The 71,909-nt window shown below is 42.9% G+C and overlaps 3 protein-coding genes and 1 long non-coding RNA gene across 6 annotated transcripts; 2 read left to right on the top strand and 2 right to left on the bottom strand.

Moving 5' to 3' along the window:
- Positions 1–20,086: 20,086 nt before the first annotated feature.
- Positions 20,087–32,033, top strand: LOC124000163 (WAP four-disulfide core domain protein 1-like). 2 transcript variants are annotated; one of them, XM_046306360.1, is made up of 7 exons: positions 20,087–20,626; positions 29,855–30,053; positions 30,233–30,316; positions 30,417–30,557; positions 30,641–30,691; positions 30,783–30,845; positions 31,009–32,033. In XM_046306360.1, exons 1-6 carry the CDS (start codon positions 20,516–20,518, stop codon positions 30,842–30,844), a joined length of 648 nt encoding a protein of 215 aa, XP_046162316.1. In that variant the 5' UTR covers positions 20,087–20,515; the 3' UTR covers position 30,845; positions 31,009–32,033. The 2 variants fall into 2 exon arrangements, with proteins under 2 accessions (XP_046162316.1, XP_046162307.1); XM_046306351.1 differs by having other exon boundaries at positions 30,966–32,033.
- A 108-nt stretch (positions 32,034–32,141) lies between these two features.
- On the bottom strand, positions 32,142–40,811 carry LOC124000149 (U3 small nucleolar RNA-associated protein 4 homolog). 2 transcript variants are annotated; one of them, XM_046306338.1, is made up of 17 exons: positions 40,702–40,811; positions 40,102–40,270; positions 39,698–39,886; positions 39,506–39,590; positions 39,252–39,341; positions 38,917–39,128; positions 38,512–38,686; positions 38,315–38,406; positions 38,047–38,143; positions 37,811–37,875; positions 37,492–37,614; positions 36,912–37,068; positions 36,644–36,750; positions 36,433–36,528; positions 36,080–36,265; positions 35,750–35,860; positions 32,142–32,487 (listed from the first exon to the last, which is right to left on the bottom strand). In XM_046306338.1, the coding sequence occupies exons 2-17, from the start codon at positions 40,258–40,260 to the stop codon at positions 32,371–32,373; spliced, it is 2,061 nt and encodes a 686-aa protein (XP_046162294.1). In that variant the 5' UTR covers positions 40,261–40,270; positions 40,702–40,811; the 3' UTR covers positions 32,142–32,370. The 2 variants fall into 2 exon arrangements, with proteins under 2 accessions (XP_046162294.1, XP_046162286.1); XM_046306330.1 differs by having other exon boundaries at positions 40,663–40,808.
- On the top strand, positions 38,516–44,535 carry LOC124000174. The gene is made up of 3 exons (XR_006832551.1): positions 38,516–40,908; positions 41,300–41,357; positions 41,659–44,535. It is a non-coding gene; the product is annotated as an uncharacterized LOC124000174 (long non-coding RNA).
- A 1,487-nt stretch (positions 44,536–46,022) lies between these two features.
- Positions 46,023–49,091, bottom strand: LOC123992368 (hyaluronan synthase 3-like). The gene is made up of 3 exons (XM_046293515.1): positions 48,447–49,091; positions 47,572–47,673; positions 46,023–47,451 (listed from the first exon to the last, which is right to left on the bottom strand). The coding sequence occupies exons 1-3, from the start codon at positions 49,089–49,091 to the stop codon at positions 46,522–46,524; spliced, it is 1,677 nt and encodes a 558-aa protein (XP_046149471.1). The 3' UTR covers positions 46,023–46,521.
- Between the last annotated feature and the right edge of the window lie 22,818 nt (positions 49,092–71,909).

Below are 71,909 nucleotides of genomic sequence, written 5' to 3'. Positions count from 1 at the left end.
AACTACTACCTTATACACACAAGTGTAAAGGGATAAAGAGTATGTACATAAAGATATATGAATGAGTGATGGTACAGAACGGCATAGGCATGATGCAGTAGATGGTATAGAGTACAGTATATACATATGAGATGAGTAATGTAGGGTATATAAACATCAAGTGGCATAGTTGACAGTGGCTAGTGACACATGTATTACATAAAGATGCAGTAGATGATATAGAGTACAGTATATACATAAACATATGAGATGAGTAATGTAGGGTATGTAAACAATCTATTAAGTGGCATTGTTTAAAGTGGCTAGTGATACATTTTTACATCAATTTCCATTATTAAAGTGGCTGGAGTTGAGTCTGTATGTTGGCAGCAGCCACTCAATGTTAGTGGTGGCTGTTTAACAGTCTGGTGGCCTTGAGATAGAAGCTGTTTTTCAGTCTCTTGGTCCCTGCTTTGATGCACCTGTACTGACCTCGCCTTCTGGATGATAGCGGGGTGAACAGGCAGTGGCTCGGGTGGTTGTTGTCCTCGATGATCTTTATGGCCTTCCTGTGACATCGGGTGGTGTAGGTGTCCTGGAGGGCAGGTAGTTTTCCCCCAGTGATGCGTTGTGTAGACCTCACTACCCTCTGGTGGGCCTTACGGTTGTGGGCGGAGCAGTTGCCGTATCAGGCGGTGATACAGCCCGACAGGATGTTCTCGATTGTGCATCTGTAGAAGTTTGCTTTTGGTGACAAGACACATTTCAAACTTAAAACTATCCAGCATAACTCAGTCGTTTCCAGCTACAAAAGTAATTTACAACATTAAAAATGTCTACACTGTATTTCTGATAAATTCTATGTTATTTTAATGGACAAAAGATTAGCTTTTCTTTCAAAAACAAGGACATTTCTAAGTGACCCCAAACTTTTGAATGGTAGTGTATATATATACAAAACTGGACCACTGTGGTAACGGCAGGTCAGAGACCATCTCAGACTGTAGTATGTTCTCTTATAACACCAGTCAACTATTTCAGATATTTAGATAAAGTGCGGGCAATATCTCTGCAGTGCAGGGAAGCTGGCAACTATTTCAGAATGGAATAATAATGCTGTCCTGATGACAGCACTCCACAAATCTGCTTTATTACAGTGTAGATTACTTAGGCTGCATTTGCACAGGCAGCACAATTCAGATTTTTTTGCCCAAATATTGGCAAAAGACCAATTAGTGAAAAGAATATCATATAATTGGGCTGCCATAAAGGTCCTGAACCATAAAGGTCCTGAACAGTGAAAACCATGGTTCATCAAATTAAGAGGTGTGGTTTACATAGCTAGCCAAAATCTGACTGCAGGGTGATGGCAAATATAATTACAGGTTTCCCCATTCATCTGTGTCTGGTATTAGCTAGTTACTGTCCAGAAACAGGTAACTGCCAAAATAAAGGAAACACTTGAGTAAATTAGGGATACAAAGTATATTGAAAGCAAGTGCTTCCACACAGGTGTGGTTCCTTAGTTAATTAAGCAATTAACAACCCATCATGCATAGGGTCATGTATAAAACTGTCCAGTTGTCAATTTTTTTGGCTACCATGGCTAGAAGAAGAGATCTCAGTGACTTTGAAAGAGGGGGTCTCAAAGGAGCATAATGCGTGTGTCAGTCACGAGACTTATGGGAGATTCTGGAGGGGTGCCTGAGGGAGTGTTTTCCATCAACAAAACACCAAATGTTGGAATTTCTTGTGAAAGAATGGTGCTGAATCCCTCCAATAGAGTTCCAAACACTCGTAGAATCTATGCCAAGGTGCAACGAAGCTGTTCTGGCTCGTGGTGGTCCAATGCCCTATGAAGACACTTTATTTTGGCAGTTACCTGTAGGTCTTCAGGCAGCAAAAAAAGTGGGGGAAGTTCCACTCCGAACTCAGACACAGTTGGCATCTCACATCTGTCAGTGCTGCTGCAAACCGCAACAGAAGAGACATGCCAAATGGGAGATGTATACAAAATTCTTGACATCATGGAGAGTCATGACTTGTGGTTTATGTGCATGGTCTGGCACTGGCAGTCAATAAATATACTTAAGTAAACGCAGATTTCTCCTTGTCCAGTTTCAAGTACAATTGTTCAAGATTAACTAGCGCTAGCTTGATTGAACAGTGCTAACCATTCAATTTTGGCTATAGCTAAATTATACAGCCTGTGTTTTGTTTATATTGATTCTATTACAATAACCAAACATTTGGATTGACAAATCATTTGTGAAACCATGATGTGATATATTACAGGATTGGATGTTTCATAAAATTTTAATGTTTGCGTTATTTTTGTATGAACATATTTTCTTATGATCTTATTGCGTCATTGCTTGAGATAGGCGTTTAAAAGAACTGTCAGTCAAGGTGAGCTCCCCGCCAACTGTCTTTTCAGCCCTACTGATATTTAGACATGGGAGAAAAAGTAGATTTTCTAAAATTCTCAGTATTTTTAACAGGAAAATATATTATGGGTGAGGTATAAAGTGATTAAACTAGGGTCAAGTTAACCATGTAATAGCACTGAGATCACTGTCATGTAGATGTAACTGGATTCATAACAATCACCTGTTTCAACGTTATGGGCTAGGTGTAGCAGATATAAGAACAAATTAGATATGATCTTATCTATTATTGTATCTTAGCATAGATGCTTGAGAGGAGCCTGTCAGCCTGAGGTTAGAGATGGACTCCCCAGTGAAGAGTGGGACTGTGCGGGAGTAGCAGTGGTCTACATTGGGCCCCCCTGATGGAGGATATGGATGGTTCATCATGATTGCCTGCTTTCTGGTGTTTGGGCTGACCGTTGAGGTGATCAAGGCCTTCAGAGTTTTCTACGTGGCGATCTACCGCTACGTTGAGACCACGGCAACAGGAACCTCCTGGATTACATCCATCAATGTGGCAACCATCCACTGTAGAGGTGAGAACATGGTCCTTAGAATGAAATCTGAGTGTATTTTCAATTAAATCTGAATGAGTTAAACAAGTATTATTCAAGTCAATAGTGGAACAAAATATAGGCTCCAAACCTTCTGGACTTTTCTTGACTATTTCTTGTATTCTTATTTCTACTACATGTTTATGTCAGTTTATGTTTGTCAGTCTCTTGAGATATTGACCACCAGGTGTCAGTATACGGTTGTAATCAACAGCTTTAGACAGGGTAGCCTCATAGTGACCCAGGCTACCCTAGCTGGGGGAAGCCTGGGGAGGTTCCATGGCAGAAATCAGCTACTTATTCTCAGGATTATAAAGCCAACAACATTTTTAAAAAGCAGCATATTATTGACCTAAAATGTTAGCTGTGTTAGCCCAGTCACTAGCTTATCCAGGGACAACGATACGTGGACAGAAAATAGCTGCTCTATCTACAGTGTGGGAACAACTGCAATTATTTTGCAAGCATCATTGTTCAAGTGATTTAAATTAAATAAACCTCATAAAATGTTATCTGTAATTCTCATCTCCAGTAGCATAATTGCCATCTCCTTATATTTTTATTGTACATAAATTACAAGGGTTGGATATGCACTAAACAATTTTATATGTAAGCACTTAAAAAGTCATGTACAAAATCTGGCATATGGTTTGCCTCTTATACAGTTGAAGTCGGAAGTTTACATACACCTTAGCCAATACATTTAAACTCAGTTTTTCACAATTTCTGAGGAAATTATTTATTTCAGCTTTTATTTCTTTCATCGCATTCCCAGTGGGTCAGAAGTTTACATATACTCAATTAGTATTTGGTAGCATTGCCTTTAAATTGTTTAACTTGGGTCAAATGTTTCGGGTCACCTTCCACAGGCTTCCCACAATAAGTTGGGTGAATTTTGGCCCATTCCTGCTGACTGAGCTGGTGTAACTGAATCAGGTTTGTAGGTCTCCATGCTCACACACGCTTTTTCAGTTCTGCCTACAAATGATCTATAGGATTAAGGTCAGGGCTTTGTGATGGTCACTCCAATACTTTGTTGTCCTTAATCCATTTTGCCACAACTTTGGAAGTATGCTTGGTGTCATTGCCCATTTGGAAGACCCATTTGCGACCAAGCTTTAACTTCCTGACAGGTGTCTTGAGATGTTGCTTCAATATATCCACAACATTTTCCTCCCTCATGACGCCATCTATTTTGTGAAGTGCACCAGTCCCTCCTGCAGCAAAGCACCCCCACAACATGATGCTGCCACCCCCTTGCTTCACGGTTGGGATGGTGTTCTTCGGCTTGCAAGCCTCCCCCTTTTTCCTCCAAACATAACGATGGCCATTATGGCCACACAGTTCTATTTTTCTTTCAACAGACCAGAGGATATTTCTCCAAAAAGTACAATCTTTGTCCCCGTGTGTAGTTGCAAACCGTAGTCTGGCTTCTTCACAAGGTCCTTTGCTGCTGTTTTGGGATTGATCTGCACTTTTTGCACCAAAGTACATTAATCTCTAGGAGACAGAACTATTGTTTGTACAAATGAATGTGGTACCTTCAGGCATTTGGAAATTGCTTCCAAGGATGAACCAGACTTGTGGAGGTCTACAATTTTTTTCTGAGGTCTTGGCTGATTTCTTTTGATTTCCCCAAGATGTCTAGCAAAGAGGCACTGAGTTTGACAAAAGGCCTTGAAATACATCCACTGGCACACCTCCAATTGACTCAAATTATGTCAATTAGCCTATCAGAAGCTTCTAAAGCCATGACATAATTTTCTGGGATTTTCCTAGCTGTTTAAAGGCACAGTCAACTTAGTGTATGTAAACTTCTGACCCACTGGAATTGTGATACAGTGAATTATAAGTGAAATAATCTGTCTGTAAACAATTGTTGGAAAAATGACTTGTGTCATGCACAAAGTTGATGTCCTAACCGACTTGCCAAAACTATAATTCGTTAGCAAGAAATTTGTGGAGTGTTTGAAAAACGAGATTTAATGACTCCAACCTAAGGGAATGTAAACCTCCGACTTCAACTGTACATTGTCTACTGGTATCATATTAAATTGAGAACATATAGCTGAACATGTAAACAATGTGTGAGTTTAGCTATTCTCTGCTTCAGATGACAGATGCCCATAACACCAGTAACGCCATCATACTCTATGCTTATGGCTGCATTGGCGATGCAAACCATATGATACTTTACTAAATGTATTCACGTAGCTGATATAGTGAGAGAGTGACAATCAAACCAAACAGATTGGAGATCAACCAGACAAAAAGGAAATGTTCATTTGAGAATAAATGTAATCAAATAAAATAGTTATTTGTCACATGCGCCGAATACAACAGGTGTAGCCTTACCGTGGTGTAGCCTTAACCGTACCATGAAATGCTTACTTACAAGCCCTTAGCCAACAATTCAGTTCCAGAAATGTCCAGAAGTGTTACAGAACCCAGCAGACATCCAGCAGGATCGGCATACTCCAATTGTAATAGGCTTATACATTGTGTGTGATGTTTAACTGTAGTTTTGTATTCATCATTTGCTAACATAGTTAGGCCTACACATACTGTATAACATGCAGGGTTTCCATTAGGAAAATGTGGCTCCAGACATTTGACGGGCAACATTTTAATTTATCTGACATTTGAGAAATCTGCCAGACTCATATGCATTAGGTGTGTAACCTGATTAGGACGTCCACTCACGGTGCTCAGAATGACAGAAATCACATTTAGATTATGGTAATTAATTTTAACAGAACAAGCAAGTCTAGGATGCAATAATCTGCAGTCCTTCTTACCAAATTTTGATGTGGACAGTTATTCGAACATCTTCAAAATGCACATTTACTTTTCCTCAGCAAACAAGACAGGTAATGAACAGCAAAATCACTAGCTTATGTCAATCTACTATCACCCATAGTAGAAAAGTTGAGCTATTCTATTGGTCAGCTTGTCAAGAAATTCCAAACACACTCTGGGACAGTTGTGGGAAGATACACTATATATAAAAAAGTATGTGGACACCCCTTCAAATTAGTGGATTCGGCTATTGCAGCCATACCCGTTGCTGACAGGTGTATAAAATCGAGCACAAAGCCATGCAATCTCCATAGACAAACATTGGCATTGCAATGGCCTTACTGAATGGCTCAGTGGCTTTCAACATGACACCGTCATAGGATGCCACCTTTCCAACAAGTCAGCTCCTCACATTTCTGCCCTGCTAGAGCCGCCCCGGTCTACTGTAACGGCTGTTATTGTGAAGTGAAAATGTCTAGAAGTGGTAGGCCACAACAAGCTTACAGAACGGCACAGCTGAGTTCTGAAGCGTGTAGCGCGTAAAAATCGTCTGTACTCGGTAACAACAATCACTAATAAGTTCCAAACTGCCTCTGGAAACATCAGCACAAGAACTGTTCGTCGGGAGCTTTATGAAATGGGTTTCCATGGCCGAGCAGCAGCACACAAGCCTATGATCACCATGTGCAATGCCTAGTGCCAGCTGGAGTGGTGTGAAGCTCGCCTCAGTGGCAACGCGTTCTCTAGAGTGATGAATCATGCTTCACCATCGAGCAGTCTGACTAATCTGGGTGTGGTGGATGCCATGAGAACGCTACCTGCCTGTCACGAACCGGCTCAACGCCCTTAACAAAAGTGGGTCAAGATGGAGATAAGGAGTAACAAAATATATATTTATTAAATAAGTAACTAAGTATAATATACAATGGTGTGTGTAATCATTAGTGTAAGTGAGTGTTTTGCATGCATGAATGTGATAATGCAGGGTGTTGAAAGATGCTAAAGCAAACAACCAAAAGGCCACCAAGATACACAACAAAATCTGTAAAGGTGTCTGCATGGAGAGAGTCTCCTCCATTAATGGGGAAGTGGTGTATTTATCCTGGGACACACCGGGCCCAGGTGTTTCCCATGTAGCTGACGACCCTCCCAACTCCGCCCACCGGCATCCTAATAAGGAAACAAGAACAAAGAGAGAATACGTCTGACAGAGTGGGAGGGTCGTCACATGCCCAAATGCATAGTGCCAACTGTAAAGTTTGGTGGAGGAGGAATAATGGTCTGGGGATGTTTTTCATGGTTCGGCTAGGCCCCTTTGTTCCAGCATACAATTACATTATAGACAATTCTGAGCTTCCAACTTTGTGGCAACAGTTTGGGGAAGGCCCTTTCCTGTTTCAGCATTACAAAGCCCCCGTGCACAAAGTGAGGTCCATACAGAAATGGTTTGTCGAGATCGGTGTGGAAGAACTTGAATGGTCTGCACAGAGCCCTGACCTCAACCCCATCAAACAAGTTTGGGATTAATTGGAACGCAGAATGTGAGCCAGACTTAATCGCCCAACATCAGTGCCCAACCTCACTAATGCTCTTGTGGCTGAATGAAAGCAAGTCCCCGCAGCAATGTTCCAACATCTAGTGGAATGCCTTCCCAGAAGAGTTGAGGCTGTTGTAGCAGAAAAAATGCCCACGATTTTGGAATGAGATGTTCGATGGGCAGGTGTCCACACACTTGGTCATATAGTGTAGATCCCAAATTCATACAACCAGTAGGCATGGGCTACATAAAGAATAAACATTAAAAAGCAATGAGTCTGATGCAACAGATCAGAACGTTTCTTCAGACAGTAGGCTATGCTCGAATGTTCGTTCCATAAAGCAATTAGCGGAAAACACTGTTGTCAAAAGGGCACCTCACATGCCAGCGATTTCATGGGATAGAGACAGAAATATCTGTTAGAACTTAGAAAGAAAGGAGATCTAATAGGCTACTTTGAAGCAAGGTAAGACATGCCTTATGATATGTATTAAAACGTTAAGGTCAAATACCTAAGCATATCTTTTCAAAATGCATAGCCTACTTCCTCCAGCTGTCACGCCCTGACCATAGAGAGCCTTTTATTCTCTATGGTGGTTAGGTCAGCGTGTGACTAGGGTGGGTTATTTAGGTTATTGTAAGTCTGTTGGCCTGGTATGGTTCCCAATCAGAGGCATCTGTTTATCGTTGTCCACGGTCCGGAACCTCCGGTGACGGTCCACGGTCCGGAACCTCCGGTATCGTTTATTCTTTATTTTTTCTGTGAGTTTCATTTAATAAACATGTGGAACTCTACGTACGCTGCGCCTTGGTCCGAAATGTATTCTAACGAACATAACACCAGCTTTTCTGAGATTTTCTGCTCAAAGGATCTGTATGTTGTATGCTTGTGATAAATAAGATACATGATGAATATACTGTGGCATACACACGTGCCAATTTAATTCCACTAAATTATGCAAATTAACCTGTAGACTGATAAGGGACAGATCGCAATTTACTTGGGGGGAGGTGTGGTCCAAAATAGGGGAAGGTTTGCAAATGATTTTCTTTTGAGGATTCTCGTGTGTTTTTTTTATTGGGCCACAAGGGGAGGATAGTGCGTTTTTTGCCATGGTTTACATTCACTCTTCTGATGATTTTACTATATAATTTCCTCATCTGCTTGCATGCATCTATATCAAGGTGTTTTGGTACTTCCCTTATGCACTATCCTTTTCCATGTGCTAACTTTTACTATGCTACAGGTCAGTATAGTCTAGCAAGTCTAATGGTCTTTCCTGCCCTCTATCCACCATTCATAGTGACAATAGTAGCATAACCATGGTTAGTTGGGGTGCTGAGGGTGCTGCAGCACCCCCCTTTTTTAATAATAGTGGTAGGTGGATCGTTTGTCCAGATCTGCACAAGGCTAACTAGCAATCATACCACACATAAAAATACTCAACAATGCATACACCTTTTTATATGAATCAAAAATAACAATTCATTTAGTTAAACAGTGTGTAAAGTTAGCTAGCTAGCAGAGTTTGAAATAAATGTACATCGCAGACTGTCGGCCACACCTGAGAACTTGAAAACCAACAATTGAAACTAGCATAACAAACAGAACCCCTTCTACAGGCGTGTGGGTTTGATTCTTGAAATGTAACATCCAATCAAAATCTTGCTGCTGGGAGCCAGCGGACCATTCAAACAGTTTTTACAATACAAAATTCTCCAGACCTCCAAGGGAGGCATGACAATGATGTGAATTTGAAGGTAAAGCAACGCAAAATTATAGCCAGCCATTTTTTATTTACCCTTTATTTAACTAGACAAGTCAGTTGAGAACAAATTCTTATTCACAATGACAGCCTACCAAACCCTAACCCAGACGACGCTGGGCCGATTGTGCGACACCCTATGGGACTCCCAATCACGACCGGTTGTGATACAGCCTGGATCCTGCTGGGTATAGTCCTGCTGCTGTGTCCCCTAGCCTCCTCCTTCCCTGAGTGGAGCCTATGGCCTGGTGTTCGGAACCAGCGTCTCCATCCACATCACTGTGCTGGCTAATGTGGTGGGCGTGCAGCGGCTGGGGACCACCCTCTGCTTCTTCGTGCTCACCCGCAGCAGTGGGGGCCTCTTGGGGCCACCCATCGCAGGTGAGCCCCTCTGCCATTAGCTCAAGGGTATTCTCTAGGACATTGTTTCTATAATTGCAAAAGGCATTCGCTTACAGAACATGTAACCTTGAGTAATGAACCTTGTGTGATTATTGTAACCATGTTCTGGTTTTAACTGAACATCCCCTTGTGTAGCTAACCACCGGGGGATTTTATATCTTCCATGAAAGGTCATCCTGTAGATTGGGGCTTTAACTAACATTCATATACAGAGATACTATATTCATAGAAGGTCACAAATATATTTAATTATGCTTTACAGTTAATTTCATGGGCTATTGGTCTCATGATAAATGTATTTTTCTGGGATGGGTTTCCTCTCCATTGACTTCCTCTTCTAACACACACGCTTCGCTCCAGCTCTTTGTCTGAATGTAAAATTATGTTTAATAGACTATGATTCTTCACAGACCTTGTGAACAACTGCACTCACAGCATTGGGTAAAAATAATAACTTTTAAGAATGCCTTTGCTGTTAACTCAGGTCCAAAATAAATAGAAAACAACCTTGTGGAAGAATACCAACAGTACAATAGATGTGCCCCACCACCCACAGAATATCTACCATAGCATTTCGGGTTGTTTACTGGGCTGGTAACATTTTGCCCCTCTCGGTCTAAACAATAGCAGTAAATATAGCCTGCCAAATCAAGGCTTGGTTTGGCACCACACAGCTCGGACATGCCAGAAAGTGTCCTACCTTATAGCACATCCAACACTAAATCAAGTGGAAAAACCAAAGTAAAAACATGACTTTCATTGTGGCTATAGCTTTTCCAGAAAGTCTCTCTCTCACCATTACACTTCCCTCTGATTAAACACTACTGCTGTGAGAGCGAGAGAGAGAGAGAGAGAACAGAGGGGCGGTTTCAAAATATCTTATCACCAAATTCTGTTTCAAGTTCATTTGAAAGGCCATTAACATAAAGAATATTGTGCTAAAGATAAAACTTATGTTGATTGTAAGCAAGATATGGGTTGGCTTGTGTTGTTCTTAAACAGCTTAGTGTCTGGAAATAGTAGGCAATCCTTGGAGTGAGGGGAACAAAATACGTAGATCACATAAATTGTGAAAATAACTGTTAGATTTGTTCACCTCCTGCGCCCTCTCTCGTCTCCTTTTGAAAAAGGTCAAAGTCAATCGAGGAGAGTCAGCAAGGAGAGTGAAATGCTTGCTTGGAATGAGACGGTTTTTCTCCACTCATGCGTCATTAGGCAAATTTTGTTTTCAGGGTGGATCCCAAAAGAAATGTGTAAAGTGGTCCAAATAAATAATGTTAGTTGTGAAAGACATTTATAGAAAAAACAGTAAGTAGTATATTGTTTTTAAAACGTATACATGTATTTCTCCTCTGAGAAAACAAATGCTGATTCATCGGTGTGGCAGATTTCAAACTCTTCTGCGGTAGGATGCACGAGTATCCTTGATGAAAGGTGGCTATCAAGGAGGGGAGAACAATCTTCTGTTTGCCTACTAATGAATTGACACACGGAGAAGAGAGGGCAGAGAGAAAAGAGGATGGAGGACGGACTTTTGCCCAAACGAGAAAACCCTAGAAAATGTGTAACTGTATGTGGAAAACTGAGATGGAGAGGAAACAGGTGGGGCTAAGTCCTAAGGAACTTCCTGAGCCCAAAAGTGCTGAAGAGACAGGAGAGGAAAGGCCTCACCAGTCAAGAACCTCAACAGAATAGTGACAATCACATTCAAGATGTATGTTCTAAAACAGTTTCTGCCTTACAGCACTGGCAGTCACCTCTGTTCTGCCCAGAGTTTAAATGCACTAATAAGGAAATAGCCCCTAAACTCTTCCAGGTGGCTTGAAGTATCACAACAACTATGCAGTGATTCACTTTTGATTCAATCCTAAAAATAAAATGGGATAATGACTAAAGTAAGGTTAATTCCTCCACAATAATGCTTTGAAGGACATGTGCAGTGCATCTGATACCCACACATTCAAATAGCAGGGACAGGATTGATAATGCCAACACTTACTCCCTCTAGTGGAATTTAGAGGTATTTTAAAACAGAGTCTATGGCTAAACTCAGTGGAATTATGTCAGAATATATTTATTGCTGGAGCTGGCACATAATTTATATAATGAGTTTATCAGTTGTAAATCATTTTGTGGATCAGTAGTAATAGAGGGAATAACCTTTGCAGTAGTAAAAGCTACAGCTGAACAAATACACATTAAAAACACATTAACTCACTGCCATCATAAGGGGAAATTAGATTGTGTAGGCTACTGTGAAACATTGCTCAAAAAAGGTAAGAAATGAAATTGTTCTTGATCATTGGGAATGCCAGAGAGAAAAAGGGGTCTGTTTTCTCAGCTCTGGAATGTGTTGTGCAAAATATGCATCAAAGATAAGCAAACTCTACAGACCTGAAATAACAAAGGTGGCCTGATAAAAATAATAACACAAATAAGCATTAATAAACATGTCACCTTCCATAGATCTGGAATGATAAACTATAAACTGAGGTATAGCCAAAGTAAGCTGTTCCATAAACACTGGCCCACACAAACACATACACACACGCGCACACACCCACGTCCGCACACACATGCATGAGTGCACACACACACACACTGAGAGCCCCGTCTGTGTAAGATGGTTGGCTCCCAAGGGAAGAGCCCACCTGTTATCTTACAGAGGACTACCAGATCAAAGAAACAAATTACCACAGGATTTCCGTCCCAGGGAACTAAAACTCCTATTCTCTGTTGTAAGTGGATGTTTCATCTTTTGATCTAAACCCACATCTCTCTTACTTGTTTGAGCATATTGTATTTATTGTAAAAAAAAAATATATACATGTTGATATTTGGCTAACATTCTTTAAGGTCCCACATGTTAAAACCTTTCTGAGCATCATATTTCCTCCATTCAAATACACAAAGCCCTCAGTGCTATACTGGAACAAATGGTACAGTATACGGAAAATTAAGATAACTGTGGGAATCTCGCTTGAGTGTATACAGCCACTGAAAGACGTAGCGTAGCACATATGCTTCAAGTTACAATGGAGGGAGAGTAAAAAGTAGGAAAATAAAGTTCTCACCTACAAGACGTCTTTACAGAGAGACAGGAGATAATAATATGTTGGGAAAGTGGGACATGTGACCTCAGACTTAAACTCTTATAAAGCAGGAAGACAGGAAATCCTTTGATGTCCTAAAGAACTTCCAGATCCACCTCCCTCACGTTCTCCCTCAGTCCCTACCACACCCCCAACCCAACCCCCCTTCACTTTGACCTCACTGTTGGACACCTGGGCAGATGGTCACTATACTAACGGCGGGTTTAAATGTTTGCTTTGACCTTGCTTTCAGGGGTCACCTTGTAGAATTCCAGGCAGCTACCTGAGTTCAAAGGGCCCCCGGCTATATGCGTAAGGGGAGAGAGGGACAGCTGGAGACAGAGAGAGATGGAAGGAAAAGGAGGGTCCAAGTGAGGCTTGATGGAAAAGTAAGGAACAGACAGAAGTAAAGTCACAGAGAGAAGTTGGTAAGAGGGAGACGAGAGAAAAGGGGGAAATGATGGAGGGAAATAGGGGGGCAGAAAGGGAGGTGTAGGGTGAAAACGGTAGATAGAGGTCTAGGTTAAAGGGGGGACAGGATAATCCCCCAGCCCAGTGTGGATGGCTCCCTCTAGTTCCTAGGGGTGGCAGAGCGGCACTGATTGGGGGAGATCAGGGAAAAATGACCTTAATGAGTTGTGATTGGGCCAGCTGCAGGGGGTTAGGATAATGAGCAGCTTCAAGCACGAAGAGCCTCCCAGATGAGCAGTTAAAACCTGCTATAGCAGGTTGTTCTGTTATAATCTCCACCCGGCACCGCCAGAAGGGGACTGGCCACCCCTCATAGCCTGGTTCCTCTCTAGGTTTCAGCTTTTCTAAGGAGTTTTTCTTAGCCACCGTGCTTCTACACCTGCATTGCTTGCTGTTTGAGGTTTTAGGCTGGTTTTCTGTACAGCACTTTGAGATATCAGCTGTACGAAGGGCTATATAAATACATCTGATATAGCGTCTTTCATTAGTGAACATGGGGGAAAAGTTCTAAATGGGAGGGAAAGTGTGAAGTGAACATGATTGTAATTTTATTCAATTTAAATCAAAAGTAAAACTCAAAAGTGTACAAGTTCAAAATCCTAGACTCAAAGTGAATAAAGACTGAAAACAATCTTTAAAGCCAAGTTCTTGGCCAACCAGAAGCATATCTTTCAAGTTATGAGTTATTTGAGTTTACCCATGATGTTGTACAACCACTCCAGTCCGTAAATCATTGTTTCAGTGGAATATATATTTATTCTAGCTCAAGTTCAAACCCAGGTAGCACATTTTGTTTCTTGGAAGTTGTTGGAACTCACCATTTAGGTTTCCCATTCGTCCTGAGCAGTAAAACTGAACGTTTTTTTCAACATTCTGAGAACAGAAGTGAACATTTTGCCTGTTCTGGGTGACCCCGGCACTGGCTGAGAGAAAGGTGCAAATTAGTGAGATAGAAAGGGATTGGGGCAGGTGTGGACAGACAAGGAGTGGCCGTCTCGCTGCAAGCCCGGCTTCAAGACGCAGCCTGAGATTTCCCAACTAGCACAACCGAGAACCTGGATGAGAGCGTGGTTGTCCCATGGCAATTTTTCATACAACCTTCGCACAACTTTCCGGGAATGGTGCAGGTTAGTTGCTTGGCTTTGGAACATTCTCCCAGGTTCTCAGTGTTTTGTCTATCTGGAAAATCTCAAGCTACCTCTTGAAGCAGTGATTGCAGTGAGACAGGAGCCAAACAGATGTGTTTAGTCTCTGAGCGACACACCTTGTCTGTCCACACCTGCCTCCCTCCCCCTCCTATCTCACTAATCTGCACCTTCCTTTCTCTCAGCCAGTGCCAGACTGCAGCTTCAAACAGCTGCACTACTCAGGCTCATCAGTGCTTTTGTGTTTCCGAGACCACCCCCCACCCACACGCATACAGTCACATGTATATACCGTCCCCACACACTCACACAGAAATTAAAACATCCTTAGAGAAACACTTGTGTATGCACATAACCTTTAACATAAGCACACAATAAAGTATACTATAAACCACGCATCTGTATTTTTATTTAACTAGTCAAGCCAGTTAAGAAGAAATTCTTATTTACAATGACGGCCTACCCCGGCCAAACCCTAACCCGGATGACACTGGGCCAATTGTTCGCCGGCCTATGGGACTTCCAATCATGGCCGGTAGGGATACAGCCTGGAATCAAACCAGTCTGTAGTAACGCCTCTAGCACTGAGATGCAGTGCCTTAGACCGCTGCGCCACTCGGTAGCCCAATATCTGGAGGAGAGTAAGAGATTTGTGCACAAATCATTTTTCCATTACCAACTTAAAAGCCGATGTGAAAACAGTATAGTTAATGTAAGGGACTGTAATGGAAGCTGATTGGTTTACCAGTTTGTCATTGCTGATCTCTGACCCAGTGAGGACGGCCCTGATTGGGTCTCCAATTTGGGGAACATTAATGAGACTACTTCCTGCCCCCTGCTGCCCCACTGACACCATGGAGGGTCACAGCATGCCAGACCTGGCTGATGTTACATATTAAGTGAAAAAACATACACATCTTGCCAAACAGGCAAAATACACACACAAGCACACATGTCCCACACATTGAATCCAGTCTTTCCCAGATGGTATTATGTGATGAAATGTTGCTCCGATGGGCAAATGCACTCGAGTAAATGCACTAGGGTCTGATTTAACATCCTCCCTTCATCAAACATTCCAGCGCCGAAAGATGGCCGCCTCGCGTCGCGTTCCTAGAAAACTATGCAGTATTTTTATGTGTGTTATTTTTTACCCCAGGAAACCCTAGGTCTCGACCCCGACCTGTGCAACTGGGTCCTGGACTCCCTGATGGGCCGCCCCCCCAGGTGGTGAGGGTAGGTAACAACTTCTCCAACCCGCTGATCCTCAACACTGGAGTCCCACAAGGGTGTGTTCTCAGCCCTCTACTGTACTCCCTGTTCACCCATGACTGCATGGCCATGCACGCCTCCAACTCAATCATCAAGTTTGCAGACACTATAGTGGTAGGCATGATTACCAACAACGATGAGACGGCCTACTGGGAGGAGGTGAGGGCCCTCGGAGTGTGGTGTCAGGAAAATAACTTCACACTCAATGTCAACAAAACAAAGGAGATGATCGTGGACTTCAGGAAACAGCAGCGGGAGCAGCCCCCTATTCACATCGACGGGACAGTAGTGGAGAGGGTGGAAAGTTAAGTTCCTCGGCGTACACATCACGGAAAAAAACTAAAAATGGTCCACCCACACAGACAGTGTGGTGCAGAAGGCGCAGCAGCGCCTCTTCACCCTCAGGAGGCTGAAGAAATTTGGCTTGTCACCCAAAACTTTTACAGATGCACAAACGAGAGCATCCTGTCGGGCTGTATCATGACCTGGTACGGCAACTGCTCCGCCCACAACCGTAAGGCTCTCCAGAGGGTAGTGACGTCTGCACAACGCATCACCGGGGGCAAACTACCTGCCCTCCAGGACACCTACACCACCCAATGTCACAAATCCCATTTGGCCCAACAGTCTAGGGGAGATGGTAATGAGACCCGTAACATAACTAAGTTTACCCACGGGTAGTGTATGCCCATGGGCGACTTGTCTTGGTTCCCCCTTTTCCCACCAGCAAACAAACACTCAAACACCATAACCAAAAACAATATTCACAGGTGAGGACAGTTATATGGAGGTTTGGAGGCACTCAAACAAAAGATGGCTCAATACATAAAGAGCAAGAGATAGAGACATAGTAGGCGAGAGTGAACCATATAGCTCTACAGACATATGGCATTTACAGAGAGATTGAGCTCCAGAGCAAAAAACTGACAGGGTTTTTAAACCAAGGGAAAGAAACTGTGATTGGGTAGGAAACAGGAGGTGTGTCTTCTGATTGATGATTGATTGGTGACTGATTGGGGAGTGATGATTTTCACCTGTGAGGGGAGAAGGAGAGAAAAGAACACAGGATACATACACACACACACACACATACAGGATACCTGTATCCGTAACACACAGGAAGACCAAAGAGATCATTAAGGACAACAACCACCCGAGCCACTGCCTGTTCACCCTGCTATCATCCAGAAGGCGAGGTCGGTACAGGTGCATCAGAGCGGGGACAGAGACTGAAAAATAGCTTCTATCTCAAGGCCATCAAACTGTTAAACAGCCATCATTAACATTGAGTGGCTGCTGCCAACATACTGACTCAACTCTAGCCACTTTAATAATGGAAAAATTGTTCAACTATTGTCTTTCTCTCTCTTTGAGTCAACTACTCACCACATTTTATTCACTGCAGTGCTAGCTAGCTGTATCTTATGCTTTCAGTACTAGATTAATTCTCTGATCCTTTGATTGGGTGGACAACATGTCAGTTCATGCTGCAAGAGCTCTGATAGGTTGGAGGAAGTCCTCTGAAGTTGTCATAATTACTGTGCAAGTCTATGGAAGGGGGTGAGAACCATGAACCTCCTAGGTTTTGTACTGAAGTCAATGTAGCAGAGGAGGACAGAAGCTATCTGTCCTACAGCTACACCATGATGCTACCCTACAGAGTGCTACTGAGGCTACTGTAGACCTCCATTGCAAAACAGTGTGTTTTAATCAATTATTTGGTAACATGAATATATTTAGTAGAGTTTTATCTAAAAAAGGGTGGTCCTCCCTTTCCTCCTCTGAGGAGCCTCCACTGTCCAGCTGGCTTACATTAGAGCAGCTGAAATCTGCTATCCACCATGGTTGGAAAGAAGCATGTGATGTGCGCAGAAAGCCCTCTCTCCTCTAACAGAAACTTCCCAATCTCCAGAGAACACTGCCTCAGATCAAAGGAATGTGATGCTTGGATTTTATAAAAACTCTCACCAATTTAGAATGTACAGGTCAGGTGTGTGTGTGTGTGTGTGTGTGTGTGTGTGTGTGTGTGTGTGTGTGTGTGTGTGTGTGTGTGTGTGTGTGTGTGTGTGTGTGTGTGTGTGTGTGTGTGTGTGTGTGTGTGTGTGTGTGTGTGTGTGTGTGTGTGTGTGTGTGTGTGTCCGAATCTGTTTGCAGTATCTCTCTACACTGCGTGAGAAAGACTGGTGTTAGGAAAACCAATATGGTCACACTACATTCAAACAGCCTACTGCCCTAAAGGACATATAGGCTACAAGCATAGTGTGCAACAAGATACTATAAGAATTTATAACAATCAGCCAGGTCACTGTGATACAAGTCCGTATTTGTCGTTCATGTCTGAGGATGTCGGGAGATGACATGGAAACCGGACACCAGGGGCAACAGTGAGTGCTTTACTGTTTTTTGTTAGGGTGTTGTTGACAGGGATGGTAGCCAGTGGTGGAAAAAGTACTCTATTGTCTTACTTGAGTAAAAGTAGAAAATGACTCAAGTAAAAGTGAAAGCCACCCAGTAAAATACTACTTGTCTAAAATGATTTGGTTTTAAATATACTGAAGTATCAAAAGTAATGTAATTGCTAAAATATACTGAAGTATCAAAAGTAAAAGTACAGTAATAAAACAAATCCTTATATTGAGAAAACCAGATGGCACAATTTTATTTTTTATTTAAGGATAGCCAGGGGCACACTCCAACACTCAGACAAACAGTGACAGATGAGAGGCAGTGGGGATGACCAGGGATGTTATCCTGATAAGTGTGTGAATTGGTCCATTTTCTGTCCTGCTAAGCATTCAAAATGTAACAACTACTTTTGAGTGTCAAATGTATGGAGTAAAAAGGACAAGTTGTCAAAAATATAAATAGTAAAGTGAAGTACAGATACACCAAAAAACTACTGAAGTAGTGCTTTAACGTATTTTTACTCCTCTACTTTACACCACTGATGGTAGATGGGTGTAAGCATCTAGCTCTGGTCCCAAAGGTTGAATGTTCAAATCCAGTGATAGGAAGTTGTTTTTTAGATTTTTGTTCTAAGCCTATCCCAAACCATAATCATTCGGTGAGAGCTTGTTGTAACAAACACAGAGACACACAACATAGTCAGGTCCTGTTTCATGTGAAGAGGCACCCAGGCTTCGTGTCAAGCTTCTCTGAGTCAAGTTCCTCAGTGTCCTTGCTGTAGAATGGGAGGATCATGACAAAGTGTTGTGTTGGTGTACTGGGGTTTAGGCTGGTGGGTGGACTGGACACAGGGATGTGTGTTGTGTAGCTCCATGCAGCTGTTGGCTCCAGGGGAGGGAGTGCCAGGCATCCAGACGCGCAGGGGGTTGCAGCTGTCCCACGGGGGGAGAGTGGGGAAGGGGGGGCAGTCTGGGGTCACAGTGACAGTGATGGGTGACCCCCTAACCCCACGGTGTAGAAATTAGCCTGATTGCTGTCTGCATGGAGCACAGCCACGTCTAATACAGAGCTGTATATAGACCGGCTATAATCAACAGTTCTATAAACACCACTCAACAACTCTACCCGTGCTGTATTATGGGGATGTAATAATGGCCATATACCAACAACCAACATGACACAACCATTCCCTAAAGCAGGGGTGTCAAACTCATTCCATGGAGGGCATAGTGTCTGCTGGTTTTCGTTTTTTTTCTTTCAATTAAGACCTGAGGGGAGTTTCTTACTAATTAATGACCTTAATTCATCAATCAAGTACAAGGGAGGAACGATAACCCGCAGACACTTGGCCCTCCATGGAATGAGTTTGACACATGTGCTCTAAAGAGTTTCATCACGTGCTGATCTGAGCTCCAAATTGTGCATGCATTATGCCTCTCTGAGTTATGTTACCAAAGTTGTAGTTCATAGCTCCATAGTCTTTGGTTTCTGCTGTTATTACTGTAGCTACTGTATCACATTAGCTGTGCTATCGAGCCAATGCAGTACCCAATTCCTGGCAGGAAACATCACATCATTCCATCATCAGGGGTGATTGTAGACATGTCTTTAAGCAACTTTTCACAACTTTTACCTCATCCAGGCTCCGCTGGGGACAGACAGGCATGTCTCTCCCTTGCTCTACTCTCTCTCTCTCTCTCTTTTGTGTTACTATAGCTAGGGCCCCATTGTGACATAAGCCTTGCTCCTGTAAAACTAATAATGACAAAGATTTGTACAGGCTTAGCATTCTTTCCCCCTTTCAATGCAGGATATGGGAATGAGGGGGCCAGGGGGTAGAGGGGATTTAGGGAGTGAGAAGGGTGAGGGGATATGTCCTAGTTTGAGAGGGAACATGCTATTTCACAGACGAGTGGCCCCTACTCTGGATCACGAAACATGCTTTTATTCTTTCTGGTTGAATGCCTACATTATCCTCTCAACATACAGCCTATTCAGGAATGCATAGTCATGACACTTCCAGTGACTTTCTTACAGTATATCATACATTTCCTATTCCCACAAGTTAGTCATTATGTAAAATGTATGCATACATAGTTAATACTGTAATATGAAATACAGATCTGACTAAATTCAGTAACCCCTTTACAGTATACTGAAAATCTCTCTCTCTCTTCCCCTCCCTCCTTTGAGCTCCCTCCTCCTTCTCCCGCTCGCTTTCTCCTTCCCTCTCTCTCAGTGAAAGGCAGACATGTGCTTGCCGTGCCAGCAGACCAATGTTCAGACAGCTGGCTTTCTCTCCTTGACTCCCCTAACTATCTCCCACTTTCTTTTCCCTCCACAGTGGCTCTATTAATTCTTTATCCTCCTTTCCTTTCCTCTCTTCTTATTTCCCCTGCAGTTTCCCCTGCGCAGACGGATAAAAATAATTGTCCTATAGCAGAGCTTGTGTAATCGCTGGCTTCACAAGCACGGGAGCCACTGCCTCAACACCGGCCCAATAAGGAATACCAAGCACTGGACTGAACACCACAGTGTTGAAGAAAAGGAGAGAACATTTTCTAAACTTCAAGGAAGAAGGATACAGTAAGGAGTACAGAGAGTGACAGAAGAAGAGAGAAGAAACAGAGTGAGGAGGGCAGGAGGAGTGAAGTGTTAGGACCATGCCTGGCTGTCACATCCGGACACCCCTGATGTTGGTGCTCTGCATGCTGGTGCTGTCCTGTGGGTCAGGAGGTGCCCGGCGGATCAGAAAGAGAGGGCTTAACCAAAAGGTGGGGTTTAGACCTGATATGAGTACCTTCACTGCAGCAATACTCTCTGTGTGTGTGTGTGTGTGTGTGTGTGTGTGTGTGTGTGTGTGTGTGTGTGTGTGTGTGTGTGTGTGTGTGTGTGTGTGTGTGTGTGTGTGTGTGTGTGTGTGTGTGTGTGTGTGTGTGTGTGTGTGTGTGTGTGGGGGAGGTAAAGCTGGTGGACATACAGTACATACACTGTTTTAGCAGGCTGGCAGAGGGGTGTAGTTTGAAGGTTTTAGCAATAGCAGCACCATGGTTTCATGAATGCTGTGTAGTCCCCTGTGTATTGTCCTCCCCACTCTGTCCTGGCTGTGTGAGGAGTGGAGGAGTGACGGACGGTCATGCAGAAGACTGAACACAGAGAAACAGAGCATGGCCATTGTCACAGAGGGGTTTCTGTAGTAAGAGCAGCAGACAGAGACAGCAGTGGAGAGAGAGATGGGAGGCAGAGAGAGGGGATGTAGAGGCACACAGGATGGAGCTCTCTTTTTCCTTCCAGAGCAGCAAAGCAGAATGAGCAGCTGGCCAGCACAGCCAAAAACATGCCAACAATCTGCTAGCATGGGGAGAACATTTCAATAACCACAGCTTCCACTGCTTAGTAACACACACCTGTTTTTGTATCACATCTAGGGGGATATTCTCTGATCCTGACATGTGTCTGGACATAATATATATAATAATAATATATGCCATTTAGCAGACGCTTTTATCCAAAGCGACTTACAGTCATGTGTGCATACATTCTACGACATCAAATCTAATTTTATTTGTCACATGCTTTGTAAACAAAAGGTGTAGGCTGACAGTGAAAAGCTTAGGTAGGGGTAAAGTGGTAGGGGTAAAGGTACAGTAGGGGTAAAGTGATATGGTATAGGTAGGGGTAAAGTGATAAGGCGACAGGATAAATAATAAGCAGTAGCAAGAGCGTTTGTGATGAGTCAAAAGAGTTAGTGCAAAGGGGGGTCAATGCAGATAGCTACAGAGACTATTTGATTAACTATTTAGCAGTCTTATGGCTTGGGGGTAGAAGCTGTTCACAGGTTCCTGTTGGTTCCTTGATTTGGTGCATCGGTACCACTTGCCACTTACCACTTACCATTTTTACACCGCCTGGTAAAAAGGTCCTGGATGTTAGGGAGCTCAGCCCCAGTGATGTACTGGGCCATAGGCACTACCCTCTGTAGCTCCTTGCGGTACCAACCGGTGATGCAGCCAGTGAAGATGATCTCAATTGTGCAGCTGTAGAAATTGTTGAGGTTCTGAGGGGGGAAGAGGCGTTGTAGTGCCTTTTTACAACTGTTGGTGTGTGTGGACCATGTTAATTGATTCTTGATTCTTAGCCATGTTGTGCTGCTATTTTTATTGACTTGGCCAAAGCTTTTGATATAGTAGACCATTCCATTCTTGTGGGCCGGCTAAGGAGTGTTGGTTTCTCTGAGGGGTCTTTGGCCTGGTTTGCTAACTACCTCTCTCAATGAGTGGGGTGTATAAAGTCACTGCAGAACATCTGCTGTCTCAGCCACTGCCCGTCACCAAGGGTGTACCCCAAGGCTCAATCCTAGGAACCACGCTCTTCTCAAATGACATCAACAACATAGCTCAGGCAGTATGTAGCTCTCTTATCCATTTATATGCTGATGATACAGTCTTATACTCAGCTGGCCCCTCCCCGGACTTTGTGTTAAACTCTCTACAACCTTTGTTAGTGTCCAACAAGCTTTCTCTGCCCTGAACCTTGTTCTGAACACCTCCAAAACAAAGGTCATGTGGTTTGGTAAGAAGACTGCCCCTCTCCCCACAGATGTGATTATTACCTTTGAGGGGTTAGAGCTTGAGGTAGTCACCTCATACAAATACTTTGGAGTATGGCTAGACGGTACAATGTCCTTCTCTCAGCACATCAAATCTGCAGGGTAAAGTTAAATCTAGACTTGGTTTCCTCTATTGTAATCGCTCCTCTTTCACCCCAGCTGCCAAACTAACCCTGATTCAGATGACCATCGTACCCATACTAAATTACGGAGACGTAATTTATAGATTGGCAGGTAAGGGTGCTCTCGAGCGGCTAGATGTTCTTTACCATTCGGCTATCAGATTGCCACCAATGCTCCTTACAGGACACATCGCTGCATTGTATACTCCTCTTTAAACTGGTCATCTCTGTATACCAGTTGCAAGACCCACTGGTTGATGCTTATTTATAAAACCATCTTAGGCCTCACTCCTCCATATCTGAGATATATATTGCAGCCATCATCCTTCACATACAACACCCGTTCTGCCAGTCACATTCTGTTTAAGGTCCCTAAAGCACACACATCGGGTCGCTCGTCTTTTCAGTTCGCTGCAGATCGCGACTGGAACAAGCTCCAACATAAAAAAGTCCAGTTTGAGTGTATCTCAATCTCTTCATCCAAAGACTCAATCATGGACACTTACTGACAGTTGTGGCTGCTTTGCGTGATGTATTGTTGTCTCTACCTTCTTGCCCTTTGTGCTGTTGTCCGTGTCCAATAATGTTTGTACCCTGTTTTGTGCTGCTACCATGTTGTTGTCATGTTGTGATGCTACCATGCTGTGTTGTCATGTATTGCTGCCATGCTGTTGTCTTTGGTCTCTCTTTATGTGGTGTTGTCTTTCTTGTTGTGATGTGTGTTTTGTCCTATATTTTTAATCCCAGCCCCTTCCCCTGCAGGAGGCCTTTTGGTAGGCCGTCATTGTAATTAAGAATTTTTTCTTAACTGACTTGCCTAATAAAATAAAAAAATTATAAAAATTCAAATTTATAAAACAATTCCTTAGAGATGTGGACGAGAAACTTGAAGCTCTCGACTCGCTCCACTACAGCCCCGTCGATGTGGATGGTGGCATGCTCGGCCCTCCGTTTCCTGTAGTCCACGATCAGCTCCTTTGTCTTGCTGACATTGAGGGAAAGATTGGTGTCCTGACACCACACTGCCAAGTCACTGACATCCTCCCTATAGGCTGTCTCATCATCGGTGATTAGGCCTAACACTGTTGTGTCATCAGAAAACGCAATGATGGTGTTGGAGTCGAGCGCTGCCACGCAGTTGTGGGTGAACGGAGTACAGGAGGGGACTAAGCATGCACCCCTGAAGTGCCCCCGTGTTGAGGGTCAGCGTGGCAGATGTGTTTTTGCCTACCCTCACCACCTGGGGGCAGCCTGTCAGGATGTCCAAATCATCAAACCAAATGTAATTATATAGCACATTTCAGACATGATTGCAATGCGCTTCGCAAAATAATAATAATAAAGAAAAAGAGTAATATTTACTATACAACAAACAAGGGAATAAAAAAACTAAAGAATAACAAAAACTGAAAAAAGCACCCTAAGGAAAAGCAAAGCTAAAAAGGTGTTTTAATTAAGATCTTTTAAATATGACCAGTTTCAGCCCCCAGGCTATTCCAGAGGCTGGGGGCAAAATTACTAAAGGCTGCCTCTCCATACTTCTTGGTCCTAGGCTTTTGGATAGTTAATTGGACAGTGCCAGAGGACCTGAGGGACCTACTGGTTACATAACTTAAAAGCATGTCTGGCATGTGTTGGTGCACAATAGTGGATTGATTTAAAAACCAATAGAAGAAGGCAGGCAGCCAGTGCAGAGAAGTTAAATCCGGTGTAATGTGTGCTCTCCATTTGGTCTTGGTCAGTACCCGTGATGCAGCATTCTGTTTTTTTTTGTAGTTTAGCAATGACAGGAGAGCATTACAGTAGTCAAGACTGCTTGTAATAAAAGCATGAATGGGTCTTTCTGTGGTAAAAAGTTATTTTGGTCACATTCCTAATATGTGAATTGAAATTGAGCTCAGAATCTAAAATGACATCTGGTGTTTTATCTTTATTGCCCAGGATCCAGTTGCAGAGGGAGGCGTTCACTACCAGGTTCCCGAGCATAGTGGTGTTGAACGCTGAGCTGTAAATGAACAACATTCTCAAGGAGGCATTCCTGTTCTGTTTCTGGGCCATCTGCCACAGCCTCTCAGGACTTTTATGTCCTCCCCAGGTGATTCGCACATCTATATTTACCATCTAATTGCTACAGCTCCATATCAATGGTAGCAAAAAGGACATTAATACCATGGGATTGGGCTGTTTGTGTGCTGAGACGACAGAACAAACAAGACTGGGAGAGGCATGCTAATTTTGCTCATTCCAGTATGTCAGCCAAATTCATTTACAAGGCTATTCCAAGATGGCTGCACTCAATACAGGTTATAATCCCTCTAGCATAGCCAGTAAATAACACTCTCTATATAAATAGGATTTAAAAAATGCAAATATGCATAACAAATACAGAACATAATATGGCCTTGGCAAACAGTAAAAAAGTAGTCTGGAAGAAATCCACAGCTGGTAAAGTCTGTTTCATACTTGGTTTGAGTAAACTTCCGTGTAGGCCAGAGTTAATACACTTAGCCTTCGATAGGAATTCTGAACATTAATCCCAGGCAGATGATATCATGTGAGGATGGTCTGGACATTACTGTACACACCCACAGGATGATCAACTCCCCGCTGAGAGCAGGCTGGAGAAGCACCCCCACTGTTCTCTGGTGATATAATACACATGTGATAGTCCAAACATCCATCAAGATAAAACACCATGGTAAAACAGTTAGTGCAGAAGCAGGCAGTCACCTGCATGGGTGATATGTCTCAGTTTAACTATTAAAAAATAGCATGTCTGGCTACATTCCATCCTTTTATACATTTAAGGTCACAACTCACCAGCTGTCAGTCAATTAGTTAGTCAGTCAGCCAACCAGTGACTTAGTCAGCCTCTCAGCCAGTCGGTCAATGTCATGGCAGGAAATCAAATCAAAGTTTGTCACGTGCGCTGAATACAACAGTATTAATACAACTGTAGACCTTACAGAGAAATGCTTACTTACAGGCTCTAACCAATAGTGCAAAAAAGGTATTAGGTTAATTAACAATAGGTAGGTAAAGAAATAAAACAGTAAAACGACAGGCTACATACAGATACCGGTTAGTCAGGCTGCTTGAGGTAGTATGTACATGTAGATATGGTTAAAGTGACTATGCATATATGATGAACAGAGAGTAGCAGTAGCCTGAAAGAGGGGTTGGCGGGTGGTGGGTGTGACAATGCAGATAGCCCGGTTAGCCAATGTGCGGGAGCACTGGTTGTTCGGCCCAATTGAGGTAGTATGTACATGAATGTATAGTTAAAGTGACTATGCATATATGATAAACAGAGAGTAGCAGCAGCGTAAAAAGAGGGGTTGTGGGGGCACACAATGCAAATACTCTGGGTAGCCATTTGATTACCTGTTCAGGAGTCTTATGGCTTGGGGTAAAAACTGTTGAGAAGCCTTTTTGTTCTAGACTTGGCACTCCGGTACCGCTTGCCATGCGGTAATAGAGAGAACAGTCTATCACTGGGGTGGCTGGGGTCTTTGACAATTTTTAGGGCCTTCCTCTGACACCGCCTGGTGTAGAGGTCCTGGATGGCAGGCAGCTTAGCCCCAGTGATGTAGTGGGCCGTACGCTCTACCCTCTGTAGTGCCTTGCGATCAGAGGCCAAGCAATTGCAGTACCAGGCAGTGATGCAACCATGCTCTCGATGTTGCAGCTGTAGAACCTTTTGAGGATCTCAGGACCCATGCCAAAGCTTTTTAGTTTCCTGAGGGGGAATGAATAACATTCTCACATAATTGTTCCTTTTGTCCAGGTGGGAAAGGGAAGTGTGGAGTGCAATAGAGATTGCATCATCTGTGGATCTGTTTGGGCGGTATGCAAATTGGAGTGGGTCTAGGGTTTCTGGGATAATGGTGTTGATGTGAGCCATTTACCAACCTTTAAAAGCACTCCATGCCTACGGACGTGAGTGCTACGGGTCTGCAGTCATTTAGGCAGGTTGCCTTTGTGCTCTTGGGCCCAGGGACTATGGTGGTCTGCTTGAAACATGTTGGTATTACAGACTCAATCAGGGACATGTTGAAAATGTCAGTGAAGACACCTGCCAGTTGGTCAGCACATGCCCGGAGCACACGTCCGTCCTGGTAATCAGTCTGGCCCGCAGCCTTGCTTCCCTTTGTAGTCTGTAATAGTTTGTAAGTCGAGCGCCAGATAAGACGAATGTCGGAGCCGGTGTAGTATGATTCAATCTTAGCCCTGTATTGACACTTTGCATGTTTGATGGTTCGTCGCAGGGCATAGCAGGATTTCTTGTAAGCTTCCGGGTTAGAGCACCTTGAACGTGGCAGCTCTACCCTTGCAACATGAACTGGTGCTAGAGCAAGGCTGGTCTGGAAAACTTTCCAAGCACAGGGGATCTCAGAATGGGAAGGAGGGTGGAGAATGGATGCTGTTGTATTACAGAAGAAAGAGATATGGATCTAAATAACATGGTCAATGCTTAAGTATGACTATCATTAAATAATCAGTGCAATCCATACATCTATTTGGGGTTTACGACTATCACATTGCACATAGTTTCACTGGAGAAGCTGAGTGGTGTGCTTCCTGGAGTTCTAGGAATCAGGATGTGTCTGATCTAAGGACTAGATACAGTACAGACGTCAATGGCCTGATTACAGTTTACATCACAGTCTGCAGCCAAATAAGGTCTCTGATGGCTTTAGCCCACTCTGCTGAATCGCTCAGCTTTGAAAACACTGCCCTGGAAGTAATCAATATAACAGGTCTGCCGGCATCTCTGTGGCCCAGCAGGAAGAGACCAATGACTGTAAATAAACAATGTGGGACTGAACATCAAACAGTCACATGCAGCACGGCACAGTACAGGACATGGTAGGGCAGCTTGGCATTCAGACTGATAGACAGGAACCGGATATTCTACTTCCTCTGCTACTGAGATCTGAGGAGAAACCATGGGAACTGGGCAGATAATGAACCATGGTCACTGTAGCTCACGTTGTCCAAACACATGGATAATCAACCTCACTCTTGTACTTTAACCTGGAGTTGTCTGAACTGCATTTGTAAAAATACAGGGTGACATGAGGATGAAAGTGATCTTTACCTGTAAATAATCATTACCTGTAAAGTTGTAAACATTAGAATCCTTTTGTAGACCCAACAGCATTGTGACGTGTGATTGGCTTATCTTTGACATACTGTAGGACAGGCTAATATAGCTCAGCCTAGAAACCCTCAGGAGACAGTCAGAAGATATAACAGATGATGGATCCAATCTGGCCAATGTGGACCACAGCTGCTAAAAGCACAAATTCTTTGAATGAAGAGAGCACTGATGTTGCCTGATAACTCATCCTGAATTTAACTCTGTTGCTCTATCAAGCTCTGATCAGGTCAAAAAGCTCTAAAGGTTCATTTTGAGGAAGGAGAATCACTGTAATGGGCATAAAACATCTGGAAGTGTTACTAAGACATGGTCAATTAGCGTAAAATCAGGATCAATAATCTAACAAGTCAGCACTGTGTTACTTTTACTGCGGTCACACTGACATGGAAGGAAAGAAAGTAGTGCACTTGTGTGTTGCCACACACTACATGTTGATCCAGTCACTGAGCCATGGTAAGACCTGGCACCCCACCCACCAGGCTGGCAGTTGACAGAGAAAATTATTTGTGTGTTTATTACAAACATGCATTCTGTGTCAAACACCAGCGCCAAACAGTTACTTTCGTTTTTATGGTTGGTTTGGAAGAGCAGTTGCTTAGCCTGCCAAATAAACAGTGCAATTTTAACGATCACGTGCAGTCGGCAAGCCCATTATCTCATTGGTGAGAGGGGGGAACTCTGAGGGCCCCTGGCACAGTCTCTCTGTCAGGGGGAAAGGGACAGGGACACCTTACCCGGGCCGGCAGGGCATCCACGTCGAGAGCAGCAGGATGTGCACTTGAAATTACAGTGTCTGGTCTGGAGCTCCATGATAAACATTTAAGACATTTACATTTAAGTCATTTAGCAGACGCTCTTATCCAGAGCGACTTACAAATTGGTGCATTCACCTTATGACATCGAGTGGAACAGTCACTTTACAATAGTGCATCTAAATCTTAAAGGGGGGGGGGTGAGAGGGATTACTTATCCTATCCTAGGTATTCCTTAAAGAGGTGGGGTTTCAGGTGTCTCCGGAAGGTGGTGATTGACTCCGCTGTCCTGGCGTCGTGAGGGAGTTTGTTCCACCATTGGGGGGCCAGAGCAGCGAACAGTTTTGACTGGGCTGAGCGGGAACTGTACTTCCTCAGTGGTAGGGAGGCGAGCAGGCCAGAGGTGGGCTTTGGTTAACATTGGCCAGACTACATGGAACATTTGCATCCTGATTAGTGTTGGCAGTCAGAGTGAGCCCCTCAGAATGAGACTGTGTGGCTGGACAGTAGGCTAGCTCAACTGCAACTGGAAACCAGACCTCACTGGATCCGTTGCTGTGCCAGAGCAGGAATAGCACTTGGAAAATATTAGGAAATACCCACAAAAGCTACCTCCTTAGCTCTATGGTTATAAGCACATCATATACAGTGATAACAAACCTGAATAAAACAGTGTTTGACATATGAAATCCTCCAAGAAGTAGTTCACACCATAGGTGAAAGGAAATAGTTCAAGTTTATTGAACTGAGCAAAGCAGTAAGTACAGCCATGGTTGTATTACAGAACTGATTATGTAAGTGTTTCACAAGCTCCTTTAGAGAAAAATCACAGACCACCACTGTTCAGGTGAGGTGGAGAATGTGTGTTTGACATAATCATATTTTCCTGTATCACATTCACATTCTGTTCCTAGGCCATCATTGAAAATAAGAATCTGTTCTCAACTGAATTGCCTAGTTAAATAAAGCTTGACTTTTAATTTTTAATTTGATTTATTTAACTAGCAAGGCAGTTAAGAACAAATACTTAGTCCATCAGTTCTTCATCGCTCTACGTGTTTAGAGTGAAGGTCAAGGTGTTTACTAACAGGCATGATAGCTTAAACAGAAAATATAACAGAAGCTGATGGAAAATGTTGCAACAAGTATGTTACAAAAATTCATTACAGTCACCTGCTGGTCAAAGGTGTTAGGACAAGTGCACGTCACAATTCATCTTTGTAGGCCTACTGTATGTACACAAAGATTCCAGCAATCACCCACTGTTGAAAATGACCCGGTCTCTCTGTTTCAGCCTCAGGATAGTAGACTGCACATTTCTGTTCAAACAAAGTAATTCTGTTCTCTCCTCTAAGGACTATGAGTACCCAAATCAGCAGTCCCAATCCACGCAGCACCAGAAGAATGACCGCTGCCCACCCCCACCTCAGATGCTGCCGGAGCGGGCCTGCGAGGTGCCCGGCTGCCGCTCTGACTCAGAGTGTGAGCGCCACAAGCGCTGCTGCTATAACGGCTGCATCTACGCCTGTCTGGAGTCAGTGCAGCCACCACCAGGTAAGCGCCAGTGATCTAGGTGACAGTACACAAAACCACACTTATCAACCCATATGACAGCACGCATGGTCATACATAGCGTGGGCATAGTTCTAACGATTGGTACTAGGATATGCAGTAAAATACTGATGATATCATTAGGATCAAACTTACCAATGATGTGTGTTTGTGTTGACCAGTGCTGGACTGGTTGGTTCAACCCAAGCCTCGGTGGCTGGGAGGGAACGGCTGGCTTCTAGACGGTCCAGATGAGGTACTGCAGGGTGAGTAGCCTGGGACATCACCATTAAAACAGACCTGAAAGCAACACCATCAGTGTGTGTGTTTAGTTTACCTCTGACCTGTGTGTCCCCTGCTCTCCAGCGGAGGCCTGCAGCACCACAGAGGATGGTGACGAGCCCCTGCACTGTCCCACAGGCTATGAGTGCCACATCATCAACCAAGGAAACCCCGCCGCTGGCATCCCCAATCGGGGACAGTGCATCAAGTCTCGTGGCAACTCTGGTAAGGTCCGATTCAGTCAGACATTTAATGTAGTTCTAAAAACGGGCATAATCACGAACTAGGAGGTGCTATTTCTCATCTAGATGGACGTCCCATGAGGCAAAAGTCCTACAAGGACTATAAGGATTACTTGGGTAAGTGTGGTGATCAACTGTCCTGTATTCTCCATAATTATACTGCTAGGGTCTCTTTTACATGAACATGCCTGTCATTATTCCACTATAGGAATTGGAAGCAGCTCTAATAATGCAGTGGCCTATGAGAAACACCACAAACACATGGGATGAGGTAGGTGTTATTGGGATGCCATTTAGGAAAATAAGAGGACAGAATAAAGCCTATATTGTTTGCTATGACTGAGATAAAAGGTCAATATAACAATCTATAATAACCATTTGTATCTGACAGATCGTAAAAAGTTGGTAGTCTCTTCAAAGCAGTCTCTCCTCAGATCTTCAGATACCGCAACACAGAACCTCAGCTATCAGAGCCCACATATCATACCTCTTGACAACGGAACACAGAACAACCAGACAACCCTACGGAGCTTTACACTTCCCATGTCTGGCCTGGGGAAAGGAGGAAACCAAGCCTTCAGTTCCTACCTCTCTCAAACTGGCACACTCCTTTGGTTGTAATAATGGTGCAGGCAGGGTTTTAAACAATACTTTGACAGATTTACACACACACACACACACACACACACACACACACACACACACACACACACACACACACACACACACACACACACAACATGCTTTGGTTTAGTCATGAGCAAGATGTAATGGTGTTATGGTTGAAAAGGAGAAATGAACAAGACACAAAGCCCCTTTCTTGATCGGTCTCAAACCACAAAAATAACAACCTTTTTTTCTATACACAATATCAAAGTAGATGCACTGAAACTCCCCACAACCAGACACACACACGTATCTCATAGAAGAGAAAATAAGGACTATGTGCTGCTGTTGGCCCTCTCACCCTTCAGGCCAGCAGGATGAAGATCCCATAAACACACAGACTAGGAACAGACCCAGAACCACCAACAAAATCCATACACTCTGCTTACATGTCAAAGCATGTCAATCATGGTGGGAGAGCAAGCTGGGCCTTATACCAACACACAGGAGTTGTTCAAAGTGTTTGTATCGACTGTACATGAAATAGGACATATTCCATTTAGTATATTCCCTCAGCCGGTCCAAAAATGAACATTAGTATGACAGAAAGACGGGTGTGAGTGGTTAGGAATATCCATATCTGGATTTTAGTACATCAAATGGTGCTTGGTTCTAAGGCTGTATCTTCTAACAGAACAATAAGCTGGTCTATACGACTGAATTCCACAACTAATAAGCTAGAGGTATGAACAACATGTAACCATTTTCTATGAGGGAGACAGTAATATCCAAATGTCAAACTGGTGCTGTAATGTTGCTTTTTGTATTACAAATAAACTGTATGTTTGAGGAATGATCTGCTGTTTACATTATTGTAGACTTAAACCCAAGACAAACTTTACACTGAAACCTGACCATGCATGATTGACTGTCCTTGCGAAAAATGACAAAAGTCTGTACATTACAGTAAATATTTTATTTATTACTGTATCAAACAGTCTTTACAAAGCATGGGTCAGGGGTGTAGAGACAGGCTGTGCTCCAATTCCCTTCCCTGCTCCTGAAATGTGCAACTGGTCACAGCAGTCGCAATCTTTTAAAATGCAATGAATGTGTGCCCACTTCGGGGAGAAGGATAGAGAATCGATGGGCAGCCACAAACAAACAAAAAACACACCTCTCCCTATTGTTTATGTGGCAAACTTTTTCTGTCTGACGGGAGCAGGTAGCTGGGATGTGATGGCCAGGAGGGGGCGCTCCACCATCACCAGAGACTGGTCATCCAGCAGGCTCACAGACAGTAAGTCCTACACAGGAAACACAGAGGATAAAGAAACTGATTTTACCCATTATCACATTTATAGAATCTAAACATCTCATTATTGTATATTAGGGGTCTAACGGTTCACCAAACCCACGGTTCGGTACGTATTGCGGTTTTGGTGTCCTGGTTCGGTGTCCTGATTTTGGTGTCCTGGTTCGGCATTCACATTGTTCAGCATTAACAATATTCCTGGTATTGTCTGTTGTGACAGGACTGGTATGTTGTAAGTGTCCCACGCATTTGTAACAGAGGTCGACCGATTAATCGGAAGGCCGATTAATTGGGGCTGATATCACATTTTCATAACAGTCGGTAATCAGCATTTTTGGACACCGATCGTAGTGGATTACATTGCACTCCACGAGGAGACTGCGTGGCAGGCTGACTACCTGTTATGCGAGTGCAGCCAGGAGCCAAGGTAAAGTGCTAGCTAGCATTAAACGTATCTCATAAAAAACAAATCAATCTTAACATAATCACTAGTTAACTACACATGGTTGATGACATTACTAGTTAATCTAGCTTGTCCGGCGTTGCATATAATCGATGCGGTGCCTGTTAATTTATCATTGAATCACAGCCTACTTCGACAAACGGGTGATATAACAAGTGCATTCGCGAAAAAAAGCACTGTCGTTGCACCAATGTGTACCTAACCATAAACATCGATGCCTTTCTTAAAATCAATACACAAGTATATTTTTTTTAGCCTGCATATTTAGTTAAGAAATTCATGTTAGCAGACAATATTACACTAGGGAAATTGTGTCACTTCTCATGTTCATTGCACGCAGAGTCAGGGTATATGCAACAGTTTGGGCCGCCTGACTCGTTGCGAACTAATTTGCCAGAATTGTGCGTAATTATGACATAACATCGAAGGTTGTGCAACGTAACAGCAATGTTCAGACTTAAGGATGCCACCCGTTAGATAAAAATACGGAACGGTTCTGTATTTCACTGAAAGAATAAACGTTTTGTTTTCGAAATTATGGTTTCAGAGGGTTGACCAAATTAATGACCTAAGGCTCATATTTCTGTGCGTTATTATATTAAGTCTATGATTTGATAGAGCAGTCTGACTGAGCGGTGGTAGGCAGCAGCAGGCTCGTAACAGCACTTTCTTGCGTTTGTCAGCAGCTCTTCGCAATGATTCAAGCATTGCGCGGTTTATGACTTCAAGCCAACAACTCCCGAGATTAGGCTGTCAATACTAAAGTACCTATTAGAACAACCAATAGTCAAAGGTATATGAAATACAAATGGTAGAGAGAAATAACTACAACCTAAAACTTCTTACCTGGGAATATTGAAGACTCATGTTAAAAAGGAACCACCAGCTTTCATATGTTCTGAGCAAGGAACTGAAACAGTAGCTTTTTACATAGCACATATTGCACTTTTACTTTCTTCTCCAACACTTTGTTTTTCCATTATTTAAACCAATTGAACATGTTTCATTATTGATTTGAGACTAAATAGATTTTATTGTATTATTGTATTATATTAAGTTAAAATAAAAGTGTTCATTCAGTATTGTTGTAATTGGCATTATTACAGATATATATATAAAAACCGTGCGATTAATCGGGTATCGGCTTATTTTGGTCCTCAATAATCGGTATCGGCGTTGAAAAATCATAATCGGTAAACCACCAATTTTCAACCAGGTGGGAATTTACTAGTTGTGAAGTCATAAATACCAGTTGGATGCATTCATGTGATTGGAACTCATTGAGAAACACTGATTGGCTAATGGCCAAATAGCTGCATCAACCATAAACTAAAAGTACAGCTTCATGCTTGTAAACAAATTAAAGAGTTCAAAAAACAAATTGCCTTTTATAAATAGTGTTTTGTTGCATTTAACAGCCGAAAATGCTGTTACGAGGCAATTTCCTTAGTAGGTGACATCAGAGGTCACCATGTGGGAGAAGTGGGTGCTCAGCATGATAAACAAGTTTCTCTACTTATAATTACCAGTTGGAGAGCCGTTCCAAGTGGATTTTTCCCAGTCGTATGTGGTAAATTCCCACTTGGTTACAAACACACTATGATACTGCCTCTTCTCAGTGCCAGATTTACTCTTGTGACTCATAAAAGGAGGCGTGTCTGTAGCACGGTACATCTCCCACTCCAGAGTAATGTGATGGGCGGTCAATGAGAAGCACAACACAGCATTGGCCAATTCCTTGAAAACATTGGCTTTTTGGTTTGCTGAATTTGGTGCAAGGGGGAAGCTGGTAACGTGGCTTCAGCACTTTTACAAGGTGCTGAAACCCCTATTCTTAACCACAGAGAAGAGGCACAGATCTGTGTCTATAAACCAAAGACTGTAAAAAAATATATATAATTATAAACTGGGTGGTTCGAGCCCTGAATGCTGATTGGCTGACAGCTGTGGTATATCAGACAGTATACCACGACTATGACAAAACATGTATTTTTACTGCTCTAATTACATTGGTTGCGTCATGCATAAGAACAGCCTTTACCCGTGGTATATTGGCCATATACCACACCCCTCGTTCCTTATTGCTTAAATATAGCCTAGCTATCGATCTTGTAATTTCTTTGGAACGGTCAAAATCAACTGCTTGAATGCAAAGGGGAGACGATGTGTTGTTTCTTTGCGTTTCCTTGCTCTGGAAGACTGGGGCGATGTCAATGTAAATGTTTCAACATTTGAGGTGTTGGCAGCTACATAGGCTATTCTTGTTGAGCGTGGAGACATACTGTTAACATTTTATCCACAACTCTCTGTCAATCATCCTTGTAATCCACTAGGAAGTCTAAATGTTCCCAAACTGGAGAATCTTCCTCCTGGTTTACCACCCCCACCACCGTACAGAGCTACATTAGTTCCCAGCTGCACCTCACAAAAGGACAGTTTGAAACATGCCAATTAAGATTAGAATTTTGATTATGCATAGGCTCTTGTTGTTTCAACAGAATAGCCTGAAACAATTTTTCAGCTCAGATTTACTACGCTATTGTTGTAGACCCATGCCTCAAGTAAATCTGAGCTGGAAAAAAAATGTTTCAGGCTATTCTGTTGAAACAATAGGCATAGTGTTTTTATTTGTATGTATTAATTTGGGTTCACAGAGACTGAACCAAGGTCCCCCATTGAACAGTTTGGTACGAATATGTGTACTGTTACAATCCTACTGTATTTAAGATATATCCAACAGAATCCTGATATTGTCCCAGTTTGGGTTCTACCTGGCCAAACAGACACTCACCTGGAAGGTTTTACATATTTTGAAAGCATGGAGATGACTGGGCCTCTCCTGCTCCGATAGGCTTCTGAGGGTCATCTGATTGTAGAACTGGGTCTTTTGGTCAGGGAGGGGCTGAAAGGGAAGAGGGTGACAGTGTTAACCTCACAGGCCAGTAAAAGCAGGTGTATTCTAATGATAGTCAATATGACCCATAACAGGCCACTTAACCAACATTGTTCCTTTAATAGATGTAAAGGCTCAACCGCCATTATGACAAGGACATTGATGGATAAACACTTGAAAGAACAACAAAAAAGAAGGATATCTGTAAGAGAGATGCGGGTTTCTTACCAGACTTTGGTCGATGATGCAGAACATGTGCATGTCGTGCAAGAGGATCTGTTCAGGATTTTTAGGGTTGAAGGTCACGTGGGTGACGGGAGTGTCCCGGTCCAACCACAAGTTGTGAAGCCCCTGCTTCTGAAGCTTTCGGCTCCAGTCTGTGTACTGCTTCTCCACTATGGAGTACTCAAATATCTATAGACATGAACCAAAGAACTGTCAGCATATCTACACGTGTCAGAGTACTAAATCATAAAACTACAGCAGAAATCACAAGTTTCAACAAGATTACTCCTGTTAAAAGTATACTTGAGAGATACTAATATCTGCAGTGGCAGTATGAGAGATGGCATGGTGTTTACCTGTTGGTCAGCATGCACCATGGTCAGGTTGTTGGTGGTGGGGTGGATCCCCATGGCACTGGGACAGGAACCATACACAGGTACTATACAGTGGAGCTGGAACACAAGAACAGGGTCATGTGAGGCTGTCATTGGAAACAGATTACGATACGTTTAGTCTTACAGAAGAACAGCTGTAGAGCTTGAATGGATCAGTGGAAAACCCAATCACCTTTAGTTTCTGTACATTGTAGACGTGAATCTCACAGTCACTATTTGCTGTCGCCAGCCACTTCCCATCCACACTGTTAGTCATTAAGTGAATGGGCTGTCTGGATCCTGGAGAAGGAAACAGCAACGTGAGGCCATGCTACCAAAAACAGAGATTAGGTTATCCAGCACAAAGCTTTGGTTTTTAAGTGAACACCAACATTGCAGTTTCAGCAAGCAGTTTGCCAGTTGACAGGTCAGATAACCAATATTGCTGATGATCCACTGACCTGACTTAGGCTTGAGGGTGTGCACATACTTGCACTCAGATTGGCTAAGGGCAATAACGAGGACTGATGATTGGCTGGAAGCAGCAAACAGTTTGGAGGAGTCTGAAGAGAAACACAGCTGGTGTGCAGAGCGCAGGATCTTTGGAAGCTTGGGTACCTGGGGAGAGACAGATTTGTTATACTTATCTTACTGAACAGCGTATGAGGAAAACAAGACTGGGCTCAACCAGCAATGTTAGCATTTTAAACTGATATTTTAAAGCACTGACAAATGGTGCCATCTACTGGTTGCTTAGTCTAAATATTAAGAGTGAAATTATTGCCCAGTCAAAGCTGGACTATTTGAATGATTATAAATTTGACTGTCCCTTGGGAGAGTGAAAGCACACAATCTATTTTCAGATTCAACAAACTCAAATGACATTCAACTAGAATAAACAGGATTTTATGAATTAGTCAATCAATGAAATGGGATTTATGTAGCAGATCAGCAAACCACTTTAGCAAAAATTATAAAGTAGGTGAGGAGGCTGATTGTGTATCTAACATAATGGAGGCCACAATCAAGACTTGTTTATACCTTGGTTATACTGATGTCATTATTGTCCGTCTGCAGCCTGTAGAGACGTACACTGGACATGGTGGAGTAGGCTAGCCATCCTCCGCAGGAGGACAGAGCACTGCAGCAGATATGATCCTCACCCTGAAGGCAAATATCACAGAAAAACAAAACTACAGTTGGAGGGTTTCTTCAGCATTACATAAACTCAGACTATGCCACTCAAATTCAATGCATACTGTCATTAGATCAGTTAAAATGAAAATCCCAAAGGTGAGGTGATTTTGGATAGTTCTACAGACTGAGGTGATAAACAGTTGTATACAGGAGAAATGCCTACCTTTCTCTTGAGATGGAGGAGTTTCTCAGGTTTCCTCTTCAGAGGCAAGCTGTCTCCTGGCTTCCCTGAAAGTTAGAGAGATGTGTTGTCAAATACAGCACACAATAACTATACCCATTAGACAAGTGTGATAATCATTCCCCTTAGTTTGAAAAGTTGCTACAATAATGTGCATGATATTGACTGTATTTTCCAATCTCCCTCTTTCCATCCATGTGAGTGAGTGAGATTCTCACCATGTCCATCACTCTCTCCCAGTCTCCACAGCTCCAGCTGGCCAGGGAACTGGAAGAGCAGTAGCCCTGCCTTCTTTGCACAAAATACTAGATTCCGCTGAAAAGAACAGTACAAACAGGATGAAATCAAGATTTTTGTGCAATTCTATAACAATCTGTTCAATGTTAATATGAACATTCTGTTGAATTCACTATTCACAATCTATGCAATTAACATTATTTGCAACAGCTCTGATACCAGAGTAATTTCTACTAGTTCTGTACTCACATGGGGAAAGTGGATCTTGCGAAGTGCCGAAGCATGTGACCTCTCATCAAACTTCTCCAAGAGGGGTCTCACTACAAGCTGGGTATCCATACCTGAGAAGAGAATGTATCCAGAATTAGTAATGCAGTCAATATGGAGCAGCATTTGTTGTACTACAGTAGCATTTCCCCCATATCCATTTGAACATTAGCACTGACCTCCAGAGACGATGGCGGTCTCAATCTCAGCCAGGGCTCTAACATCATGCGTGTGGTTCTTGAAGGTCCTGGTTCTGACCCACTCCTTGTCTTGCTGCTGCTGCAGAGTAGGAGCAATGAACTGGAACTGGATCACAGTACCCTCTGACGTCCCCACCACCACGCTGCTCTCATCCTGTCAATCACACACAAACCAGTCTACATGGAAGTTCCACTCTAGTCAAGCCTACGAATTCACATTAGTTGGGTCAAACAAATCATGTTCACCTGCAACATATGGATTCAGACAATCAAAGAGACATCTACATTCTCTTGCACCTCCTAATAAACAGAGGGCAACAGTCTGGAAGGAGGGATAAAATATTGGTAAAGGGCAAGTGTCCATCACATTGAACACCCTCTCACCTTGGAGACAGACAGTGCCAGCACATCCCACTTGGTCACCAGGTGTGTTTTGACGAGCGTACCGGTGTGTCCATCCCAGACTTGGACCTCCCCAGCAGAGTCACCGCTGATGATAGTACAGTCTGACAGGAAGACTACACTCCAGACTACAGTCTCCCGACTCTTAGAGCCTCCAAAGCCCCGGTCCACCAGGAGCCTCTGTACAGCACGACCTGAAACAACAAAGACTGGAGGTCAGGATCAAAAAAGTCCAAAATTGGAAACCTATCAAAAATGCACTGTGGTTCGCATACTAACTGCCTGACAATATTTTCACATGGCTGTTCCTAACTCACCTGTCGGGACATCAAAGACACGGATCATGTCCATCATGCCAGCAGCAATCTGTGTGCCAGAGGGGTGCCAGGAGAGGGATATGATGCGACCTGAAAGACAGGATTACACAGTTTAAGCTGCATTAGAAGAGGTCAGTTGTCAATACAGCTGCAACCCCATTGACAGCAAGGATGACAAAACATAGCAAGAAAGGTTGTAATGTAAGGAAGGAAAAAATGTTTAGACAAGTGAATCAATACTCTGTTCCACTCACCTTTCTGTCTGTCCAGATTGCGCTCAAACTGAATGCTCTCTTCTAGTACCTCAAACAACTTCACTGTCCCATCTTCACATCCAATCTAACATGATTAGAAAAAAATACATTATTAAATTCCATCTAAAGTCAGCATGAAAAACACAAATTTCAATATGTTTGAAAGGACACTATTACAGAGATGTGACTGACTGCTAAGTGTGCCCCCTGAGAATTGCTGGTGATGGTCCAAATGGGGCCCCCGTATGCCTCCAGGGAGTACTTGGGTCTCAGGTTTTCCAGATCATATTCTGTGATCTCTCCATTTAGGCCAGCACTGAACAGGCGTCCTCCAACCCAACACAGGGCCTCGATTGACCGGGAGTCCTTCCCTGGAATAACCTGCAGATTCCAAAACAAGTGTTAATTAATGGCAAGTGTGACAACCAGCCGTGGGTGTATTTCTGTCGACAATGTTAATCAACAATAAGCATCCACAATGTCCTAAGGAGGGAGGTGTAAAGCCTTTTAAGTGTGCTATAATGTAGACTAAGGATCAAGCATAATGTTTATTTTCATTCTGAATAGGCTATACATGTATAAAACGAGTTACTAACCTTTTCCTGGAAATAGTGGTCTGCGAAGTTGAAAATCTCCACACTCCCATCCATTCGTCCCAGGGCCAATCTCTCTGTGTGTGCATTGAATGCCATAGCTCTGATGGCAGTTGGCATGTAGTCGAAAAATCGAACCCGGTGCACTTTAAACTCCCCCATTGTCGCTAATCTAAGAAAACAGTTAGATGCTAAAATTAAGAGGATTAAGAGTTTTGCATGGAAGTCATTATTGTTATGCAGTTAGCTAGCCTCGTGCCGTTTGTTAACTACCGACTAAACTGTCATAATGTGATGCAAGTCATAATTTGAAACATGTAAGCAACAAAATGGATATCTAGCAACTAAAAAAAAATAGCACGCTAATTAGTTGTCGTTAGTTAGCTAAATAACTAGCTACGTTACTTGAACAGCTAACGTTACGTTAGCTAGCATACAATTTGGCTGGTAAGCTAGCTGCTCGTTTGACACTGAAAGAACACCGCTTGCCTATGCGCAAATCATTATATTGTTGACATGTAACAATTTACAATGCACATACAAACAGTTAAAGAAAACGCGTACTTTTATAGTCCCTTTCTTTAGTGTTTTCTTCACTTTTACCAAAAATTAATTCCTATGTCCACACGTCGAATTACAGTAGACACCACGTTGGACACCTTTGAACTGGAAACGAAAACCACTACATGCAAGTGACGCGAATGTGCGCCGGATGAAGATGTACCATCTTCGTGGCGGGAAAAACATGAAAACAAACAGGACTTTTTTAATATATATATTTTTTTTATTAACAACAAATCAATACAGAAGGTACATGAGGGAACACAAGTATATATAGATTATATACAATGGAAAATTGACCTAGGGGGTGTAATATCACATTACAATTACACAAGGACCTTAAGGGACATAATTTACATACACTTATAATTCTAACAGCTTTTTTGTTAGTAGAGTATTTAATTGTCTTAAAATACAGTTCAATTTATTTTTGTAGGGTAAGAAAATGTGTTTTTTGTTTGTAAATTGACATTTGTGTATATGACATTTGGCCAAAAGAATAATTAAATGAATTACATAAAAATGTTTCATCTTAAAACAAACAGGACTTGTCAGCGACAGAATTAGCGTTAATGCGTCATTATATTTACCTAACAATATTGCATTGTTGCCTGTGTTGCATCTCTCTTCTCCCCTGGAGAGTGTTTCAGTTACCTTTCTGAGAGCAGCACAATGGTTCAAATTGTTAAAACTTCAAGGTAAGACTTCTCAATCAACTGAATTCTGATACATGGTCAATTCAGAGAAGTTTTGTCTTGTCTCGTCGCAGAGTATGAAAACATTCAGGATAGTATAACTTCCCTAGCTAGCTAACTATTTCATTTCGTCAGATGGTTATAAACAGAGTTCGATATGTTGAGAGACAGACAGCATTGACACTCGCAATCAGTCAGCTGTTAGTGTATGAATGATGAATTTCATCATGTTTAGTGACAATGTTTGATGTCAATGTATTTGGTGAGAGCATCTGTTTCTACTCCCCTATCCATCCCTGTCCAGTGTGGATGGACCTGGTCCTACTGAGTGGCTGCTGGTTGAACTCCAGGGGTAATGATGTCCAGGCAGAACTCTGGATTGGCTGGGAACCTGATGGGAGATCTGCTCTACACCAGAGGCACTTGACAACATGGCACTATAATGCAGTGCTAGTACACTCTACTGTTACCTCTTTCCACTCAGAGATGTTGTGTCTTGTCTTTACTGTGCTCACCTGTGTCCCCTCCCCAGGGTGTACCTGTGCTCATTGTGGGACACCACATCCTCTATGGGAAGGTGGTCAAACTGGAGAAGCCCTTCGCTGTCCTGATGAAACACTCTGGCCTCCCACAGGGGGAGAAGGTTCCCATGGAAATCAACCAGCAGAACCCCACCACCTACTCTATTTCCGCCCTCATCAAGAAGAAGCTCATCTTCAATACTCGCCCAAAGCCCATCATCACTAATGTGCCCAAGAAACTAGTGAAGTGCTTGGTCATATGCATTATAGGGCTCACTGTCGCAAAACACTTTTAACTGGAAAAAAATGGACAAGTTCAGATAGTCCCTGTTGCAGTCTGTTTTCTTCCGTTTTGTGCCTAACGACCTTGACCCTGGTCACCTCTATGGGAGCAAAGGACATGCAGCACTCTTAATGACGCCAGACCCACAAGTATGGAGCACCCATTGCAAGACTGTACTTGGGACACACTCCTCTGGCTTGAGGTTATGGGACATCTTTGTTTTGTTATGACAGTGGTTTTACACTGCTGGAATTTGCTTAACGCTGTGGTGTATTATTAAAATATCTTTATTATTGCACTTATCAGATGACAGGATTTAGTAATGTCTTGACATGACATTTGTACAGTGATTACATTCAGATGGGGAAGAAATCACCACAACAGTCGAATGAGAATCTTTTTTTTTTATTCAGATAAAAAATACATTTTTTTCAACTGCTGTACAAATCGGAAAAATAACTGTTTTGATTTGAAATACAAAACCTTTTTCCATCAACATTTCTTTCCTTCTATATTTAAACATAATGAAATACATAGGTGGTTACAATACTTTATTTTCAGCTATTACATACCAATAAAATGTGTATTTTATGTTTCAATAGCCATATGCTGGTGCATGATTCTGATTTTCTTTGTACCCTACTACTGTATTAGAAATGCTATCTTGGTTTACTACTTTTACATGACAGTTATAACTGCCTGTTCTAAATCTATATGAAGCATCATCCCTAAATCATAATAGGGATAATGGTGATATGAGTGATTTCTCGTCCATGAAACTACAAAAAGACAAGTGTGGCAATGTTGAACACTAGAGACCAAACTACACTGAATAACAGATCATTGTGCTAACTACATCACATTGTAAAAATAATGTAAAACGCTATTGTTTCAGGAAATGTACAAATCCAATAGTTCCTTTTAAATATAGGTCTATTCTTAAACCCATAATTCTTGTACATCTTCAAAATATCTTTGAATATATACAATACACAAAATATATTACTTTGCAATATACTGTGAAACATTGCCTTTATGTAACATTGAATGTTGTATGAGCTGAGATACCATGGTTTGTTCGATAGGCTCAACAGTTGTTCTGCGGCATTGAGACACCTTAGAAAAGTCTGGCATAGATTTTCAGTCACAGACGTATTGAATAGTTACATAATTATATTCAAAACAATTATAAGACTGGGTTTTTTTCATGTCAGATATGCTTACATCATATGGCTGGACATCTACAGTCACTCAGCATTATGAGACCGATTGATTTGTTGTCAAACAGTGGCAGGTTGTATCAAGGAAATCAACAAATTGCTGACAATATTGTAGACTGAAAGCAGATGTTCAGCCTGATAGATAGGCTATAACAAAGATTGTATTTGACATCTCCACACAAACAAATGTCAGACAACACTGTCACAGTCGTCTCTATGGTGTCCTTGCCTCTCATTTCTTCACATAATCCAAATATGTCAAAATCAGAAGAATCAAAATCACCTTTATTCGCCAAATAAATGTACACATACTCATAATTTTAATTTTACTGATATGGTGCTGTTAGTTTACACACATCATACATGTGCATAGAGAGTCTTATTACACACCTGACACCTGGGTGTATGTCACCTGACATACACCCTCAGGAGTAGAAAGGGAAAGGTAGGCCACATCTACATGTTAAGACAGATGAATAATAGAGATTAGTTTGTCTGTACACAATTCGAAACACTAAGTTCAGTGTTCCAGCATTCAGGACTTATTCCTTAAAGAGGACCAAAGGGGTTGCAAGCATCCCTAGCCTCCTAGTGGCTGTTTATGTGTGTGTTTATGGGAATGGGGGAGGTCCCTTCTTGGCATGCACATATAAGTGTAACCATAGATGTCCACCATTTTTGCTCCATGTTTGCTGAATGAACCAATTCCTCCAGCCACACAGTACAACATTTCCCCCTCTGTGCCTGGCCACCCCACCCCACACACAATCTCTCTGGCTGGCTGGCGTCTCTTAATGGCCTTGTTACTCTAACATGTTTTCCAATGTACTGCCTAAAACCAACCCCATTAATGACCACAAGTAACTGAATGAAACACTTGTGTAAATGAGGGATGCAAAGTATATTGAAAGCAGGTGCTTCCACGCAGGTGTGGTTCCTGAGTTAATTAACAATTAACATCCCATCATGCTTAGGGCCATCATGCAGGGCAGGCTAATATTTTGGCTACCATCAGTGGTGTAAAGTACTTAAGAAGGAAAGGAAAATAGTCCAATTCATTCAATAATCAAGAGAACATCGCTGGTCATCCCTACTGCCTCTGATCTGGCGGACTCATTAAACACACGTTTCCTTTGTAAATTATGTCTACATGTTGGAGTGTGCCCCTGGCTAACCATAAATAAATAAAAACAAGACAATGGTGCCGTCTGGTTTGCTTAATATAAGGAATTTGAAATGATTTATACTTTACTTTTTCTTTTGATACTTAAGTATATTTTAGAGATTACATTTACATTTGATACTAAAGTATATTTAAATCTAAATACTTTTAGACTTTTACTCAAGTAGTATTTTACTGGGTGACTCACTTTTACTTGAGTCATTTTCTATTAAGTATCTTTACTTTTACTCAAGTATGACAGTTGGGTACTTTTTCCACCACTGGCCCCCATAGGATGACAATGCCCCCCATTGACAGGGTATGAGTGGTTGTGCATGAAAACGATGTAAGCCGTATGCCATGGCCATCTCAGTCACCAGATCTCAACGCAATTGAACACTTATGGGAGATTCTGGAGCTGCGCCCGAGACAGTGTTTTCCACCACCATCAACAAAACACCAAATTATGGAATTTCTCGTGGAAGAATGGTGTCACATCCCCCCAATAGAGTCCCAGACAATTGTAGAAACTATGCCAAGGTGCATTGAAGCTTTTCTGGCTCGTGGTGGCCCAACGCCCTATTAAGACACTTTATGTTGGTGTTAACTTTATGTTGGCATTGCACTCAGGAAATAACTTCAAAGTACTACATTTTTGTGGGGGCTCTTTATCTGTTTAACCCCAATTTCAGTATAAAAAAAACTCCAAAATAATGTGGTCACAATTTATGGCCACCAATACTTGAAGGAATTGCAAACAATTTTGTGCCTTGTGAAACTGATGTGGAGGTTGCAGTTTTTAGCCCCAACAACAGCAAACTCTAATTCATAGCCAAGACAACACTGAACACATATTCCTGGTGGCCCACAAAGTTTGTACTTGAACATCTATATCACCTCTGGAAATGTACTGTACCATCAAATTGACCTACTGCACCATTGGTAGATAGAGGCTGAGCAAGTCTGTAAACAAACATTGTTTCATTTGTCTTGTTTGCACTTTCAAGTTTCAAGTTATGCAATCCTCATTTAATAAAATCACATGAACACAACTTAAATAGCACACAAGTGGAAACTTCCACGACATTATCTCCATTCTCCAACAACAAAAAACACATGTCAACTTAGACATGGTAGCACCTACACTAATACCACCTGACCTTGATATAAAATGGGATCATGTTTTTATTTTCTCATTATGGATTTACAACTAATAACAGCAATGGAGTTAGTACTTGTGTTGTATTAATGGTACGACATGTCAAAAAACAAGTGCTCTTTGGTCATAGTCTACATGATGGAATTAATGTGGGATTATCCTCACTTGGAAAAGTACATCCTGTAATGAACACTGCAGTATAATGTGAATACAATTTGGCACCCATAGAACAAAATGGCCACTGAAACTCACTGACTCATTCAATTGAGTGTCAATACTCTTGCAAGCCATTAGCTTACGAGCTAAAAGTTTACCCTGGGCCTGTTCATCAGCACCAAATGTATTTGTAAGTTATGTTTGTATAAATGTTAGATTGTCTATCAATTTTTGTATTACACAAATACAACTGTAGATCATTGTGTCTCCTGATTGAGGCAGAGAAGGCCCTCAGCTCAGTGCATCAAGTAACATATCAACATTGCTTCATACTTACACACACTGTGTCATAACTCTTATGATCTCTGGTATATCCTGGCCACACCTTGTCCCACCATGGCCAAACGGGATGTGTGATAATGTGCTTTATATCCATGGTAAGCACCATGGCCACTGGTAGAGGACTCTGTGCTGTAGAAAAGGTTTGTAACCTACTTAACCAAGTCTCCCAGGTTAATGTGAGAACTGTCCGTCCATTGTCATTCTACAACACATTCATGACCCATAGGTCCCAGAGGTTTAGCACCATGGAGACAGAGTGGTGGGGCCACAGACTGGCTCAGTTGTTCTAGCAGCACCACACGGGACTGAACAAGGATCTATGTCTTATGCCTCTGCGTACGGCAGGTGGTACTGCTCCTCCCTCTTGTTGCAGCGCTTGGCCACTATCGCCAGGTAAAGAACCAGCAGAATGAGCCAGTAGCAGGCGTACAGGATGACCCCAGCGATGAGAAGCGCTTTCTCGGTTTCACTGAAGGGCTCCTGGGTCTCACAGTAGATGGTGTAGGCAACTCCACCCAGCAGCACAACCCCCCACATTGTGACAGGCACCGCCCCTATGAAGTTCACCACAATCTTCTTCCGCCCTGACGTGCCCCAGCCAGCCTTATTGATAGTGAGCAGGGCAAAGATCTTGGCTGGTAGCAGGCTGGACATGTAGAGGAGGGAGTAGAGTGACATGAAGATCATGACCAGACTGCCCCTCAGGAAGCAGGCGTAGGTGGCCTTCACCATGCCAACCAGTTGCACTGTCAACAGGAAGAGAAGGATGTTCCACAGGCGCCCGCGGTAGAACAGGTGGATCACTGTGGCAACAAGGAAGAAGGGAAAGAAACCCGTCACCACAGACTCGTATGTCATCCAAAGGCTGTGCTTGTGGAACCAGAGGGCGTTGTACAGCCACTCTCTGAAGTAGGACTTACTCCAGCGGGTCTGCTGGTTGAGCCAGCGGAGGTAGCGCGTTGGCGTTTCAGTCTGGCACTTGGAGCGGGCCGTGAACTTGGTCTTGTAACCGAAGCTCAGCACGCGGTTGGTGAGGTGGCGGTCGTCACCAAAGCTGCACTTGCTGCCCAGGAAGGTCTGGTGATACCAGGGCTCTAGGAACTGCTGCAGCAGGGAGTTGCGGTACATGCCCAGGGGACCACTGATACACTGCACACAGCCAAAGTATGACTGGCAGGCCCGCTCCACATTGAAGGCCATCCAGTAACGAACACTGCTCAGGAAGGAGATCCACGAGTCATACTTATTCAGGATCTGAAGGGAACAAGTGAGGAGAAACTGTTACTGGTGATTCAGTAGAACTAGTAAATACATTTAGAAAGGATGACAATAACAACAATGTGAAGGGTCTTCTTAGAGAAAGAATTCTCTCACCTGAACATCTCCACCTACTCCGCCGACCTTTGCATCCTCTTCTAGAATCTTCAGCATCTCTATGGTGCACGCTGGATCCAGAACTGTGTCTGAATCACACACCTGCAAAGCCACACATACACAGGTGTATTATTTCCATCCTTATAATATAACTGACATGGAGCCAAGTTGGTGGTAATGGGATTGGCTTTGACAGTGGATTAATCTAATTTGCTTATCCCATCACACAATCTATTGATCTTACTACAATTGCTGTAGGGATGATATGTGTGCAATACACACTAATGTGGTCTACATTAATAAATGAGTGGTTAAGTGTTTATAAATGATTGCAAAAGACCCAAGAATGAAGGCTTAGGGACACAGCAGGTGATTCAGGTCCCCTGTGTTTCATCAGGTGCCACTCAAGTTAGCTGAAAGAAATTAGAGACTCCTGACAGCACACAGGTGTTCAAGAAGTACACAGAAGAGATCCAGCTGAACAACTGAACTTTGACCCTGGCAATGCAATAATATACTGTATTATTGCTCTATGTATACAGAATGCAAGCCCAGGAGAAATGCAGACATTATAATCAGTTGCTATAATATGTAACACTTGAGAGTGTATAAAACTCACTTGGGAGGGGGGGAAATGCTGTTCGTGACTGGCCTTTGAGTAATGGGATTACCTCTGTGTGCGTATGTGTGTGTGTGTGCGCGTGTGTGTGTTTTCGCAGCTTTGAGATATTACTCTGTGATGGAAGAGCATCGATACAAGGCCTTGTGCCAAAGTCTGTGGAGACTCAGTCACAAGGAGATAAGGTTACCTATTTATATCAAGCAGAACAGAGGACCCGTTGAGAGATGCAAAATTTAAACACAAAGAGACTTACCTGCATATAGTCCACAGAGTCTCCCAGGGCTTTGAAGGCTGTGTACATCACCTCTCTCTTCCCTCCCCACTCCTGCATGATACAGGAGTAGCGACAGCCTCTCACTAGCCTGGCCACACGTGCAGCCTCCTGCGCATGCAGGGACGCTGCTCCAGTCCCCCCTCTGCCCACCCCTCCACCCCCGTCACTGTGGTAGTTCCCCTTCCACACCACGCTGCCAGCCTGGTCCACTCCACCCATCACCTCCTGGAAGATGTCCATCATGTAGTGGTCCTCCGGTCTGTTCCCGTCCACCACCAGCACCACCTTCAGGCTGGGGAAGGAGATGCGGCGCACGCTGCAGAGGCACTTCCTCAGGTAGTCTGGGTCCTCCTGGTAGGCTGCGATGCACAGGGCCACAGAGCGCCGCAGGTGCTGGGGCCGGGCGGGGCTGCGCATGTGTCTGTGCTCCAGGAAGGCAAACAGGCTCTGGAGGAAAAGATGCAGGGACAGGATGGCTCCGTACAGGCCGAAGGACAGGTGGTGCTGCTCTGTGTGGATGAACTGATAGCCAGTCACATAGGCCAGCAGGATCCCAAACAGGACCACCGTGGCGAAGAGGGTGGTGGTTACGATATGCAGCACAGTCCTACAGCGAGAGGGCATCTGGGGGGGAAAGGAGAGGGGAAGGAGTCAGAATGAGGACAGACAGAGCTCAGGCTGGGTTTGGATGGAGGCAGACAAGAAACCACATGTGTTTAAGAAAATCCAAAGCAGGTAATACACTTTGAGATGCCTTATATGAATTTATCAAATACCATTTTTAGCCAGGCCTTGAATGTATAAATACATGTGGTTGGATTTGATTAGTGGTGAATTTATTTTATATTGCCCACATCAGTAGTTGTCTATACAGTGATAGAGAACACCCAGGGATAGCTCACACAGGCTTGCCCTGACAAGCTCCTAGGAACTACAGGCAGATGATGAGTTCACAGGTTTACACATTAGACATGTTTATTTGCCCCCTTATTTCGGTAAATGTAATTGTAATTTCCTGTCTTTTCTGTCACACCTTTAACGACCAGTACTCTTCTGAAACATACACTAGCTAGACTATACACTCTTCATAACACTAAATAATGGAATGAAATGAAAGAATGTGAAAGACCTCACCTAAAAAATGTAGAATAAACACGGAGAAACAGCATAGCCATTTACAACCTTTTAACAATCTCTGGAAATGATGCCTAGTTCATCAGTTGGCCTTCATTTTCCTGACAGACAGAAACAACTGGCTAGAGTAACTTCTGTCTGGCATCTCCAGCACTCTTCAGACTCAGTCAGACTCTCTCTCTCCTCCCAGGTTAATGACGTTAATTAAAGGCGAGGCAGGGCTTGGCAGACACTCAGGAGTGGCCAGAATGGAGAACAATTCCCCCCCTTTCATTGATTAAATTACCTCCCTGTGCACCCCTCTCGGTTCGGCTGGAGAAAGACGGCCCTCATTCACAGCCCTCATATCATAACATACACTTCTTTGGAAAACACTGGCAGAAATGTAAATAACTACTCACCAAGTGGATTTACATCCTGGCACTGTCACACATACAGTACTTTCTCCCATCATGTTTCTATGAGACCCGCTTCTAATGTTATAATACACTAAGGAACTTGTAACACACACACACAGTCAACCCTGGTGTATATATTATTTATTCTACTGCGTGACCAAGTCACTACCCACTTTATATTTGTAAATACAGTGTAAATAAAGTCAATCATTACTATGCATACTACCTCTCCTAATACTTGTTATTTTTGACTTGACTCTTTTATGGTTATTTATACTGATTAATGTACTGTATTGAGGGAGCTAGCACATAAGCATTTCACTGCACCTTTTATACCTACTGTAAACTGTGTATGTGACGAATAACATGTAGATTTTATTTTATTTGAGCAACTTGTAATTACGGTAAATATGGTACTCCACCAGAATAAGTAGTACACTACCCAAACTCAATTTCCAGGATATCACATTATTCCAAATGTATTCCACCATGCATGGTATTGTATCTAGAATTGTTTTTGGAAAGTGAGTGCAGATTAATTCAGTGTCAACTGACAACACATAACTATTCCCCTCTGAAGGCCAGTCTATGATCCATGGACCATGGGGGGCAATATGAGGGGCGAGGCAGCCAGCATGCTCTAAATGCCCCCTGGGCATAGAGAAGATGACAGGCAAGTAGACAGACAGGGACAGGGTCTGTTTGACCCTAATTAGAGAGCCACATTCATTGGGGGGCTGTTAGCAGCCAGGATAAGAAAATAATAGAGAGGGGGCTCCATGTGAAACACTATGGACTAAATATCATGTTTCAGTCCTAGAAACTAGGACTTCCAAGTTGAACTGCACAGCCAATGAATAAACAATAAATAAATCAAATGAAGAGTAGCGTTAGTTGTTGCTGTTTTTAAGGCATCATGAAGATGAACAGTGTCATAGATCACTGATGCAGAAACCCATAGAATTCCAGCCTCTGAAATGTCACATCGCCAAAACAATCACAAAATAAATTCTAGAACCACCATAACTTTCTGCACTAAACCCTCTAATTAACATCTCCCCAAAGAGAGAGAGAGAGAGAGAGAGAGAGAGAGAGACCATTCCACTATGACACAATGCACTAATGCACTAACCAACACAGACTGTAACCCTTCATCACCACTTAAGGCTATATCTGAACAATACTGTAGTCAGTCTCCATGGTAGTGAATGGTCAAAGCCCAGTACTCACTGTGGTGGTAGAGGTGATAGCTGGCTCACACCTGGAGGATTAGGGTATCATCTCATGATCAAGGCTTTGTCCCTGCTACTTAAACATACATATCCTGGTGTAGTACATGTATGTCCTCTGGCTTGGATTTCCCATTCACATTAAGAATCTGCTTTGCAATTCAGCGGCTCTCGGGCGAGCTGCAGGTCAGCATTCACAGAGGAAAGGCTGGCAGGTATTTTCAGGCGAGATCCAAGCTCAGGCACAGGTAGCTATTCCCAGGTGGGTCCCAGGCAGGTATTCTCAGGTGTAATGCCTCCCTCCAGCAGACTGAATGGACTGTATTCTCAGGTGTAATGGCAGGCTGGTGCAGACTGAATGAGCATTTTGGCTGTGGGACAGGCACTTTTACAGTGACTACAGAAGAAGGGAAGGAGGGAGGAAGGGAGGGGTGAGAAACCAAAGAGGAAAGGAGGGGGAGTGGATGACCGTGTGAAGGGAGAGAGCGATGGGGCAAGTGTGTGGAGTCTCCTGCTGGCTCGGTTTAAACTTGATAATTTATCAATCTAACTGTAACTTCCACAGCCTTTCTTTAAAGAGTCATAGTTTTCCACCAAGCCTGTGAATCAAAGCTCTGGAGCCAGGGCACAGTTTCTGCAAATTACAATGATAAACTCAGTGGGCCAGAGATCTTTCTGCTTCCCATGCAAAAAAATAATCAGCTGCTTACAGTATGTCTATATAACCATTGTCACCAGGACTAAGAATATTATATTATGTAATCTTCAGTATAACAATTCACATCTACTCCCCACTAGAGGGCTCTCTTTCAATCTCACAACATATACTACATGATTGCTCTTAAATACAAGTAAAACTAATGCTCGTCAACCGATCGCTACCTGCACCTACCCGCCTGTCCAACATCACTACTCTGGACGGCTCTGACTTAGAATACGTGGAAAACTACAAATACTTAGGTGTCTGGTTAGACTGTAAACTCTCCTTCCAGACCCATATCAAACATCTCCAATCCAATTAATTAATCCAAAATTCCAGTTCTCTGCTGCCAATGACTGGAACGAACTACAAAAATCTCTGAAACTGGAAACACTTATCTCCCTCACTAGCTTTAAGCACCAACTGTCAGAGCAGCTCACAGATTACTGCACCTATACATAGCCCACCTATAATTTAGCCCAAACAACTACCTCTTTCCCAACTGTATTTAATTTATTTATTTATTTTGCTCCTTTGCTCCCCATTATTTTTATTTCTACTTTGCACATTCTTCCATTGCAAAACTACCATTCCAGTGTTTTACTTGCTATATTGTATTTACTTTGCCACCATGGCCTTTTTTGCCTTTACCTCCCTTCTCACCTCATTTGCTCACATTGTATATAGACTTGTTTATACTGTATTATTGACTGTATGTTTGTTTTACTCCATATGTAACTCTGTGTCGTTGTATCTGTCGAACTGCTTTGCTTTATCTTGGCCAGGTCGCAATTGTAAATGAGAACTTGTTCTCAACTTGACTACCTGGTTAAATAAAGGTGAAATAAAATAAATAAATAAATGTGGACACCTACACATAGAAAATCTCATTCCAAATCATTGGCATTAATACGGAGTTGGTCCCCCCTTTGCTGTTATAACAGCCTCCACTCTTCTGGGAAGGTTTTCCACTAGATGTTGGAATATTGCTGTGGGGACTTGCTTCCATTCAGCCACAAGAGCATTAGGAACACCCAAAGGTGTTTAGTGGGGTTGAGGTCAGGGCTCTATACAGACCAGTCAAGTTCTTTCTCACCCATCTCAACAAATATTCTGTGTGGACCTTCTGTGTGGGCTTTGTGCATGGGAACATTGTCATGCTGAAACAGGAAAGGGCCTTCCCCAAACTGTTGCCACAAAGTTGGAAGCACAGAATCGTCTAGAATGTCATTGTATGCTGTAGCGTTAAGCTTTCTCTTCATGGGCCTCCCGAGTGGCGTATCGGTCTAAGGCACTGCATCTCAGTGCTAGCTGCGTCACAACAAATCCTGGTTCAATCACAGGCTGTGTCGCAGTCGGCCGAGACTGGGAGACCCATGAGGTGGCGCACAATTGGCCCAGCGACGTCCGGGTTAGGAGAGGGTTTGGCCGGCTGGGTCGTCCTTTTCCCATGGCGCTCTAGCGACTCCTCCGGACCGGGCGCATGCACGCTGACAGGGTCGCCAGTTGTACGTTGTATCCTCTGACACATTGGTGCGGCTGGCTGGCTTCCAGGTTAAGTGAGCATTGTGTCAAGAAGCAGTGCGGCTTGGCGAGGTTGTGTTTCAGAGGACGCATGGGTCTCGACCTTCACCTCTCCCGAGTCCGTACGGGAGTTGCAGCAATAGGACAAGACTGTAACTACCAATTAGATATCACGAAATTAGGGAGAAAAAAGGGGTAAAATAAAAAAACGTATCTTTACTGGAACAAAGGGGCCTAGCTCGTATCATGAAAAACAGCCCCGACCATCTTTCTCATTCCCCAATACAAAGAGGTGTGTGGTTGCAGAGCTAAAGCCCTTCTCTGGCAGACTGAGGTTGCTGGTAACTGTACACTCTGGGGCTGACTGTTAGTCAAATAGAATGTATGAGCAGCTAGAGTAGCACCACTTCCCCTAAGGCCTGTTTTAGTCTGCTGACAAAACCCAACAGGGCCTTCAAATTTGGAGTCAACCAGTGATCCCATGGAATGTCAAACAGGCAACGTTTTCCTTGCACAGGTCACGTTTTCAAATGGAATTCTGAGGCGTTAGTTCCTGTCGGTCTGTCTTTCTAACATTGCACCAGCCTCAGGGAACCAACCACTGTGCTCTGCCATGAAATACAGAAGCCTATACCACACATTTAACGTACTAACCTGACACAAGCCGACACACAACACTCACATAGACACATTCATCTATCCATGAACAGAAAGTGATTTACTCTCACCCCACCACATACTCCCTCTATTTCTACTACTCACATACAATAACCATGAATATATTCTGAGAAGGTTTGTTTTAGCCAAATGTTACTACCAATATCCTGTTTTGGCCATTGGCACAGAGAGGAAACACATTTGCTCCACATAACACTACACACAAGACATGCTTTTGAATGATTTTATGTTCTCTCCCACACATACACATATAAAACACAGTATATATTGTCCCGTACCTTCCTGACCCAGAGTACAACTCGGGCTCCGTCTCCCCTCTGGAGTTACCCTTGCAGCTCAGGCAGTGTGTCCGTCAGTCCACCCAGCTCCCGGTCTGCCCCACTCCACCACACTCTGCAGCACACAGCACACTGCTCACTCCTTGTTCTGCTTCCCACTCACACTACATCTTTATTCCAACTCACTTAATTTAGGAGTCCCTCATCAAAAAACTACAGCTACCGACTCCTCCTTATCCTCTGTCTCCCCTGACCCACCTCCTCTCCCTCTCCTCTATCTACCCGGACTGTCCTGGGGCATGAAGGCCCTCAGATCCCAGTATCTCAGCCAGCAGTTGAGGGTGTTAGGCAGGGAGAAATGTACAGGAGGATATCAGATGATCTGATCCCATCCCTGGTCCTGGCAGAATCTTGCCCATCTGGTCTGGAGTCCATGCCTGCTCACAGGTCTCTCCCATGGGCAAGCAGCCAGGCCACGATGTGGTAGAGGTTGGATGTCTAAGAATGGATCTCTGTAGCCTCCTGGCTGGTGTCCGTCCTTCAGTCCCCCTCTCTGTCTCAGTCTATCTCTCCTACTGCAGTGGCAGCTCCTCTCTGCATCCCTCTGCAGCACAGCCCAAATCCCTGCTCCCCGCTCCTCTGTCACACTGTCCTGGCTCGGTGCATAGCTGCCCAGACTGACGTTGCTTTTCCTCTTCAAGACCCCTCTACCCTCTCACTAGCTCACCCTCCTCTCCTGTCCTCTCCCCCTCCCTGTCCCAGCTCACTGCAGTGCAGCCAGCTTCCAACAAGACTCAGGACTGTTCAGACAGACCCCCTCTTCTCTCCTCCACACTGCCTGGCTCAAAGCATCCTTTATGGGCTTATTTACTTACCCACCCCTCCTCTCCCGGTGCTGCCGACAGCCTTCAGGTCCAACACAGGCTGGTAGAGTGTCGGGAAAGAAAGAAACTGCAGCAAGCTCTGACACACAATCAATACATGCTGTAATCCAAAACACTACTCAAGTCATACCCTGAACAACAAGTTACCAATTACCATATAACACACACACATAATTTATATATTTATAAACAGTATTACTCAAAGGTTTGGACACACCTGCTAATTCGAGGGCATTTCTTTATTTTTACTATTTTCTACATTGAAGAATAATAATGTAGACATCAAAACTATGAAATAACACAGTAACAGACACATCTCAACATCAACTGTTCAGAGGAGAATCAACTGTTCAGAGTGTGAATCAGGCCTTCATGGTTGAATTGCTGCAAAGAAACCACCACTAAAGGACACCAATAAGAAGAAGAGACTTGATTGGGCCAAGACATGATCTCCGCTATGTGTGGCTCCCACCTTGAAGCGTGAAGGAGGATGTGTGATGATGTGGTGGTGCTTTGCTGGTGACACTGTCAGTGATTAATTTAGAATTCAAGGCACACTTAACCAGCATGGCTATCACAGCATTCTGCAACGATACACCATCCCATTTGGTTTGAGCTTAGTGGGACTATCATTTGTTTTTCAACAGGACAATGACCCAACACACCTCCAGGCTGTGTAAGGGCTATTTGACCAAGAAGGAGAGTGATGGAGTGCTGCATCAGATGACCTGGCCTCCACAATCACCCAACCTCAACCCAATTGAGATGGTTTGGGATGAGTTGGACTGCAGAGGGGAGGAAAAGCAGCCAACAAGTGCTCAGCATATGTGGGAACTCCTTCAAGACAGTTGGAAAAGCATTCCAAGTGAAGCCGGTTGAGAAAATGTCAAGCGTGTGCAAAGCTGTGGGTGGCTACTTTTGTTGTCTGCACTATTATTCTACAATGTAGTAAAGAGTAAAAATGAAAAATTAACTAGAATGAGTAGGTGTGTCCAAACTTTTGACTGGTACTGTATATATACATACATATTACATTCGTAACATATTCAGACCCCTTCACTTTTTCCACATTTTGTTACATTACAGCCTTATTCTAAAATGGATTACATCGTTTTTCCCCCTCATCAATCTACACGCAATATTACATCATGACAAAGCAAAAGCAGATTTTAGAAATGTTAGCTAATATCACATTTACATACATGTAACTATTCAGACCCTTTACGCTTGATGGTTCCAAATTGATTCCAAGAATGATGGAGGCCACTGTGTTCTTGGGGACCTTCAATACTGCAGAAATGTTTTGGTACCTTTCTCCAGATATTTGCCTCAACATAATTCTGTCCCAGAGCTCTATGGACAATTCCTTTGACCTCATGGCTTGGTATTTGCACTGACAACTGTGGGACCTCATATAGACAGATGTGTACCTTTCCAAAGCATATCCAATTAATTAAATTTATCAAAGGTGGACTCCAATCAAGTTGTAAAAACATCTCAAGGATGATAAATGGAAACAGAATGCACCCAAGCTCAATTTTGAGTATCATAGCAAAATGTCTGGATACTTATGAAAGTATAAATTAGCATGTATTTTCTAGAAACCTGTTATCGCTTTGTCACTACTGGGTATTGTGTGTAGATTGATGAGGGAAAAATGGATTTAATCAATTTTAGAATAAGGCTGTAACGTAATAAAATGTGGGAAAAGGGAAGGGGTCTGAATACTTTCTGAATGCACTGAATATACACACATATATACACACACAAGCATACACATTAATAGCCATTTCATGGATAGCAATTTCATGGATAGCAAACTATAGTTTTGGCGAGTTGGTTGGGACATCTACTTTGTGCATGACACTTTGCTGGCCGTGGGTTTCAGTTAGTGTTGGTAACTGTCACGTGGTGAGCCAAGATGAAACAGAGCATAGCATCACAGTATCCGAGCAGCTCTCTCACTGTAAGAATGTCCTTGGCAGTCAAGCTGAGGAGACACAGTTCCTGGCAGACGGGCACACACACCATTTCCGCTATTTCTGTGTCCGGGTTCACTAATGTAACTCACCTGAACCTCACGTTTCTTATAAAGGTACTGTATCCCCTGTTATGCAAATTCATTATAGTACTAATTCTCCAATTTTGAAGCTGCTAAGGCAGCTTCCTGCAGTCCAGCAACATTAAGGCAGTTATATACAGTTGAAGTCGGAGGTTTACATACACTTAGGTTGGAGTCATTAAAACTCATTTTTCAACCACTCCACAAATTTCTTGTTAACAAACTATAGTTTTGGCAAGTCGGTTAGGACATCTACTTTGTGCATGACACAATTAATTTTTCCAACAATTGTTTACAGACAGATTATTTAATTTATAATTCACTGTATCACAATTCCAGTAGGTCAGATGTTTACTGACAGTAAGTTGACTGTGCCTTTAAGCAGCTTTGAAAATTCCCGAAAATTATGTCATGGCTTTAGAAGCTTCTGATAGGCTAATTGACATAATTTGAGTCAATTGGAGGTGTACCTGTGGATGTATTTCAAGGCCTACCTTCAAACTCAGTGCCTCTTTGCTTGACATCATGGGAAAATCAAAAGAAATCAGCCAAGACCTCAGAAAAAAATTTGTTCCTCCTTCGGAGCAATTTCCAAACGCCTGAAGGTACCACGTTCATCTGTACAAACAATAGTACGCAAATATGAACACCTTGGGACCACGCAGCCATCATACCGCTCAGGAAGGAGACGCGTTCTGTCTCCTAGAGAATAAAATACTTTGGTGCGAAAAGTGCAAATCAATCCCAGAACAACAGCAAAGGACCTTGTGAAGATGCTGGAGGACAGAGTTACAAATGTATCTATATCCACAGTAAAACGAGTCCTATATTGACATAACCTGGAAGGATGCTCAGCAAGGAAGAAGCCACTGCTCCAAAACCGCCATAAAAAAGCCAGACTATGGTTTGCAACTGCACATGAGGACAAAGACCATACTTTTTGGAGAAATGTCCTCTGGTCTGATGAAACAAAAATAGAACTGTTTGGACATAATGCCCATCGTTATGTTTGAAGGAAAATGGGGGAGACTTGCAAGCAGAAGAACACCATCCCAACCATGAAGCACAGGGGTGGCAGCATCATGTTGTGGGGGTGCTTGCTGCAGGAGGGACTGGTGCACTTCACAAAATAGATGGCATCAGGAAGATGGAAAATTATGTGGATATATTGAAGCAACATCTCAAGACATCAGTCAGGAAGTTAAAGCTTGGTCGCAAATGGGTCTTCCAAATGGACAATGACCCCAAGCATACTTCCAAGTTTGTGGCAAAATGGCTTAAGGACAACAAAGTCAAGGTATTGGAGTGGCCATCACAAAGCCCTAACCTCAATCCCATAGAACATTTGTGGGCAGAACTGAAAAAGTGTGTGCGAGCAAGGAGGCCATCAAACCGGACTCCGTTACACCAGCTCTGTAAGGAGGAATGGGCCAAAATTCACCCAACTTATTGTGGGAAGCTTGTGGAAGGCTACCAAAAACGTTTGACCCAAGTTAAACAATTTAAAGGCAATGCTACCAAATACTAATTGAGTGTATGTAAACCTCTAACCCATTGGGAATGTGATGAAATACATAAAAGCTGAAAGAAATCATTGTCTCTACTATTATTCTGACATTTCACATTCTTAAAATAAAGTGGTGATCCTAACTGACCTAAAACAGGGATTTTTTACTAGGATTAAATGTCAGGAATTGTGATAAACTGAGTTTAAATGTATTTGGCTAAGGTGTATTTCCAACTGTACCATTTCAAATATTACATGACAATACATTTTATTACACTTTACCCAAAACATTTAGTTTGTTCCCTTAGGCCACTACTTCACTATCACATATTTACAATGCAACACATGTACGTGTGTGTAGAGTTTATGTCTAATGTGCATGTGTGTCTGTGCCTGTGTTTTTTTTCTTCACAATCCCCGCAGTTCCATAAGGCATATTTTTATGGTTTCTAAATCTGATTTTGATCAACTTTGCCCTTTGATGAAATTCCTCACGACAATATGACTGTCAGTGTATACACGAAAGATTTAAAAAACATTCATCTCCATGTCATGCCAATATCCAAAGTATTTGCTGTTTAGCCCTCAATTTAATGAACTTACAACTGCAAGCATTGCATGACTAGCAAATTGTTTAACAATAACTGGCATTGAGTATGATCAGATCACATTGTGACTTTACTTCCCTATGCGATAGTTTCTGGAAGCTAAAAGTGCTGTGCTGGTGAATTAATGGTTAGTCCCTTGTGGCTCTGAATCCCTGCTTCAGAGCTATTTTCAGCTGGGACTAGGGCTGTGGCGGTCACAAAATGTTGTCAGCCAGTGATTGTCAAGCAAATAACTGTCGGTTTCACTGTAATTACTTAACATTAACACATTTAGCATCACCTGGTTTCCATACATAGCCTACTAGCCATTTAAAAAAGTATAATAAATCCATGTAATATAGCCTCTACATCTTCACAATAAATCCATTATTTATTTTATATAGGTCTAAAGAATCATGATATGAAGAAAACGTCTATTTCAGAAGAAAATAATAAAATACTCTGATACTCTGAGTTGTCCTTATGTTAAGTCCTGATATGGCTATGCCAAATGGCCAGTGTTGACCCGTCATTCAGGGCAGGTGGGGCAGAGCCCCTCATTGAGCCCCAAATGTTATTTTGGCATAAATACGTGTCACATATCAGTTTGTAAACAGTGTAAAAAATAATATATATCATTGAGTTAATAAAGCCTCATACAAACATGGTTTTTGTTTTCTTGAGTAAGGCAGCTCCAAAATGCAGGTGTTTCAGCCTAGCTCAGTGCTTTCTGTGGTGGAAATACAGCGCTATATGCAGTGCAGAAAGCAACTACACACAAACAAGATCCCACAACTGAAGGTGGGAAAAAGAGCTGCCTAAGTATGATCCCCAATCAGAGACAACGATAGACAGCTGCCTCTGACTGGAAACCGTACCCGGCCAAAAAAGAAATAGACAAACTAGAATGCCCACCCAAATCACACCCTGACCTAACCAATTAGAGAAATAAAAAGTCTCTCTAATGTCAGGGCGTGACATCTACAAACGTCGGTATATATGGTTGGATTTTTTAATGCATTGTAAGGCTGCATGATGAGACTCTAATGATGATTTGAAGAAAGGCACTTGAAAGACATGAGGTCTGCTTTGTTTTTTGAGCATGCTGTACATACTCCAATAGTCTCTCATTCACAATTTGACAAGCACTTGATAATCCCTCAAATTTCATGACGGCATAACCCTTTGTGGTCATAATGCACCCAGAAAAAATATATGCCTTTTGCGGCCTGGAGTGCTGCATTGTGCTGCATCTCCCTGAGTCTGCTGCACAAGAGTCTCTCACTCACATCACTCTCTGTCATGTAATCGGGTCTTTCTCACAGGCTACAGTCATGGACAAAAGTTTTGAGAATGACACAAATGTAAATTTTTTCACAAAGTCTGCTGCTTCAGTGTCTTTAGATATATTTGTCAGATGTTAATATGGAATAATGAAGTATAATTACAAGCATTTCATAAGTGTCAAAGGCCTTTATTGACAATTACATGAAGTTGATGCAAAGAGTTAATATTTGCAGTGTTGACCCTTCTTTTTAAAAACCTCTGCAATCCGCCCTGGCATGCTGTCAATTAACTTCTAGGCCACATCCTGACTGATGGCAGCCCATTCTTGCATAATAATAATTTGTGGGTTTTTGTTTGTCCACCCGCCTTTTGGGGATTGACCACAAGTTCCCAATGGGATTAGTTATCACCTTTGCCTTATGGAAAGGTGCTCCATCACGCTGGAAAAGGCATTGTTCGTCACCAAACTGTTCCTGGATGGTTGGGAGAAGTTGCTCTCGGAGGATGTGTTGGTACCATTCTTTATTCATGGCTGTGTTCTTCGGAAAAATTGTGAGTGAGCCCACTCCCTTGGCTGAGAAGCAACCCCAAACATGAAAGGTCTCAGGATGCTTTACTGTTGGCATGACACAGAACTGATGGTAGTGCTCACCTTGTCTTCTCCGGAAAATATTTTTTCTGGATGCCCCAAAAAATCGGAAAGGGGATTCCTCAGAGAAAAGGACTTTACCCCAGTCCTCAGCAGTCCAATCCCTGTACCTTTTGTTTTGCAGAATATCAGTCTGTCCCTGATGTTTTTACTGGAGAGAAGTGGCTTCTTTGCTGCTCTTCTTTATACATGGCCATCCTCCAAAAGTATTTGCCTCACTGTGCGTGCATATGCACTCGCACCTGCCTGCTGCCATTCCTGAGCAAGCTCTGTACTGGTGGTGCCCCGATCCCACAGCTGAATCAACTTTAGGAGAAGGTCCTGGAGCTTGCTGGACTTTCTTGGGCGCCCTGAAGCCTTCTTCACAACAATTGAACCGCTCTCCTTGAAGTTCTTGATGATCCGATAAATGGTTGATTTAGGTGCAATCTTACTGGCAGCAATATCCTTGCCTGTGAAACCCTTTTTGTGCAAAGCAATGATGGCGGCACGTGTTTCCTTGCAGGTAACCATGGTTGACAGAGGAAGAATAATGATTCCAAGCACCACCCTCCTTTTGAAGCTTCCAGTCTGTTATTCGAACTCAATCAGCATGACAGAGTGATCTCCAGCCTTGTTCTCGTCAACACTCACACCTGTGTTAACTTCTTGGTGACAGGGGGGCAGTATTGAGTAGCTTGGATGAATAAGGTGCCCAGAGTAAACTGCCTGCTACTCTGTCCCAGATGCTAATATATGCATATTATTATTAGTACTGGATAGAAAACACACTGAAGTTTCTAAAACTGTTTGAATGATGTCTGTGAGTATACCATAACTCATATGGCAGGCGAAAACCTGAGACAAATCCAACCAGGAAGTGGGAAGAGGTTGATTGCCTGTCCAATATGCTGTGTCTATGGGGCCAGATTGCACTTCCCAAGGCTTCCAGCAGATGTCAACAGTCTTTAGAAAGTTGTTTGAGGCTTCTATTGTGGAAGGGTGTCGAATAAGAGCTGTTTCAACAAGTGGAATAGGCTGAGGCTAATCAGTTGTTTACTGCGTGGTCACGCGGGTGCGCCGTTCCTTCTTTTTCCTCTGTAATGAATACGCTATTGTCCGGTTGGAATATTATTGAAGATTTAGTATAAAAAGACCCTAAGGATTGATTGTAAACATAATTTGACATGTTTCTACAAACTGTAAGGGAACTCTTTTGACTTTTCGTCTGGATTTTGCGCTCATGCATTGTGCCTTTGGAATAGTGAACTAAACACACGAACAAAACGGAGGTATTTGGACATAAATATGGACGTAATCGAACAAAACAAACATTTCTTGTGGAAATGGGAGTCCTGGGAGTGCATTCTGACGGAGATCAGCTAAGGTAAGATGTATGCTATTTATGACTTTTGTTGACTCCACAATTTGGAGGGTAACTGTATGGCTAGCTTTTGTGGCTGAACGCTGCTCTCAGATTATTGAATATTGTGCATTTGCCGTAAAGCTTTTTTGAAATCTGACACAGCGGTTGCATTAAGAACAAGATTATCTTTAATTCTATGTAAAACATGTATCTTTCATCAAAGTTTATGATGAGTATTTATGTTATTTGATGTGGCTCTCTGCAATTTCTCCAGATGTTTTGGAGGCATTTCTGAACATAGTGCCAATGTAAACTTTTTGGATATAAATATGAACTTGAACGAACAAAACGAGAAGAGTATCGTTAAAATGGTGTAAAATACTTGGTTGAGGAATTTTAATTATGAGATTTCTGTTGTTTTGAATTTGGCGCCCTGCAATTTCACTGGCTGTTGGCAAGGTGGAACACTACTGTCCCGAACGATCCAAGAGAGGTTAACGAGAGAATCACTGTCAGCTGGTCCTTTTGTGGCAGGGCTGAAATGCAGTGGAAATGTTTTTGGGGGATTAAGTTCATTTGCATAGCAAAGAGGGACTTTGCAATTAATTGCAATTCATCTGATCACTCTTCATAACATTCTGGAGTATATTCAAATTGCCATCATACAAACTGAGGCAGCAGACTATGTTAAAATTCATATTTGTGTCATTCTCAAAACTTTTGTCCATGACTGTACAAGTTAAGACCGACACAACGCAAATGCTTGCGTCCTTATCCAATTCCGAGGTGAATAATGAAGATATTGGATGAACTGGGACTGACAGTCTGGGACTGTTGTGGGATGCGATAGATCCCAAATTAATACAACCACTAGCATCAAAAAAACTTGTGGCTGACACAGATCAGAACATTTACCTTAAAATGTTGATAAACTATTTGGCTATTTCTTCATGTTATTAATTCCATTAGCGGAAAACACCATTATCAAAAGTGACCGCAAATGCAATTATGCATGTAATGCTATTATTAGCATTAGCACACTGGGATTCTCTGCCTCTAACCTTATTACAGGGGCTGAGTCACTGGCTTACTGGTGCTCTTTCATGCCGTCCCTAGGAGGGGTGCGTCGCTTGAGTGGGTTGAGTCACTGATGTGATCTTCCTGTCTGGGTAAGTATGCTCTCTCTAATTCTCTCTTTCTTTCTCTCTCTCGGAGGACCTGAGCCCTAGGACCATGCCTCAGGACTACCTGGCATGATGACTCCTTGCTGTCCCCAGTCCACCTGGCCGTGCTGCTGCTCCAGTTTCAACTGTTCTGCCTACGGCTATGGAATCCTGACCTGTTCACCGGACGTGCTACCTGTCCGAGACCTATTATTTGACAATGCTGGTCATTTATGAACATTTGAACATCTTGGCCATGTTCTGTTATAATCTCCACCCGGCACAGACAGAAGAGAACTGGCCACCCCCCATAGCCTGGTTCCTCTCTAGGTTTCTTCCTAGGTTTTGGCATTTCTAGGGAGTTTTTCCTAGCCAACGTGCTTCAACACCTGCATTGCTTGCTGTTTGGGGTTTTAGGATGGGATTCTGTACAGCACTTTGAGATATTAGCTGATGTACGAAGGGCTATATAAATAAATACATTTGATTTGATTATAAAGGTGGATTTTTATGGTGAAAATTATCTCCACAAACTTGAAAATGACGCGCTGCTTATGTATGCCAGTTAGGCTCTACACTCCTTGTAAAGTGGATTAATATGCTTAATTTTTGAATAGTTATTTGGCCACTTCTGTTGTGATACAAACCTTATTAAAACAAATTAGGCTGATGGGCTAGGCTACATGAGGTGTGCAACTATGATCTGAAAAAGTCGCAAAAAAAGGCATTGTTTCATACGCTGGGCATCATTCACAAGTGATAATATATCATTCACAAGTGATAGGCTAATATTGTCACCCATCAGACTATTCTTGATTTAATATTGTCTTTACATATACTAAATACCGTGTGTGACATTTGTTTTGATTTAGAATGGACTATTATCATGCACCTTGATGGGTTCTGACTTAAAAACTTGAAAATATGAAATATCCTTCTTCATGTCACTGAGGGAGAGAGAATGGAATGCAGAACATTTACATTCTGTCAGAACAACGCTCTAGTCTATTGTTAGACATCAGGTATCCTATGGAAAGGCGAAAGGCAACAGTCTGGTACAAGTCAATAGAACAGCTGTGAGTTGGAGAAGTGAGCAATTTGGGCCGAGGTCAGTTCTGTCTTATGCAGCTGTGTGAACCAGTGGGTGAATAAACTTAGTTTGAGTTTATAATGGTCTGTGGGTTTTTACTCTGTTTATATAGTACCTAGCAACCTGTATCGAAACAGGGGCTGCGGAAAAAAATACATGTCATCTATGCACTTAAATAGTGAATGGAGGACTCTAAGGCCTGTGGTTTATTTTCATGCCAACCAGGTAGGCTATACTCCTGTTGTAAATATAAGCAATGTGCTTAATATAAGGAAAGTTGAGAAATAAATATCATAGGCCTGGCCTTTAGAAAGCTGATGGGATCTTCATCTTTTTATTAGCGGCCATCACTTTGTTTTTCTCCCGCAATTTCATAGCCTATAGAAATGTTGCGCAACATGAGCTCATGGGCTCTAATAAAGTTTGATAAGGTTTTCGAATACATTTGCATTGATGTCAGAGTGATGGACAATAGAGTGATGGACAATAGAGAGTGCTGAGTACCAGGCAGTTAGCAAGTTTGGTAGGCTACTAAAGACCAGCAGCAGCATCAGAGCAGTGACTAAACTGTCACATGGAATTTAACTGCCTTCATGACTCGTGACCCCCGGTGTGGAGGTAATACGGTCATCGCAACAGCTCTAACTGGGACTCCATTGGATATCTGCCTAGAAAACAAACTACAATAGCCTGAGGTCACTGCAAAGAACACTGCTAAAAACAACAGAACATGCATTAGTTCATACCAAAAATAAACTCATATCCCTTCATTTTATTTCACTGTAATGGGATTTTATTCAGAAGCACACACATTATCAGCTAATCATTTTGACCTCATTTTGACCTCTAATAATATGCTGTTTATAAGATTCCTAGGCACAAGCAGGTATTGTTTCCAGAAGGAAAGTTTGGTGCCTCTACCGAAGGCCTAGATCTGTCATTGTTTGAAAATACTCTTAATTTCCCCTCTGGTCACAAAGACAGTATGACATAGGCTGGCTGGGGGTAATTCCATGTACTGCAAACACTGACAAAATGACCAAGTGAACAGTCACCACTTCAGACAGACGGTGAAAGAGATGCACCCAATTTGCTGAGAAGGTCAAGTTTCACGCACAGTCATATCATATAATAGCTGAACAAAAGCTGGAATGTCGTGCCCAGTTTGAACAATCCCTTACTCCTAGACACTTCCAAGGTCCCCTTGATGATCTAATACTAGTTGGTTGGTGTGTGTGCTGTGTTCATGTTCATGAAATCTCATTGTAAAACCACCCTCTTTTCCAGCTTCTGCGCAGGGAAGATGAACCTCCTCATGGCATCATCGAGTTCCTCCAGAGCCAGCTGAGCATGGAGAACTGTGACAGTGTCTGACCGCACCACCCACTTCAAGGCCCTGTACAGGTCCAGCAGAACATCCCTCAGGACCTGGGAAAGACAGAAGTGAAACAAGGGAGAACGATAGGGGAAAGAGAGACAAATAAGGAGGGAGAGAAAGGCACGAGAGAGACATATTAGAGGGATGTATGCAAAACTGAACAGGAGTAATCTCATAGAACCATAATGAGTGGTGTAGGTAGGTGTCCACTGCTCCTGGGAGCAGAAGGAAGACACAGGTCTTCAGCCATCAGCCGTTTCTCCTCTAACACCAGGTTTGAGGTCAGGTTTGAGGACATCCACTGGATGTCATAAGGTGAATGCACCAATTTGTAAGTCGCTCTGGATAAGAGCGTCTGCTAAATGACTTAAATGTAAATGTAAATGTCTGGTCTACCTACCTGACATTTCACATGGACTCTTTGTGTCATTACCATCACAGCAGCTGCACAGAGCTACAGCAATGAACAAAATGACAGGATCTTGAGAAAAGCCTGAGAAACTTAAAAAGGTCCAATACAGCTGTTTACATTTTTTTTTAATCAAATAATTTCTGGGTAACAATTAAGTACCTTAATGTGATTGTTGTCAATTAAAATGGTCAAAAAGACACAAAAAATGTTTGTTAGCAAAGAGCAATTTTTCAAGAAATAATTTTGCCAAGACTCTCTGGGAGGGGTCTGAGTGGGGAGGTGAAAACTGAACTAGTTGTTATTGGCGGAGAAGTTTGAAACTCTTAAAAGTCTATTAATAAGGGTGCGTTCATAAATTCAGTCTTGGTATCTACTCCGATTTCAGAGCACTCTCGTCTGAGTGTGCCAGAGCACAGAATAATTGATAAATTTATATATATATATATATATATATATGCACATTTAGAATAATTGTCATAACATTCTACAAACGGGTGGTCCCGGGATTGAACCCACTACCCTGGCGTTACAAGCGCCATGCTCTACCAACTGAGCTACAGAACCCCGCAACACCCGTGTTCAATATGACTGGTGTCCATACACTTTGGCAATTGTTTTTCCATTATTTCCAGCAGCACAGTTAGTCACCAACACTCTAGTCTAGATAATATGAAAAGTTTTACAGTGTATCAATGGACAATCTGACAACGCTCTGAATGTGCGAACGCCCAGAGCACACTTTGTGCGCACTCTGGCACTCCAGAGTGAATTTATGAACACATCCTAAGTAATTTACCACCTGGGGATGTCACAAGGCAGGCCAAAACTCCATCTCACCAAAACAGGCAGAATTTTCAGGTGGTCTTTTCAAACAGCTCTTACACTAAAAGGGACTTATCAAAAAAAAAATGGTAACCTATAGGTTACACTGCAAGGACCATGACCCATTCTTGAATGACCATGACATTGTTTGAAGGAAACCAACTGGGGTTGCTAAATCCAATCCCAATCAATGACCAATCTATCAATCAAGAGGGTGAAAGTTAACTGGCCCTCGGTCCAGACTGTGTTGACCCTTAGCAACACATCTGTGTCCAGTCCAGGTCCTAGACAGCCACAACAGTTAGCTGATCTTCGTTAGCTATTCTGCTCTTTTACTATTTGTTTGGACAGAGCATGTTATCCAAGTTGAACATGGAATTTCCCCAGATAACATGGTTGTTACAGGGCAAGTACAAGTCCAAAACAGGAAGTTTTTACCAGGTCTCCTTCCTGTTCTTGGTGAGAATCTCCTAGCAGTCCTGTAATCACAATGTGGAGCAACGTGACACTAACAAGATTAATGAACCAATTGTTTCAAAGAACAGGCTCTGAACAGATTGTTGAATACCGTTAGTGTTGTTTTCAGTTCACACTACTTGTGTTTCAGTAGGCTGGCCAGTGTAGAGCACCAGAGATGACAATATGGACATTCCCTCCTTCCTCCATAGATAGGGTTCCTCTACTAACCTATATCGTTTTCAGAGATGCCCAGATTTGGTGTACACAGGTACTGTATGTTATTTATATGGCATCTCTGAACTTTTGGCCTTTGGATCTATTGACACTAGGGCGATATTAAGATAGTATCGTCTATCGACGATGTTTGACAGCCATCGTTGATGGTAAGGACATCGTGATGTGACTATGGTTTAACCTACTTGAACACAGAAGCCTAAAGAATGGAGTCTGGCAACACACAGCAGGGCAGCACATGAGTGACACTTCAAGTAATCTCCCTATTCCTATTTCAATAAATAGGGGGGGGGCATGCCAAAAAAAACACTACACAATACTAAACAATACATTAATTGCACTATAACGGTGACAAACGGGGCCTACATAAAGCTGTCCCAACAGCAGAGTCCCAACAGCAGTCGTCATTGTAAATAAGAATGTGTTCTTAACTGACTTGCCTAGTTAAATAAAGGTTAAATAAAATAAAATAAATACAAATACCTTACCACTGGTACACCAGGCTATCAGCGGGGTCTTGTCTGGCAGCGAAACAGTTCATTCAGCCTCATTTACTGCCTTTAAAAAAAACATAGCTGATATGGCTGACTTGCTTAATAAACAAATGTGGATTATGTACAAACTATGGCATAAGGGGACGACAAGCGGATAAGAGGCAATCCGTAATTTCGATTAAGACGTTAATGAGCTATTTGTTCAGCACTTTGAAATGTGCAGCAACAGAATTCAGAACATGGGCACGTTCTTACAGTGTACTCCCTGTACACCAAGTCAGAACCGTATGATAAATACAGGGGGCAGATAATGAACGCTCTTACATATTCAATGATAACCAAATTATTAGGGTAAGGCACATGGGCTACTAACAGCTTACTATACAACATACACTTAGTATTACGTTCTTAGCTACAGTATACATATCTCCCTGGCATATTACACCATTTATGCAGCTGCATAACGTTACAAGACATTTTTGGACTCAAATTAAACAGGAAGGTGGCGCGGCGGTCCTTTGTGGGCAAAGTTTGTCATCAAACTTTGTCATCAAAGTCTGGCATTCTCTGGATTTTTGGTGGGAACTCAGAAAAAAACACATCCACTCCACTGAATAGCAGGCTAGTGATTGCTTTGCAATGCTTGCCGTTAGCCACTGATTCCTTCCAAACCATTCATTGCTGAATTTGTGATTTCCAACTTGTTGTGGAATGTTTATGTCCAATGGAAGATGTGCACCGATACATTTGATCTATAATTTCACTTCATTATTTTCTCTCCATATGACAAGGATTAAAAAGGATTTGCCAGGAGACTGTCGACTTGATTCATGACGATGACTGCTCTCTAAGATTTTGAAAATAAGATGATGACATGATCAGTCCAATCAAAGCTACTGTACATATAATATGATTTGACGTAATTTTATCTGTGGCCAATGACCTTGAGCCTTCTTGGAAGGGCACTTCTAATGTAACTCTATGGCAGGACCCAAAGGGCTTAAATGTTCGAAGTCTACTCTTACTAGTGTCCCATGAGTGACAGAACACTGAGCCAATCACGGCGCAATGCTCCTATTTTCTGCTGGCTTGCCCCACCACCACAGAAAGCACTGAGATAGGCTGAAACATCTGCATTTTGGAGCTGCCTTACTCAAGGAAACATAAAAGAGACCATGTTTGTATGCGTCTTTATTAACTCAATGATAAATATATATTTTTACATTGTTGGGAAACTGATATGTGACACGCATTAATGACAAAATAAGATACATAACATACCCCCCACAATTAAAAAAATATATATATTCCTAAAAATGTGGGTGTCAAAATAGGTGGTGCAAAGCCTGTGTTACAGTATATACGCTGTGTTATATAGGCTGTGTTATATAGCCTGTGTTATATAGGCCTAGTGTATGCAAGAGAGGAATGTAGGCTAGACAGAGTGGAGAATTCCATCAAATCAGCAATGTTCAGTCAGAAAATATTTCTCTCTCTCTTTCAGATGCATGGGCCTTATAGCCTAAATCTTAAAATGTTTCATGATGGACACTCCTTAACTATATTATTTCTAGGGGTTTTAAAAGCTGTAGGCTATATTCCCTTGTCTCTCCACTCAACATGAATATGACTTTGGGCTAGGCTATGCTTTCATAGTTTTATGCATGCATGCTTACTCTCCCGATCAAACAATGAATTAATGTACACTACCGTTCAAAAGTTTGGGGTTACTCAGAAATGTCCTTTGTTTTTACATTTACATTACATTTAAGTCATTTAGCAGACGCTCTTATCCAGAGCGACTTACAAATTGGTGCATTCACCTTATGACATCCAGTGGAACAACCACTTTACAATAGTGCATCTAAATATTTTAAGGGGGGGGGGTGAGAAGGATTACTTTATCCTATCCTAGGTATTCCTTAAAGAGGTGGGGTTTCAGGTGTCTCCGGAAGGTGGTGATTGACTCCGCTGTCCTGGCGTCGTGAGGGAGTTTGTTCCACCATTGGGGAGCCAGAGCAGCGAACAGTTTTGACTGAGCTGAGCGGGAACTGTACTTCCTCAGTGGTAGGGAGGCGAGCAGGCCAGAGGTGGATGAACGCAGTGCCCTTATTTGGGTGTAGGGCCTGATCAGAGCCTGGAGGTACTGAGGTGCCGTTCCCCTCACAGCTCCGTAGGCAAGCACCATGGTCTTGTAGCGGATGCGAGCTTCAACTGGAAGCCAGTGGAGAGAGCGGAGGAGCGGGGTGACGTGAGAGAACTTGGGAAGGTTGAACACTAGACGGGCTGCGGCGTTCTGGATGAGTTGTAGGGGTTTAATGGCACAGGCAGGGAGCCCAGCCAACAGCGAGTTGCAGTAATCCAGACGGGAGATGACAAGTGCCTGGATTAGGACCTGCGCCGCTTCCTGTGTGAGGCAGGGTCGTACTCTGCGGATGTTGTAGAGCATGAACCTACAGGAACGGGCCACCGCCTTGATATTAGTTGAGAACGACAGTTTGTTGTCCAGGATCACGCCAAGGTTCTTAGCGCTCTGGGAGGAGGACACAATGGAGTTGTCAACCGTGATGGCGAGATCATGGAACGGGCAGTCCTTCCCCGGGAGGAAGAGCAGCTCCGTCTTGCCGAAGTTCAGCTTGAGGTGGTGATCCGTCATCCACACTGATATGTCTGCCAGACATGCAGAGATGCGATTCGCCACCTGGTCATCAGAAGGGGAAAGGAGAAGATTAATTGTGTGTCGTCTGCATAGCAATGATAGGAGAGACCATGTGAGGTTATGACAGAGCCAAGTGACTTGGTGTATAGCGAGAATAGGAGAGGGCCTAGAACAGAGCCCTGGGGGACACCAGTGGTGAGAGCGCGTGGTGAGGAGACAGATTCTCGCCACGCCACCTGGTAGGAGCGACCTGTCAGGTAGGACGCAATCAAGCGTGGGCCGCGCCGGAGATGCCCAACTCGGAGAGGGTGGAGAGGAGGATCTGATGGTTCACAGTATCGAAGGCAGCCGATAGGTCTAGAAGGATGAGAGCAGAGGAGAGAGAGTTAGCTTTAGCGGTGTGGAGCGCCTCCGTGATACAGAGAAGAGCAGTCTCAGTTGAATGACTAGTCTTGAAACCTGACTGATT

Source organism: Oncorhynchus gorbuscha, linkage group LG02 (genome assembly GCF_021184085.1).
Source record: "Oncorhynchus gorbuscha isolate QuinsamMale2020 ecotype Even-year linkage group LG02, OgorEven_v1.0, whole genome shotgun sequence".
Taxonomy (NCBI): domain Eukaryota; kingdom Metazoa; phylum Chordata; class Actinopteri; order Salmoniformes; family Salmonidae; genus Oncorhynchus; species Oncorhynchus gorbuscha.
This window is presented reverse-complemented; position numbering and strand designations above follow the sequence as displayed.

What these genes read in the sequence shown, in the direction of transcription:
- LOC124000163 (XM_046306360.1), top strand. Translation starts at nt 20,516, where the DNA reads ATGCCTGGCTGTCACATCCGGACACCCCTGATGTTGGTGCTCTGCATG. An exon ending in GTCAGTGCAGCCACCACCAG is followed by an intron (nt 30,054 to 30,232) that starts GTAAGCGCCAGT and finishes TGTGTTGACCAG; the next exon opens with TGCTGGACTGGTTGGTTCAA. An exon ending in GGACTATAAGGATTACTTGG is followed by an intron (nt 30,692 to 30,782) that starts GTAAGTGTGGTG and finishes ATTCCACTATAG; the next exon opens with GAATTGGAAGCAGCTCTAAT.
- LOC124000149 (XM_046306338.1), bottom strand. Translation starts at nt 40,260, where the DNA reads ATGGGGGAGTTTAAAGTGCACCGGGTTCGATTTTTCGACTACATGCCA. An exon ending in TGTCTTTGATGTCCCGACAG is followed by an intron (nt 39,129 to 39,251) that starts GTGAGTTAGGAA and finishes TTGTTGTTTCAG; the next exon opens with GTCGTGCTGTACAGAGGCTC. An exon ending in GCAAGATCCACTTTCCCCAT is followed by an intron (nt 38,144 to 38,314) that starts GTGAGTACAGAA and finishes TGTTCTTTTCAG; the next exon opens with CGGAATCTAGTATTTTGTGC.
- LOC123992368 (XM_046293515.1), bottom strand. Translation starts at nt 49,091, where the DNA reads ATGCCCTCTCGCTGTAGGACTGTGCTGCATATCGTAACCACCACCCTC. An exon ending in ACTCTGTGGACTATATGCAG is followed by an intron (nt 47,674 to 48,446) that starts GTAAGTCTCTTT and finishes GTGGCTTTGCAG; the next exon opens with GTGTGTGATTCAGACACAGT. An exon ending in GAGTAGGTGGAGATGTTCAG is followed by an intron (nt 47,452 to 47,571) that starts GTGAGAGAATTC and finishes TGTTCCCTTCAG; the next exon opens with ATCCTGAATAAGTATGACTC.